Source organism: Camellia sinensis, chromosome 9 (assembly GCF_055761805.1).
Source record: "Camellia sinensis isolate YWXY chromosome 9, ASM5576180v1, whole genome shotgun sequence".
Classification (NCBI taxonomy): Eukaryota; Viridiplantae; Streptophyta; class Magnoliopsida; order Ericales; family Theaceae; genus Camellia; species Camellia sinensis.
Genome location: NC_138969.1, coordinates 199825003 through 199897091, shown reverse-complemented (window position 1 = coordinate 199897091; position 72089 = coordinate 199825003). Strand labels below are relative to the sequence as shown.

At 37.8% G+C, this 72089-nt stretch overlaps 3 protein-coding genes across 36 annotated transcripts; 1 reads left to right on the top strand and 2 right to left on the bottom strand.

Annotated features, from left to right (window-relative positions):
- Positions 1-47789: 47789 nt before the first annotated feature.
- LOC114273429 (O-Glycosyl hydrolases family 17 protein) lies at positions 47790-50578 on the top strand. The gene is made up of 2 exons (XM_028215213.2): positions 47790-48503; positions 49254-50578. The coding sequence occupies exons 1-2, from the start codon at positions 48154-48156 to the stop codon at positions 50353-50355; spliced, it is 1452 nt and encodes a 483-aa protein (XP_028071014.1). The 5' UTR covers positions 47790-48153; the 3' UTR covers positions 50356-50578.
- A 675-nt stretch (positions 50579-51253) lies between these two features.
- Positions 51254-54617, bottom strand: LOC114273430 (uncharacterized protein At4g26485). Of its 2 annotated transcripts, none has more exons than XM_028215215.2 (3): positions 53274-54617; positions 52938-53136; positions 51254-52524 (listed from the first exon to the last, which is right to left on the bottom strand). In XM_028215215.2, the coding sequence occupies exons 1-3, from the start codon at positions 53575-53577 to the stop codon at positions 52515-52517; spliced, it is 513 nt and encodes a 170-aa protein (XP_028071016.2). In that variant the 5' UTR covers positions 53578-54617; the 3' UTR covers positions 51254-52514. The 2 variants fall into 2 exon arrangements, with proteins under 2 accessions (XP_028071016.2, XP_028071015.2); XM_028215214.2 differs by having other exon boundaries at positions 51254-51727.
- A 4674-nt stretch (positions 54618-59291) lies between these two features.
- Positions 59292-64273, bottom strand: LOC114273431 (DNA-directed RNA polymerases IV and V subunit 4). Of its 33 annotated transcripts, none has more exons than XR_014340893.1 (12): positions 64154-64253; positions 63829-63886; positions 63129-63200; positions 62929-62997; positions 62737-62832; positions 61558-61669; positions 61400-61477; positions 61244-61277; positions 61099-61167; positions 60391-60488; positions 59711-59782; positions 59292-59620 (listed from the first exon to the last, which is right to left on the bottom strand). XR_014340893.1 is itself a non-coding variant. In XM_028215217.2 (11 exons), the coding sequence occupies exons 2-10, from the start codon at positions 63866-63868 to the stop codon at positions 60414-60416; spliced, it is 645 nt and encodes a 214-aa protein (XP_028071018.2). In that variant the 5' UTR covers positions 63869-63886; positions 64154-64273; the 3' UTR covers positions 59292-59612; positions 60391-60413. The 33 variants fall into 33 exon arrangements, 25 of the variants coding, with proteins under 25 accessions (XP_028071018.2, XP_028071017.2, XP_028071024.2 ...); XR_003633101.2 differs by having other exon boundaries at positions 59292-59612; XR_014340898.1 differs by having other exon boundaries at positions 63829-63883; positions 64154-64235.
- Between the last annotated feature and the right edge of the window lie 7816 nt (positions 64274-72089).

Here is a 72089-nt window from a genome sequence, read left to right as displayed (position 1 = left end):
GACCATAGGATCCTCGGATCCGTCGAAACGATCAATCTGCGGCATCTTGAATCTATCTGGCAATGTTACGACCACATCGGTATATCCGTCCTCGATATCCAGAATAGCCTTTACCCCTTGTGATTTCTTGAAAAACTTCTCGAGCTTGCTCAGTTTCAGAGCTGTATGGTCTATTTCGAACTCGAAAGGAGAGTCTGGGTGGTTGGGTGTATGGGTTTTGGACAGTTGAGGCGGAAGCGGGGGCGGAACTGGCCCCGTTGGAAGGTCCGTGTCCTCTTGGATGTTCTGGATATTGGGTAAGGTGTTCTGGGTGTTTGGCAGAGCATTCTGGACAGTTGGTGCTTACTCGGGTAACGGGACCCCTGGTGGAGGAGGAACTTGATGTGAGGCCGATGCTGCATTTTGATGTTGCAGTCTAGTGATTAGCTCGGCCTGCTGAGCCATGACCGTGGCCTGTTGTCTAGAGAACTCTGCTTGGCGGGCAGCGTCCTCCTGCATTTGTTTCATGCTCTCTTGGAGCTGGCGCATCATTTCCTCCATTCCGGCTACACTCTGTTGATCCTGCTGACTGACGGATATGTGTATTTCTATGGCAGAAACTAAAACCTTAGCCTGACTGTTCACTGCTAGGGTAGACCACTGTTCTGGTAACCTCTGCTCAGACACACTGCGTCTTCTTGGCCTTCTTCTGACAATTGGGGGTAGAGAATGAAACACTGGTTGTCCGTTAACCAGATCCTCGGATCGATTGAGCCGGCGACCTCTTGTCCAAAGTGCTTGGGGAATATCTACTGGGTCAGAAGCAATGGTGCTAAAATTTCCACTAGTAAAAAGATAAATAAAGCAATAAGGAAATAAATAAACAGATAAGCAGACAGCATAACAGCTTAAAGTAAATGCATGACACACAGTTGGGCATAACAACACACGGTCGATAAGCTGAATACACACTATCCTCAATCACTAATCATTATCCCTGAATCACTGTCCCCAAAACTAAATCTCTAATACCCGCAGATAACTGATTCTCAAATACTGACTGATGCCCGCAGGCCTGATGCCCCAAACTCTTAAACCGATATATGCATTCCCTGTAGAGACACACTCTGACAGCACATAACAGATAATTGAGAGCCAAAACACCCCTATGTTGGGGTAGGGTTTTCCCTGTCCTATTTTGTCAGGAGCTAGGGTTTCACTACGCACGCAGCGGTTTCAAACAACCTATAAACGGGTAAGCAACTTGTCCTAGTTTGGAATGGTCACTATGGATCCGAATATGCACTAGGTCAAATGGTCAAAAAGGGTGCCCCGGTAAAACTGGGGTTTGTGTTCCCATACTGGCAGAGCCCACAACCGGTCAGCCTTATGGTCATGTCTTGACAAGACAAGCCTCTGGCAAACCGTTCAGGAATAGCATATGGCAAACACGGTGTCCTAGGCGCACCAATGCAAATGCAATGCAAAGAAACACATAAGTGTAGTCAAAACTAGATATCATGAGTTCGAGTCAAGTTCTCTAAATCCCCAGCAGAGTCGCCAGAACTATAGACGTCCCCGAACGCCCCGGGAGGGATGAGCTCCCGTTCTGTTCATTTGGGGTCACTACAGCTCGGACTCTCAAATTGTCACGGTTCTAAGTCTGAACCAAAGAGTCCAAATCCGGCAAATCGTTTTGAGAAAACAGATTTTGAAAGAAGTGTCAAACATGGACTGCTTTGCCAGATACAGAGTGGCCACCTAAATATTTTATTTTGGGAAATTTAGGAAACCCTGACTCGTTGCCTAAGGCCACGTGTCCGTCATCACCAAAGTTGCCTCGGCTCGGGAACTTGGGTACGATTGGGGAAGGTCACATCGTGAGCACCCCCGCTCACCCGATCAAAGATCGGCCTCTACTAACCATGATATCAAGTTTTGAAAACATTGTGTGTTCTTATTCTGGTTATTAGCCTAGATTTACTATGTGATGCGCACAGCATACAAGTATAGACTGGATCGCCTGAATTGGAACAAAACATTTCATGTTTGTTTGTTTGAAAATGGTTTGAGGGTGCTACCTGCAAGTAGGCTAAGACGTGGATTTGCCACCCTCGGGTGGGCTTAGAAAACATGATTTTGCCACTATCTAGTGGGCTTAAAACACACATTTGATGAATTGTTCTAATCCAAATAACCCAACCTTCACCCTCAGGCATTCAGGCGGATATATCACATAAGCACATAGCCTCATGGTAAGCATGCTATTCATGGCAGTCACTCACACACATGCAAGGATACTAAAGCATAAAACTTACCGAGTACTCCAAGCCAAAACAGAAGCTAATTAGAAATCCATGCATGATCCTAAATATGCTGAAATGCCTAATACAACACATGCAAGAGTGCAACTATAGCAGGCTCGGCTATTCTAAACATGGCATATGAAATGCTATAGCTAACATGTATTCAACTTGGAATTGAAAATACAATGCAGTTAGTATGATGCGCCGAGCCCGGTGCATGCAAAATAGATGAATGAATGCAAACATGCTATCATACTGTATGCTAATGAAAACATGCCCTAATCTAACTATCATAAGCGGGTAAATAAAAGGGAGAAAGATGTGGGGTTGGAAGACATACATCACACACACGCACACTTATTACAACATTGCTCTCGCGCAGAGGGTCCGAATAAATAATATACAGTCCCGAATAATTACAGCCCAAATAATTACAAAAATCCTAATTAATTACCAAATTAACTAAGAAAACAATAAACTGGCATGCAAGCCAGGGATTGCCTTGACTCTTCTTCAGATGATGGATGATGCATGTCCGGGTCGCCTTTGCACGGAAATCCACTGTGACGCCCCAATTAGCCTCTGTTTTGTAATGTTTTTTTGGAAAGCGTGCCAAACCCCGGAAGACTGCTGATTCTTGATTTGCTGCAACAGAGAGCAGGAAAGGGGCATGGCAATGTATTTTCACATATGTATGCGTGACTACTCTTCAGGGAGTGTAGTCCTCGATCCTCGTGCCACCAATCACGCATATCGATGCATGATGGCCGAAGAGTCGATTTGCATGACTCAATATGGAATGAATGCACACATAAACACAACAAAACCTAAACTCCATCATGGATAATCCGGAGTGTCGGTGACTGGGAATTGAGACACGTTCCGTCACTCGAAGTACGAAACGTCCCTCGTTTCCCGTGCTCGGGCTAACTCCTATCCCAAGCACAATGCAATATGCATGACATGCATGAATGCAACTAATATACAACCTAGCATACACAATGCTATGAAATGAAATGGCATACACAATTCACGAGATAACATGGCATACACAATGCGCTAACATACAACCTAGCATACACAATGCTATGAAATGAAATGGCATACACAATGCAATATGGGATTACACCAACATGAGTGGACCTCAGCCACACTCACATAAGAGGCCATGAGATGAAAATGAGACAACTCGGAATGCGTGCACACATGCACACAAACCGAGGACCGAACCTAAAGCACGAATGCCACTCTAACAAGACATGGCAAGGCATGGAATATGGCATACTAGCATGCAAATTTCAGCGCTAAAATATGACCCAAAATAGCGCCGAATCATGGAAACATGGCACCCGACGCATGGAATGAACCCGAAACACGAAACTAGGCATATGCATTGGCCTATAGCTATACAAAACATGCATTATTTGATCATGAAATGTGAAGAAAGATTCAAGGAAGCCCCAAAAAAAGCATATTTACAGTTTTAATCAAGGCCAAAAAATGAACACAAATAGGGCTATACTAGCATGCAAAAATGGCCCCGAAAGAGAGGTAATGAAGCAAGTGGTAGCTTCTGGCCCTAAATGGCTAAGATCCCTTAAAAAAAATTTAAGAGGAGCTCAAAATGAAGCACTTTACAGTTTACAACCGAGCCCAAAACAGTGAATAAATAAGCTTAAAATACCATGCAAAATAAGGCCTAAAAAGAGGTTTAAACACAAAGTGTAAAAATGGAGCCTCAAACAGCAAAAGACCCTTGATAAAACATGAATATGGGGTCAAAATAAGGCCATTTATAGTTCAGACTAGAGTCCAAAAATGCAAACACAAGGGGGTAACAAATCATGCAAAAATAAGGCCAAAAGAGGGATATAAAGGCAAGTAGAAAATGGAAGCCTCAAACAGTGACAAGCCCTTCAACAATGTTGAAGAAGGGCTCAAAATAAGCCACTTTAAAGTTTATTACAGAGCTCAAAACAATTTACACGTAGGCCAAAAATACTACACAAGAAATAGGCATACAAGAGAGGTAAAGAAGAAAGTGCAAAAAGGAAGCCTCAAACAGTGAGAGGCCCTTAAACAAACATGAAAAAGAGCTCAAAAAAATACTATTTTCAGTTAGGGTCGAAGCCCAAAAGTGTAAGCAAGAATGGCTAAGAAAGCATGCAAAAATGAACTCAAAAGAGGGGAAAAGAGGCTCACCCTTGTAGACCAATCTTTGACAACCTCTTGGCACAAGAAATGGTGCTCCTCAGCTCTGGAAAGCAGCTCCAAGTGGCTGGAATGGAGGTGGTGGTGTGGTGCTAGGTGGTGGTGTAGAAGGGGGGTGTAGGACTTGAGAGGTTTTGAGGGTTGGAAGAGGAGGAGAGGAAGGATCAATGCAAGAGGCTTGGGGGAAATTTTTGTAACCCTCCAAACAGAGCTGGGGGGTCTGATATATAAACAAAAAGGGGGAGAAAAGGGGGGGAAAATGGGGGGAAAGAATTCAAGTTTCCCTCCAAAAATGCAGCCCCCCGGATACAAAATCTGGGAGGAAACAGAATGTATATTTGAACTGTACCAGTGGAGGGGATCATGGCCGGCCGGTTACTGGAGTTGCAGGTGGCCGGCCGACTCTTCCCATGGCCGGTCGGCCAAGGGTCAAAAGGCTCAATGAGGATTGATGGCCGGCCATACCAAAAAAGGAGCCTCTCATGTGTGCACAACACAACCATGTAGTCAAAAACTGGAGAAAGTAAACCAGGAAAGAGAAAAGGCCACTTTTAGGAGGGGTTCAAAAGGGTCAACTAGAATTACTAGCCGTCCATGTGATATTGGTGGCCTCCTAGGTGTGTACAACACAAATATGTGGTTTGGGGCAAGAAAAAGTGGCCTTAGGGTGGTCAACATTGGCTTCTAAGTGAAAAAAAAACGGGCGACGGAGGGCGATGGAGGAATAAAACTGGTTGTCTGAACAATTGTTGGCCTCTCACTCTTCTACGACCTTCTTACCAATGAAACAGAGGTCCCTGCCAAAAATGAACCCAAACCGATGCAAAATGAAGGTTCGGGGGCCGAAACGCGCAGCCCGAGGCCCCGAAAACTGACTGTTGGGCACCGGAAGTGGTGTTCGACCACGAAGTTGGTTTCTCGAGCCACAGTGTCCCTCAAAGGGAGCAAATAAGATGTATGCCAAAAATCGGAGCGAACGGAGGTGGTTAAGCGGTCCCGAACCGAGGCACACGGCCAACGGCTCTGAAAAATCGGAAACCGAACTCCAAACGGACAAAATGGCCTATGACCACGAAACGTAGCCTACGGCCACTGAGAAATGATCTACGAGACCTCTCCCTTCCTTCGGGAAGAGAAAACAGAGAAAACAGAGCCTGGTTCGCAAACTGAGGCAAAGCAAGAAAGAGTCCGAAAGTCCGGAGGCAAGGCTCGCGGCCAAGACTCTGAACTCTCTGAACGAGCACGATATGCAACATCACCAAGCGCTCAATCGGTGACGTTTGAGTCTTAAGGTCGGTCAAAATGGGGTGTCTACAGCAGGAAAAAGGGAACGGCAAGCCGAAGCGAAACCGAGGTGACAACGGATTTAACAAATCAGAGATAGAATTGAGGGGTAAACAGGCAGTGACGACTGTGTTCCGAATCCCAGTACACAAAGTCCTGGAGCAAATCCGAAATCAACCTTATTTCAGAGCACCAGCAAAGGCCCCAGGGGAATACATGGGAAGGAACGTTGGTAGGCGTTGTGCTTACCACAATGAAGAAGGGCACCCAACTCAGGGCTGCAAAGCCCTAAAAGCATACTTAGAGGACTTAGTAAGGCAAGGCCATCTGAGGGACCTCGTCGACGAAGCCAGGACAAGAGAAGAGTAGTCAAGATTGCCTCAGGCACCAGCGGCCCCGCCTCCCCCAGCATAGCAACCACAGGGAGGGGGACCTAGGGTGGTTAATGTAATTCACTCAAAAGTGAACGAAAGTGACATTCGGGGAGAAACCCAAAGGGTAAAACACCTGTAACACGTGAACCAGGTCGGACATAAAAGACCTCGGCCTGAAGAGTGCCGGGACCGATGATAGCCTTCACTGACGCTGACTTAGAGATGGTCCAGTATCTGCATAATGATACCTTTGTAGTATCCCTCTAGGTTGGGGAGTACCAAGTGAAACGCATCCTAATAGATCAAGGCAGCTCTTGTGACATCATGTACGTTAGATGTTATAAGGAGCTAGGCCCTCACCCAGACGACATGGAGCAATCAAATCGCCCGATGGTCGGCTTCAATGGAACGCCGACGTGGCCATTGGGCGCAACAAGCTTGGAAGTACAAGCTGGCACTAAGAAGATTAAGACAGAATTCATGGTGATTGACACACCTTCACCATATAACATCATCTTGGGAAGACCATGGTTGCATGCAATGGGGGCAGTTCCCTCAACATTGCATCAACTACTAAGGTTCCCAACAGAGCATGGGATTGAAGAAGTCAGATGAGATCAACTACAGGCAAAAAGTTGCTCCATGGCAGCAATGAAGTCTACTTGCAGCGTTCGAGAGCCAAAAGAGGCAGAAATTGAAGATGTGGACGTAGAAGTACTAGAAGACGTCAACAAAGAACCAGCCGATAAGAGTGAAGAGGCGCTAAAGAAAATCCTCGTCCAGGATGGAGACGAAGAACGCTTCTTTCTTCTCGGCTCGAGCTTAGTCGAAGAAGAGGAAAAAGAGTTGGAGACTTTTTTAAGAGCCAATATTGAGGTGTTCGCCTGGACACCTTATGAAATACCTGGCATTGACCCCGAGGTCACTTGCCATAGACTGAATGTCGACAGGTCGGCAAAACCTGTGATTCAACGAGCCAGAAGACCGACATTGATGCACGTCGAAGTAGTAGAAGAAGAAGTGGACAGACTTCTGGAGGCCAGGGCCATCTGAGAAGTTCATTACCCGACATGGCTATCCAACACAGTAGTGGTAAAGAAGAAGAACGGTAAATGGCGGGTCAGCGTAGATTTTACAAGCCTGAACAAAGCTTGTCCCAAAGACTGCTTTCCTCTACCCAAGATTGACCAATTGGTAGACGCCACATCTGGACATGGAAGGATGAGCTTCCTGGACGCTTACAGAGGATACCACCAGATAGCCATGTACCCTCCAGATGAAGAGAAGACAGCGTTTATCACCCCGAAAGGACTGTATTGTTACAAGGTAATGCCTTTTGGGTTGAAAAACGCAGGAGCAACTTACCAAAGGCTGGTAACCAAAATGTTCAAACACCTGATTGGCCAAACAGTAGAAGTCTACATCGATGACATGGTTGTGAAGACCAAGGAGCCTAAGAGTCATCTTGCCGACCTAAAAGAGGTATTTAAGATCCTCAAAACATATCGGCTCCGACTCAACGCATCAAAGTGCGCGTTTGGAGTTGGATCTGGTAAATTTCTGGGGTACCTGGTAACAAGGAAGGGCATAGAGGCCAGCCCAGATCAGATCAAGGCCATCCTAGACCTACAAAGCTCAACATCGGCAAAACAGGTACAAATGCTTACTAGAAGGGCCGCAGTCCTAAACAGGTTCATAAGCCGAAGCTCAAACAAATGTAAACCCTTCTTCAACCTGGTGAAGAAGACCACGGACTTCCTATGGACTGAGGAATGTGAGGCCGCTTTGGCTGACCTGAAGAAATATCTGACCACGGCTCGGGTCCTCTCGACACCTGAACCTGGAGAAGAGCTGTTTTTGTACTTAGCTGTGTCAGAACACGCAGTAAGTGTAGTGCTAATCTGAGAAGAACAAGGAGAACAAAAGGCTGTTTATTATGTAAGTAAAACCTTGGCCGACGCAGAAACAAGGTATCTACCACTAGAGAAATTAATGCTGGCCTTAGTAATGGCCTCAAAAAAATTGAAACATTACTTTCAGGCGCACAAGATTGTGGTGCTCACAGAGCACCCACTGAAGTCCCTATTACAACAAGGAGACTTAACAGGAAGAATCGCAAGATGGGCAGTTGCCTTGGGCGAGTATGACCTGGAGTTCAGGCCCAGACCAGCAATAAAGGGCCAAGTTTTGGCCGACTTTGTGGCAGAATTCACGCCTGAAACCATCGAACATCGGGCTCCGTTGAGCCAGGATGAGCATTGTCCCAGCAAGCAAGGAGAATCCCAGCCTAAGGCAAAAGAGCAAATGAAGGAAAAACTCAGACCCTGCAGCATCTACATCGGCGACTCATTCAGACTGTTTGTCGATGGAAGTTCAAACCGACAAGGAGCGGGGGCAGGAGTACTACTGATATCTCCAGATGGAGAAATAATAGAACAGTCCATCCGTTTGGGGTTCAAGGCCTCAAACAATGAAGCGGAATACGAAGCATTAATTCCAGGGCTAAAACTGGCAGCAGCAGCAGAAGCAGATGAGGTAATAGTTTTTTGTGATTCACAGTTTATTGTTAACCAGTCAACAGGAGAATTTGCAGCCAGAGATCAAAGGATGTCGGCATATGCAAAAGAGGTCATCAAATTGGCAGCCCTATTTCAGAACTGCCGACTACTCCAAGTTAGCCGAGATGACAACACCCGCGCCGACGCGTTGGCTAACCTGGCAAGTTCAATACAGACTGGAAAAACAAGGACAATTATGATCGACTATATGTCGGGCCTGAGCATAGAACCACAAAGCACAGAGCAGGAAGCAATGTGTATGGACATAGGGCCAAGCTGGATGGATGCAATTGTTGCATTCCTGAAAGAAGGAAAGCTGTCAGAAGATCGTAAGGAGGCACACAAAGTCAGATTGAAATCAGCAAGATTCAATCTGACAACAGATGGACACCTCTACAGAAGGTCCTTCACTGGACCCCTTTTAAGGTGCGTACACCCTTTGCAGGTTGAAGATTTCCTATATGAAATTCATGAAGGAATTTGTGGAAGCCATGCTGGGGGCAGATCATTCTCCCGCAGGGCCATTACCCAGGGGTATTGGTGGCCCTACAAGCAAAAGGATGCTGAAGCCTACGTGAAGAAGTGTGAACAATGCCAAAGGTTTTCACCTTTGATACATCAGCCAGCTGCTGACCTAAACCCAGTATCCAGCCCTTGGCCGTTTGCCCAATGGGGCATGGATCTTGTTGGGCAACTTCCCCAGGCAACTGGGCAGAGAAAATACTTGCTGGTAGCAACAGATTACTTTACGAAGTGGATAGAGGCAGAACCTCTTGCCAAAATCCGAGATGTGGACATCAAGAACTTTATATGGAGAAACATCATCACCAGATTTGGCATTCCAAGAGCAATAGTTGCCGACAACGGAACCCAGTTTGACAGCAAACTCATCAAGAACTTCTGCGCGAAATTCAAGATAAAGAATTACTTTTCAACACCAAGTTTTTCCCAAAGCAATGGGCAAGCAGAAGCATCCAACAAAGTAATTTTGGATGGGATAAAGAAGAGGCTGCAAGCAGCAAAAGGAAAGTGGGTAGACGAGTTGTCCAATGTACTTTGGGCATATCGGACTACGCCGAGAAGATCAACAGGGGAAACCCTCTTTGCCATGGCTTATGGCACAGAAGCAGTCATCCCTCTGGAGATCAGCATCCCAAGGATCAGAACCGACGAAGTAGAGAATGGCACAAATGATATATTTCTAGCCCGAGATCTGGATCTCTTAGAAGAAAGAAGGGAGAAAGCCGCAATTCAGCTCGCAGCATACCAGCAACAGCTTGCCAGAGCTTACAACAAGAAGGTCAATCCGAGAGATTTTCAAATCGGCAACCTAGTCCTAAGAAAAGTCGTCGGCAACAAGAAGGATCCCAAAGAGGGCAAGCTTGGCCCAAACTGGGAAGGACCCTACAGAATTACTTCGGTATTAGGCAGCGGAGCTTATCGGCTTGAAGATAACGAGGGCAAAGCACTGCCAAGACCTTGGAACACTTGTAATTTGAAATTCTGCTATCATTAGATGTACATTATTTTTTGCCGAAGTCATCAATAAAATCTTTTCCCTTTTCTTTAAACGCATATGATTGATAAAGTTACATATTGGTGTTTTTGGAGACATGAATAATGAGAACCCAAGTAAAACTCAGGTTCACATTGGGGGCAGAGAGAAGACAGAGATACTTAATTCACTTGTTGAAATTTGTAGCAATTTACAAGTTGAAGTTAAGCCGAGATGGTTCCTTATCTTCACTTGTTGAAATTTGTAGCAATTTACAAGTTGGAAGTTAAGCTGAGATGGTTCCTTATCTTCACTTGTTGAAATTTGTAGCAATTTACAAGTTGAAGTTAAGTCGAGATGGTTCCTTATCTTCACTTGTTGAAATATGTAGCAATTTACAAGTTGGAAGTTAAGCTGAGATGGTTCCTTATCTTCACTTGTTGAAATTTGTAGCAATTTACAAGTTGAAGTTAAGCTGAGATGGTTCCTTATCTTCACTTGTTGAAATTTGTAGCAATTTACAAGTTGGAGTTAAGCTGAGATGGTTCCTTATCTTCACTTGTTGAAATTCGTAGCAATTTACAAGTTGAAGTTAAGCCAAGACTACTGTTTCTCTTCGCTTGTTTAAATTCGTAACAATTTACGAGTTGAAGCAAAGTCAAGGTTATTGCCAAACACTTGTAGCAATCTACAGGTTGGTTAAACCAAAGAGGATGCTTAACACTTGTTGAAATTTGTAGCAATTTACAAGATAACGTTAAGCCGACATATGATCATCTGTTGAAATTTGTAGCAATTTACAGGTTGAGGAAAAAGCTAAGTATGTTGTTTAAACACTTGTTGAAATTCGTAGCAATTTACAAATAGATTATTGTTTAACACTTGTTATAACCCTGTTACAGTATATGTTAATCCTTGTTGAAATTTGTAGCAATTTACAAGTAGGCTAGACCGAGATCACCGTTTAAACACTTGTTGAAACTTGAAAAAAAGTTTCCAAAGTTAACATTAAGTAGTATATGTTTCACACTTGTTAGAATTTATAAAAAGTTTACAGGTCAGTATCTTGCCGAAGTAAAAGTTTTGTAGCTATTATACCCGAGATATAATACCCCGAGAAGATTACAGAAAGGAGGCAAAGTATGAAAGGCATACAAAAAATTCTAAGCATAGAATCAAACAAAGGCAGTCAAAGAAAAGGCAAAAAAGAATGCAGTCATTCAAAGAAAGATAGTTATGTTAAAATATCCAACACAAACAGAAGGCACATTGGCCGTACAGAGAAGCTTCTACTGTCCAGGATACAAAAAAAGTACAAAAGACAATAAAAGAGGGACATCAAAGCTATAATTCTTCTACTTCAGGCGCAATTTGAGACTAGACGTCGGCCGATTCTTGGAGAACTACCTCAGCTGATTCCTGAAGAGCTATTTCGGCAATCCTTTCTGCCTCGATTTCGGCGTCAATCTGCGCAACGATTTCATCAAGACTTTTTTCGGCTAGAGGAACGTCAGATGAGGCCTGTTCAGGAGTAGTTTCCTTGGCAACTGCATCACCATCATCATCCTGAGTCAGGTCCAAGACCTGCTCATTCAGAGAAAGAGACTTAGGCCCAACAGCCTCCTTGGATTTCCTTACTAAAGCCTCATCCTCACCTTCCTCCTCATCTTCAAACTCAGATTCAGATTCTTCTTCAGCTTGACTTGGAGGTGGAGGAGGAGGAGGGAATGGGAGAAGAATAGCTTCGGCCTTGCACAGAGGTGAATCTTCAGGAATATTGAGCTTTTTGGCCAAGGACATCCAACCAAGGGAAAAGCCCCTGTTGCATGCCTGCCTAACTTGTAATTTGTATTCCTCTGTAACATCGGCCATTCCTTGGGCATAGGCTTTTTCGTCGGCCGCTTTGATTTCAGCATCTTTAGTGGCCAAGGCCTCCTGAAGTTCCTTTTCGGCTTAGGCCTTTTTGTCCTCGGCTTCTCTCTTCTCGGCCTCGGCAACCTTCTTGATGGCCTCAGCAGATTCGGCCTTTTCTTCGGCTAGGGTTTGGGCTTTGGTGGCAACCTCGGCCTGGTCTTCCAGTTTTTTCATTTTTGATTGAAGAGTTTTGTTCTCCTTTTTAAGGGCAGAAAACCTCCCTCTTCATGTCGGCCAACTTTGCCCTATTTTCAAAAGCTTGCATAGAGAGAGTGGGCATGTTGAATGGCCTGAAAGAGCATAGGGCAAAAATTATTACAAAATTTTACATAATAAAAGAGAAGACAAGTTTCCATGTAAAGACACTTACTTGGACAGAACGTTGGAGCATAAAGGCATAGTTCTCGTACGCACTCATCTTGGCATTCCGCTCAAGATCACCTGGGAGAAGTAGGGCGGTACTGAGTGCTACGCCGACATTAATGTCGTCGGCACTATCGCTGGCAAGAATAGGCTTATCTTCTAAAGTAATTTCAGGCGTCCAGGGGACTTTTGGTATTCTGGACCCCGAGATCGTCGCAGATGATGACCTCGGCTTCTTTGATTGTGTGGACTCTGATGGCTGTGTCTCAGCAGACCTTTTTTTAGGAACGGAAGTCGTCTTCTCACTCCTTGCCAATTGTGAAATTGTCAGGGTATCCTCAGTCTCAACTTCAGTGACTTTAGCCTTTGGCTAAGCTTTCTTGGTTCGTTTCGGCTTTGGTGAGGGCATGGTTTACGTCGGCTGAGCATCAACGTCAATAGGGAGATTGGCAAGGAGATCTTGAGCAACGGGCTTTGGGTGACCCATCTAAGAAGTTTTGACAAGTCTTCGCCGACGTTTTCGTTCTTGTATTGGGACCAAGTATGGGGCCGAAGTAGATGGTTGATTGGTTGGGTCAGATGTTGATTCTTGATCTGTTCGTGATGTAGAGGCGGTTTGAGTTGTGGCAGTAGGAGGAGAAAGGCTATTCTTCTTTCTTTTGGGGACGTCGGGCAAAATCGATTTGTATGTAGGAATAAAGTTGAGAAGAAGAGGTGCTTTTCTTTTGTGAACTGGCAAGTCCAGGAGTTTTTTCAGGTCCTTACTAGGAACGTAAGATTGGCGAAAGTTTTTCGCTGGCTTGCGAACGTCTGCAAGAAGAAACAGACATTAGAAACAGATAACATATTGAAGACTTGAACAGAAACAGCTAAGTATTGACACTGGGCTCTTACCCTTGCCCTCTTTAACTGACCGGGGAAGAGGGTAGAGATGGGCGTCCTCGTCTGCGCCAAACTCCCAATTTCCTGAAGCAATAACATAATCATCTCCAGCCCCCTTGTTGGAGTCTGGAAGGTCGGCTACGATTTTGAATTCAGTGGACCTCGGCTTGAGGTAATAGACGTAACCTTTTTCCTTCAGGTTAAGGGCGCACATGGTATAACAGTATTGGATGTCGGCAAGGGTGATCCTAACGTTCTCCTGCCTAGCTAAGGCGATAATACCAAAAATCACTCGATAAGAATTGATTGCCAATTGCATGGGGTTCAACTTATAATAATGAAGGATCTCGCGAAAAAGAATGTTGAGTGGGAGCCGGAGTCCGCACTCAGTAAAAGCTACAATGGGAAGGGGCATGGCGTTTTCTGTAGGCATGATGGAGTCATCATCCCCAGCAAGTCTCAGGTGGACATCGGCAGGGATGGAGAACTCCTGCCAAAAGTACTCAAGTTTGGTCGGGGTATCTACCCTATGCCTCCACATACCCATAATGTCGGCCTAAAATCAGAGGGTTAGGTTTCAGAAAAAAGATGCTCTTAAGGGGTTATCGGGACCTCAGCGAAACCCTAGGTATATGCTGGTAAGGATTGTTTCAATTTTTTCCTAAGAATTGATAGGTTCTATAGACAAATCCCAAACCTAAATCTATAAAGGCAAAGATTGAAAGCAAAAATTAAAGGCAGAGATCTGGAAAACAACACAGGAAACAAGAAACCAGAACGCAGTTTCAGAATGAAGAACAAAAGTGGGGTTCTCAAAAGCATAAAGAAAACAAGAACTACAGGGCCAAGAACAGTGACAAAAATGCAAGAAGTAGTGAACAATAAATATGATTCACAGAATTAACAGTTTAAACAAAACAGTAATGGCAGCAAGAAGATAGAAGAACATCAGTGAATTGAATACATAAAGAATAGTGGCTTACCAGAGAAATTGAAGCCGGAATGAAGTTCGCCGAAGACAGACGACGGTTACAGAAGTGACAGAGTAGCGAGAGCCTCACTAGAGAGACGAATAAAGTTGCAGAGCCTGGAGCTTGAACAATGGCGGATTCGAGAGAAAGAATTTTAGAGAGAGAAAAAAGCAAGAGAACTCAGATGCAAAAATGAAGAGATGAAAGAAAGGGGGAAAGATTTTGTCAAAAAATGAAAATGGCGGCAAAAGCAATCAATACGCCTAAAAGAGCGCATACGTCAGACGGCGCATGTGAAGAAGAGATGACTTATGGGCGCGTCACAGGCACGAGCCAGTAAGAAAGAAACGCGTGTCTAGAACGGTTGAATTGAAGTGCATGACAGCTCATGCGCGTAAAAATTTCCTTAAAAATCTTTTATTTTTTAGGGAAAGCATGTCGGCCAGAAATGAATGATCTCGGCTGTCAAATCTTAAGCCGATTTACTGGTAGAAAATACAGATATAGGTTCCATCACCTCAGAATGCCGAGGTAATAGAACCTAGGGGGCAGTTGTGGGGATGTATTTTCTGAATACCAACACGTGGCAAGCTGACGCCGACGTGTCAGCCGAAGTGCCACGTGTCCTGGTTGTGACGCCGAGGTTATCTCGGCGAGGCCGAGGTTATCTCCGAAGATATCAGAATCCGAGATAAACGGATAATGGATAAGGGGCAAGAGTCCTAGAGCAAAGAGAAGACTTTGCTAAGATAAGGATAAAACTCTTAGGGAGTTTATCTTTATCTCTTGAGAAATCCAAAGTAAGCACTAAATGGGAGTCCATAGAAGTCAGGCTTCTAGTGGAACTAGGATTGAGTAAACTATAAAAGAGAGGCACCCCCGTGGGTCTAAGGTACGCAGTTTTATGCTTTGAGTAGTGAGTTTAGCACTTGATTATCTTTGAGAGATATACTGACTTTATCGTCGGAGTGCCCCCGGGTGGAAGAGCCACCGCTAGAGCCTTTTCTTTCTGTTAGAGGTTTGCTGAAGCCATCTATTCTGCCGGTGCTCTCCAGCTGATTACTAGGTGGGCAGTGTGGTCAGAAAATCACTCACACATTATCATATAACATAAAGTAAAAATAAAATTAAGTAAGATGTTTAAAAAAAGTAATGCTATTTTTTTTTTATTTATTTAGTAGCTTCAAAATACATAAGTTGTTGAAATTTATAGGTTATAGACACATAACAAAACTAAAAAAAAAAATAGAAAGGTGATCCTTGAATTTTTTTTGTAATTAAATAGCTTTATAATACAACAACTGTAAAAAATTATAGATAGCAGACACAAAATAGAGTTAAAATTTGTATAATAAGATTACATAAATATTTGTTTTTTAACTACTCAAAATTTAAATTTAAAAAAATTATAGGTGGCATTTAAGTCTTATATAATTTCTAACTTATTATATAGCGATCCCGGTTTTCCTTTCCTTTCATTAATGCATTCCGGACTTGGTTCCGTGGTTATGTTGTTGTCTTATTTTCATTTCCATCCTTTATTCTTTGTATTTGAGTCTTGGGTTGTGTTGAGCAGGTTTGGAACATGTCGGTTGTGTTTAGAAACCAAAGGTTGTTGCCCAGATTTTGGCCTTCACGCTCGAGTAGGGATTTTGACGCTCGAGCGGGCCCTTTGTTGTTGCTTCTCCGCTCGAGCGGGGGTTTTGACGCTCGAGCTTGAATATTCATCTCCCAGTATTTTGTCTCTGCAGGTCGTCGTACGCTCGAGCGAGACCTTTCGTTTTTGTTCCTCCGCTCGAGCGGGGAGTCTGACGCTCGAGCGGGGACCATGGTCTGTAAAACTTCTGGTAGTGTGCATCCGGCACTCGAGCGGCGCTTTTGATGCTCGAGCGTGAGTCTGTGTCTGACGCTCGAGCGGGGAGTTCCACGCTCGAGCGAGGCGACTTGTATATCAGTCCGAAGTTTGACTTTTTGGATCACTTTTTCAACTCCTTTTCTCTCTCTTACTTTTCAAAACCTCCATTGGAGAGCCTCTCTCTCTAGAACACAACTTCTCACTAGAGTTTGATCTAGTTTGAGTGATCTCCTACCTTGGTGTCATTGTAAAAAGTGTAGAGCTTGGCTTGGGCTACATTTCTATCCGAAAATCTTAGGATTTGGAGCACTTTGAGTTTTCATCATCTTCTTCATTTGAGCTCCGAATTTGAGGTAGGGATTTCCTTGTTCTTTTGCAGTGCTTCGTCTATAGATAGACATGTGGTAGTTCTGTATTGCATGAAAATCATATCCATATTAGGTTTGTTTGAAAATCATGGGGGTGAACCTAGGTTTGGTTGTTTAAAAATGGGTTTGTTATCATTGATTGTGATTTTGGACTAATTGGGGTGTAAATTAGTATATCATTGTTGAAAGAAGAAAAAGTCCTAATTTATATTTGATTTGATAAATTAAAAGAGGGGTTTTGTACTCTGGGCCAATACATATGTATTTTGGGTCTCAAATGTAGTTATTGTTGTTTGTTGTTGGTATTTGGGCCTTTTTGGTCAATATTGAGAAAGAGGGAGAAAAGCCCTAATTTGCTGTTATCAATTAATTTGCATAATTGATTTGGAAAGTTATGAGAGGAATGATATTGGTTTTATGAAATGAAAAAGGGGTTTTGAAATTGGAAAGTCGTGGAAGTCGATTTTGAAAATGGAAAATGAATTTGGGAATTTAATTGTTGTATCTTGAGCGTTGAATACACATATTTGGGGGTTTTACCCTTACCTATCGTACTAGTGTCGTTGTTGGGTTTAAGATCTCATGGAAGTTGAGTCTTTATAATCGATGTATTAAAATCATGCATCTAGAGGTTTTGTCCTTGGTCATCGGTGGAGGATGACATGGTTGTGTTGAATTGTCGTGTATGCATTACACATATGTTGATTGAGCATTGTATGTAATGAAATGCAATGATACATTATATATGTATAATTGTTAGGGAGGAGATAGGGGATGTACTCCAGTGTGTGGGAGGAGATAGGGGATGTACTCCACGTGTACCTATGTGTTCATATACTTTAACACATTGCCTTTGTATCTTGATAGTTATGTGTATGTATTACACTTGTTGGTTATACTCTGTTTCATTGTGATTATTGGTGTTATACCCTACGCTTATAATTAGAGGTGTCGTTACCTTCCAGCTAGTGCTTGAAGAACTGACTGCTCTGAGAATCTAAGGTACCACACCCTTCCAGCTAGTACCTGGTAAAATGGCATACCGTTGTGAGAGTTATATCCTTGGCTTACTGTGCCTATAGCCGGTAGGGCAGAGTTTTATTATTTTTGTCTCAGTGTATCTGAGTATATCATGGATTGTGATGGTTATAGTTTTGGAGGGCCGAGTTGCCTCATTTGTTGATTATATATATGTTGATGATTTGTTATCTCCCTTTTATTGAAGGTATACATGTATTGATATGAAAGTATTGGAAAGAAATCAAAATGCCATTGTGAGATTTTGGGAAAGCGTGAAGGAAAATTGGGTATTTGAAAGTATATTTTGAAAAAGGGAAAATCTGTTATAAGTATGGAAAATGGGAGAAAGGTAATGGGCTTAGAGAAATTGATTTTTCTAAGAAGTTGTTATTGTTATGAAAGTTTGGGAACAAGGGATAATGAAATGAAATGAAAGATGAATCGCTTATAGCGTTGACTGAAATGGCTGTTTTCGAGAAAAGTTCATACTTATATATATTTTGTATAAACTGCCACATTATTATTCTAGTATGAGTTGGAGCATTCATGATCATAGCTATCTGTAAGTTGTTATTGTTAAGGGCCATGTTGAGATCCCTACTGGACTATATGTTCATCCCATGTTGTTGAATCTTTTTCAGGTATTAAGCAGGATGTGCTACAAGATTTGGATCTTCTTATTTGTTGGCCACGGGGCCTCTTTTGTGTTTGCGGAATGCCATATATATAAAAGGGTTACACCATTCTTCTTGATTCCTTAATGATGTAAGCCTTCGGGCATTTTATGCAGTATGCTCATGTTGTATTTAATTTGCATTTGGATGAGAGAATTGTTATTCATTTCTACTCATGGGACTAAAGAGTTTATTTCCGCATGGTATCTACGAACTTGAATTAAGTTAATGAATTTGGTAATGACTTTGAGAAATAAAAAGTGGGGCGTACACAACTTGGTATTAGAGCGAGCTGGGTTTGAATACTTTGGGCTCGTGGGAAGTGATTTTACCACAGTGGGTGTACTACGTATGGTGAGGACGTTGCATATAGTTAACATGAATGTTAGGACTTGTGTGTTGCATTTATGTGAGCATGGGATTGAGTTTCCTGGATAGTATTTCATAGCCGGTGAACTTGCTTTGAGGTCCTCTTGGAAACACGCCTGATCAACGTGGTTTCTGATAGGAGTTCCTTGAGAGTTTTGGGATGAGTGGCTATCCTTGTAGACTTAATTCGGTTATGTGTTTAAATGTTTAGATGTTTATATGCAATCGTAATATATGTCTTGAGACTAAGTGTGTCTTGTGACTTGAGTGTAGTAAGTGTGTACCTCGGGGAAGGCTATTTTGTTGAGAACTAAGTGTGGTTTTGTTTTGGGTTTTATAGGATGTCTACACGAGGGAGTAGAGGACGGTTGAGTAGTAGGAGTGTCGGTAGAGGCACAGCAGTTCCTTTAGCACCCGCCGTTGCAGCATCGGTTGTCGACGAGGATGTTGCACGCGAGATTGTGAAAGCAATGCAGGACGCTCTAGCTCGCACTAAGGGTGACTACGGGCGTACCCTCAAGCTTACTAAAGAGTTTTTTCACTCCAGTCCACCAGTGTTTGTGGGGGAGGCTAAACCGTTGGAGGCAGAAAGTTGGTTAGAGCAGATTACCAAGACTCTTGATATGCTCAAAGTCGAAGATGAGGAGCTGAGGGTTTCTTTGGAGACTTTTCAATTGAAAGGAGATGCGAGTTATTGGTGGAAGTATGCTAAGAATACTGTAGGTAGTACGTGGGTTGCTTTTACCGAGGCCTTTTGGGCCAAGTATTTCTCTCATTTTGCCCGGGAAAGGTTGAGGGAACAGTTTATTGAGTTGCGTCAGGATGCTACTCCTGTAGCACAGTTTGAGGTGCGGTTTACCAGTTTGTCGAGGTTCGCTCCAGAGTTGGTGGCAACAGAGGAGCGTCGTTGTTATGAGTTTAAAAGCCGGTTGTGTTTCGATATTTGGGAGAAGGTAGCTAGATCCTTTGGGAAGGATTATTATAGTCTAGTCGACGCAGCGGCCCATGTGGAGGCCATGGTTGTGAGTGCTGGTCGGGTTAAGGAGGAGACCATCTCGGTAACTCCTACGGTTCATAAGCACTTTAGGCTCAGTAAGGGGTGGAGGCGAAAACATGCTCAATCCCAGGCTAGGTCCTTTTCTTCGCTAGGGGCTTCGGACTCTTCTGTTGGGAGGTCCAGGGAGGTTTAGGTTTCAGACCAGTCCTAGAGTAGGGGGTCTATTGGTTGTTTTGTTTGTGGTCAACCGAGCCATGGTAGACATTTTTGCCCTTTGCGTGCGAATTCTGCAAGTGTTTCAAAGCCTAGTTAGACTCAGTCGTACCCGTCCAGTCGGGGACGTTATCGGTACCAGAAACAGACAAGCCAGACTTCGAGGGCCTTGCGAGGGGCAACTTATTAGCTAGCTCGATAGTGTTACCCTGAAGAGGGACTTTGTATTGTTGGCCAGTGATGTTTTATGTATATCATTTTGTTGTTGACCGGTGTACTGTTAGATGCTGAGGCATCATGATTATGTATTGCGCATATAATTATATTGTGTTTGCTTAATCCTCATGTATTGGGGGCATGCATGGAATTTCAAACCCGCTTTTTATATTGAGAAGTTGTTAATGGGATCGATGATCCTAGTGTTGTTGTATTTTTTTTGGTAGTGAATCATGAGGTGGTTATGTGGTGGCCTATGAGCCTTGTTCAGTTTGAAAGTTATTTGTTAAGAACGGGGAATCTATGGGTGAATGTGATTGGTTTGATGGTTTTGAGAGTTGTGTGGTATTGGCAAAGTTATATGAGATTTGTATCTCGGGTTAGCAAGAATGGTACCGGCATATTGTTTAGTGTTTTGGGCTTTGCTAGTTAATGAGTTCGTTGTGATCCCATCAATTATGTATATGGGTAATGTTCGTATTGTGACTTGCTATTGGTTGGTGACGGCATGGGTAAGACGAGTTAGCGGTGTTATTGGTTATTGGGTATGGATTGTGAGAGGAAAGAGAATTTCTTGAGTGGATGCTAGCGGCATTCTTTGAAAGGAAGAACAGTTTATGTTCTCGGGTAACGAGAGTAGCGTTGGTTAAAATTGTCCTTTGTGTTAGGGACTATGTGATTGAGGTTGACCATGTTGGTCTTGAGTTTGAGGAGAAGGGCAGGCTTGCTATGTGAGCAAGGGGATGATGACTCCCTTAGGAGCACATCAGTGTGTGGTTTACTGAGTGTGGAGGTTTATTGAGTTGATTAGTCAGCTTGTTGGTACCGGATTTTGGGTTGGCATTGGTCACCTTGAAGATAGTCTTGATTGTTGTATCCATCGTGTGTTGATTAGGGAAAACTGAAACTAATCACCCGAATTGTGTCATTGAGTATGACGGTTGGAATAATACAACGAATTTGTGTATTGGTTAGTCATTGCATATGACGAGTTTTTGAATACATGGGTGTCGAATCCCGCGGATGAAATTTTCGTAAAATGGCAATCCGAAAACATCCATACATGGGTGCCGAATCCCGCGGACGCAATTTCCGTAAAATGGTAGTTCCGAGTATTGTTGGCATGAGATGTAGTCTCATTTAAATTGTTCGGCCAGGTTCTGAGCCATGTTTATGATTTTAAATTGGTTAAGTAAAAGAAGGTGGAATGAAATTGCAAAACCATGAATTTCTTTGCCTTATGTGTTGATAGCACTGTTGTCATTTCTATTAACTATCATTATAGAAATGTTATGTTTTGTGTTGGTCGTGGCATCACCGTGTGAGTGATGGAGGTTGCTAGTGTTATTTTGAAAAGGAATGAAAAATAAATTCTTCCTAGTTGTTATGGCCTTTTAAGGGCCTTGTCAAAAGGAAATGTTGAGGATTTGAATTAATTTGAATGTTATGAGAATTTCCAAACGAATAGTTTTTGGCAAATAAACTGTGGATGGTTTTGTGTTATGGGTAACACAGTGTTTGTGAGAAATGTTTACAAAACTTTTAAGTTTCGCATGGAAAATGCAAGATTTATTTGGAATGCCAACATTGAAAATTGGACTATCTTTGAGAAATGTCTCATGAACAAGAAAATGATTTTCTTTATATTTATACAGAAGATTTGCTTGGTCGTCTCGTTGGGAGTTATGGTTGTTGATTAGTAACTTAGCATGGAGTGCTAGTCGGGTGTTTTGGTGATTTGTGTCGGGAAGAGTTCGGTTTTGTTAAGGCTTTCGTGCCTAAGTGCTATCTTTTGGAACATGTTTCCTTGGTAAGCCTTTCTTTTGTGAGAGTGAACCTAAGGTTTGTTGTGAGAATAGTTTCTTTCCTAAGTGCTCTGGTGTTGGGAGCTTTATGATCAGTTGGCCTTGTGTTTTGGCGTTTCCTTAATTTCAGGGACGAAATTCTTTAAGGGGGGGAGGTTATAGCGATCCTGGTTTTCCTTTCCTTTGATTATTGCATTCCGAACTTGGTTCCGTGGTTATGTTGTTGTCTTATTTTCATTTCCATCCTTTACTCTTTGTATTTGAGTCTTGGGTTGTGTTGGGTAGGTTTGGAATAGGTTGGTTGTGTTTAGAAACCAAAGGTTGTTGCCCAGATTTTGGCCTTCGCACTCGAGTAGGGATTTTGACCCTCGAGCGAGCCTTTTGTTGTTGCTTCTCCGCTCGAGCGAGGGTTTTGACGCTCGAGCGTGAATATTCATCTCCCAATATTTTGTCTCTGCAAGTTGTCGTACGCTCGAGCGGGAGTTTTGACACTCAAACGGGACCTTTCGTTTTTGTTCCTTCGCTCAAGCGGGGAGTCTGACGCTCGAGCGAGGACCATGGTCTGTAAAACTTCCGGTAGTGTGCATTTGGCGCTTGAGCGGCGCTTTTGATGGTCGAGCGTGAGTCTGTGTCTGACTCTCGAGCGGGGCGACTTGTATATCAGTCCGAAGTTCGACTTTTTGGATCACTTTTTCAACTCCTTTTCTCTCTCTTACTTTTCAAAACCTCCATTGAAGAGCCTCTCTCTCTCTAGAACACAACTTCTCACTAAGGTTTGATCTAGTTTGAGTGATCTCCAACCTTGGTGTCTTTGTAAAAAGTGTAGAGCTTAGCTTGGGCTACATTTCTATCCGAAAATCTTGGGATTTGGAGCACTTTGAGTTTTCATCATCTTCTCCATTTGAGCTCCGAATTTGAGGTAGGGATTTCCTTGTTCTTTTGCAATGCTTCGTCTATAGATAGACATGTGGTAGTTTTGTATTGCATGAAAATCATATCCATGTTGGGTTTGTTTGAAAATCATGGGGGTGAACCTAGGGTTGGTTGTTTAAAAATGGGTTTGTTATCATTGATTGTGATTTTGGACTAATTGGGGTGTAAATTAGTATATCATTGTTGAAAGAAGAAAAAGCCCTAATTTATATTTGATTTGATAAATTAAAATAGGGGTTTTGTACTTTGGGCCAATACATATGTATTTTGGGTCTCAAATGTGGTTATTGTTGTTTATTGTTGGTATTTGGGCCTTTTTGGTCAATATTGAGAAAGAGGGAGAAGAGCCCTAATTTACTATTATCAATTAATTTGCATAATTGATTTGGAAAGTTATGAGAGGAATGATATTGGTTTTATGAAATGAAAAAGGGGTTTTGGAATTGGAAATTCCTGGAAGTCGATTTTGAAAATGGAAAATGAATTTGGGAATTTAATTGTTGTATCTTGAGCGTTGAATACACACATTTGGGGGTTTTACCCTTGCCTATCGTACTAGTGTCATTGTTGGGTTTAAGATCTCATGGAAGTTGAGTCTTTATAATCGATGTATTAAAATCATGCATCTAGAGGTTTTGTCATTGGTCATCGGTGGAGGATGACATGGTTGTGTTGGATTGTCGTGTATGCATTACGCCTGTGTTGATTGAGCATTGTATGTAATGAAATGCTATGATACATTATATATGTATAATTGTTAGGGAGGAGATAGGGGATGTACTCTAGTGTATGGGAGGAGATAGAGGATGTACTCCACACACACCTATGTGTTCATATACTTTAACACATTGCCTTTGTATCTTGATAGTTATGTGTATGTATTACACTTGTTGGTTATACTCTGTTGCATTGTGATTATTAGTGTTATACCCTGCACTTATAATCAGAGGTGCCGTTACCTTCCAGCTAGCGCCTGGAAAACTGACTGCGTTGAGAATCTAAAGTACCACACCCTTCCAGCTAGCGCCTGGTAAAATGGCATACCGTTGTGAAAGTTATATCCTTAGCTTACTGTGCCTATAGCCGGTAGAGCAGAGTTTTATTATTTTTGTCTCAGTGTATCTGAGTATATCATGGATTGTGATGGTTATAGTTTTGGAGGGTCGAGTTGCCTCATTTGTTGATTATATACATGTTGATGATTTGTTATCTCCATTTTATTGAAAGCATACATGTATTGATATGAAAGTATTGGAAAAAAACCAAAATGCCATTGTGAGATTTTAGGAAAGCCTGAAGGAAAATTGGATATTTGAAAGTATATTTTGAAAAAGGGAAAATCTTTTGTAAGTAGGGAAAATGGGAGAAAGGTAATGGGCTTAGAGAAATTGATTTTTCTAAGAAGTTGTTATTGTTATGAAAGTTTGGGAACAAGGGATAATGAAATGAAATGAAAGATGAATCGCTTATAGCGTTGAATGAAATGGCTGTTTTCGAGAAAAGTTCATACTTATGTATATTTTGTATAAACTGCCACATTATTATTCTAATATGAGTTGGAGCATTCATGATCATAACTATCTGTAAGTTGTTATTGTTGAGGGCCATGTTGAGATCCCTACTGGACTATATGTTCATCCCACGTTGTTGAATCTTTTTCAGGTATTTAGCAGGATGTGCTACAAGATTTGGATCTTCTTATTTGTTGGCCACGGTGCCTCTTTTGTGTAGGCGGAATGCCATATATGTAAAAGGGTTACACCCTTCTTCTTGATTCCTTAATGATGTAAGCCTTCGGACATTTTATTCAGTATGCTCATGTTGTATTTAATTTGCATTCGGATGAGAGAATTGTTATTTATTTCTACTCATGGGACTAAAGAGTTTATTTCCGCATGGTATCTCTGAACTTGAATTAAATTAATGAATTTGGTAATGACTTCGAGAAATAAAAAGTGGGGCGTTACATACTACCTCAGTTCTTATTTTTGATTTTTTTTTTATTACAAATTTTAAAAATTATAGGTGAAATTTCACTCTTGTCTAATTTTGAAACTACTACCCTCTCCAGTTCTTCTATTATTAGAGTTATATCAAATTTTGTTTTTCTTACCAAGTTTGTTTTACTGTATTTTTTAATTTTTAAATTTCAACTTGATTTTTTTTTTCCAATCTTCATTTGATATTTACCAAATTTCTCTCTACCTCATTTTTCTAGGATTTATCTAAGTTTCTCTTTCTATATGCTTATAATTTATCTTCAAATTTATACTTGATTTTTTTAATCTTTATCTTATATGTACAGTGTAATGATCGGGTACATAAATCGTCTTGCCTTTCTTTTGCTTGCATTTAGCTTTCTTGTGTTAGAAGTGTCGGGATTGAATTTGAGGTCTTGTCGACTGTTGGGTTCATCGTTCTTGAAACCTTCTTCAGGTTCTCGTCTCTATTATATTCTAGAGTTGAGTTTTGCTTGTCTTGAAAGGCGAGAGGTTGGATCCAGGGCATCTCAGGTCCAAACGGGGAAATTTCTGGCTGGGAGGCAAAACCGCATGTCCGGGGGCTTGGACTGCACGTGTGGAAGAGAGGTCACACGTGCAGTGAGGTTAGGCTGTCAATGGTGCAGTACTGCTTTAATTACACAAACAAGGGTAGGTGCAGGAAGTGGGCCGCACATGCGGGGGCTTGGGTGGCATGTGCGGAAAGTGAGGCCACAAGTGCGGTAAAAGATGTGTCGTACGTGCGGAAGAAGGCGTGCACAAGTGAGCTGTTGGGTCCAAAAATCTTCTCTTTTTCTTCTCTTTGGGCTCAGTGTATCTCACTTTTTACACATCTCTCTCTCTCTAAAAATGTCTTTTCCTCTCCCTTCTCTCTAAAAACCTCCACCCACCACCTTAAACTCTTGATTTCTTTGAATCCATAGAAGTTTTGACCCAACATCCTATATTAATGTTGGAGAGCTAAGGCTTCATTTTGTGCGGTGGAGATCGAATTTCAACACCGTCAAATTTGGGGATTTTCTTCTCTTTTCTTCTCCAAAGCTTGAGGTAAAGATTTCTTGAGTTATATATATATTTTGTTCCAAGTTTATGCTTATTTAGAACTTCTCCTTGTAGTTGAGGCATGATATTGGGCTTATGAACTCCATAAGGGTTTTAAAGTGGGTTTCCTCTATATTTTCCATATCTTTGAGGATATTGAACTATGTGGTTGTATGTGTGAGTTGTTGGGCAAAAACCCTTTCAAAATGGGGGAAAATCCTAGTGTTGGTGAAACCCTAGAAATTAGGGATTTTGGAAAAATGCGGAGATATTGTGAAACCCATGTTTGAATAAGTGTTGCGAGGGATTTATGATTGAGAAATTTCTATATTGTATATATATGTGAGAAATTCCATGGTAAAACGAGAAAGAGTAAACTTTGAGGCTTGTTATTGTAGCATGTTGTTGATTGGTCTTGATATAACCAAATTAAAAAGGATGATTAACATGTAGAGAATGCATAAGTTATGAAATTGTTGTCTAATTCTCGAAAACATATGTATATGTATGTGTATATGTGTAATGGAAGTTTTGGCATAGTAAATGTAGAGATTATTATATTATCTCTTGGGGTTGTATTATGATAAGAGATATAGGTTTGTTGATCACAAATAGAAAATTTTGTGTGGAGACATCGAAAATGGAAATATTAAAATGTATGGATATATATATATATATATATATATATATATTGCATTGACACTCCATTTTATTGTTGCTGAATATGACTTTAGATTGCGTTTTTAGCTAATGCTTTGAGAAAACAATTGTTTGTGAAATAATATCATTTGATTTTGTAACGGCCTCAAAATATTACGTAAATCAACCATTCATACAATCTTTAGACATATGAGAGTTTATATATATATATATATATATATATTCATCAGAGTTTGTTTTACAGAAATATTACTGTAGACGCGCCCCGTGGGCCTGACTACAGTTCGGACTCGATTTGTGTCACGGTCTTTAATCTGAACCAAAGAGTCCAAATTCGGCAAATCGTTTTGAGAAACAGATTTTTGAAAAGAAGTGCTAAACATGGACTGTTTTGCCAGATACAGAGTCGCCACCTAAATATTTTATTTTGGGGGAATTTAAGAAACCCTGACTCAGGGCCAAAGGCCACGTGTCTGTCATCACCAAAGTTGCCTCGGCTCGGGAACTTGGGTACAATTGCGGAAGGTCATCTATGAGCACCCCCTCTCGCCCGATTCGAAGATCGGCCTCTACTAACCGTGATATCCAATTTTGAAAACGTTATGTGTTCTTATCCTGATTATTAGCCTAGAATTACTATGTTATGCGCATAGCACAAAAGTATAGACTAGATTGCCTAATTTGGGAATAAGCATTGCATATCCGTTTGTTTTGGAAAAATGTTTTGGAATTTGCTACTCGTAAGTAGGCTAAAACACGGATTTCAATGAGCTATTCCAACTCAGACAATCCAACCTTCACCCACAGGCATTCAAGCAGTTATATCACATAAGCAGCTAGCCTCATGGTAATCATGCTATTATGGCAACACTCACACGCATGCAAGGATGCTAAAGCATAAATACTTACATCGTACTCCGTGCCAAAACAAAGAACTCATTAGCAATCCATGCATGATCCAAGTCCATGTTTAAATGTCTAATGCAACGCAGACGGAATGTCACTAGAGTAGGCTCGGCTAGTCTATGAATGACATGTGAAAATGCACAAGTAGCATGTATTCAAGTTAGATTTGAAATACTAATGCAGTTAGCATGATGCGCCGAGCCCGGTGCATGCAATACTGATGAATGATGCACGCATGCATAGCATAAGGTATGCTAAATTAAACATGACCTATTACTAACCATCAAAGCAGGTAAGTAAAAGGGAGAAAGAAGTGGGGGTTGGAAGACATGCACACACTCACCCACACTTATTACAAATTTGCCCTCGCTTGGAGGGACCAAAAGAATAATACAATTCGAATAATGAATTAACTAACCTAGCTAATTAATTATTACAGACCAACTGAATTAATTAAACAAATTAATCAACTTAAGAAAGCAAGGAAAAAGGGCCTCGGGAAGAGGGCTCAATGCATGCGTGCTCGGGTCTTGCTCGAAAGTCCACTGCCATGCGCAAGCTGCCTCTGTTTTCCCTGCTCTGCCCCTCTGAAAACTTCCAAAGTCTCAGAATTGCTTCCCTGGACATTAGGAGACACCACCGGCTGAGGAGAATGGCCACCGGCAATAAGATGTGATCATCGGCTGTTGATGAAGATATCGGCCACGGATAGATTGCCGATTGGCACTATGTGCAGTCGATCAGCAAAAAGTTCCTGCAGAATCTGTTTGATAGCAGCAGAGGACATAGCTTTGCATGGCAATGCAATTCAAGCAATGTATGCACCAACCATATCCCTCATCATGTTTATGACTCAAAGGGACATGGTCCTTGGTTCTCGGACCATCAATCGCGCATTTCAATGCGTGATGGCCCAAGTGACCAAATTGTGCATTTTTCATTTCAAATGTAATGCAATGCACATAGTCAAACCAAGGGGCTTCTACCTCTATCATGACTCACTTCAAGAGGTGAGGCAATGCATGCACAATGCAATGCAACCTAGGCATGCGAGCAAAGGATGCAATATGGCAATGCAATGCGTTTATGCAAGTATGCAAGTAAATATCCAAGGCAAGCATGCAAACAAGCAAAGGATGGACTTAAGCATGGTTTAGGCAGCCCTCATTAGGCCTAAAACAGTGGCCAAGGTGCTCAAAAATGAAGGACTAATAGGCACACAAACATGCATGCAAATGATCTCCAACACTTCAAGCATTAAAGAGCAATTCTCAAGCACACTCAAGAGGATGCAAACATGGACATATAGCATGCAAATTAAGCCTTGAAAATCATGCAAGAACATGGTGCCAAACCAACCCAAACAATACAATCAAGGTATACAAGCAAAGTCCAAGATTCAAAGCAAGCTAACGGGGTATTGAACCACACTTAACAAGACCAAACATGGGATGAATCCAATGACCCAAAACAGAGTTTTAGCAGCTAAAACAAAGCCCAAAAGATTACTTAGATGGTATCTAAATGACTTGAATTCAAAAGCATGCACAATGACCAAAACATGGAGTATGCAACACAAGCCTTTGACACATCAAAGGGGCCATGAAATGCAAGCATACAAGCATACTAAGTGGACTGAAATGACATGGAAAATGGTCCCAACCCACTAAATCAAAGCAAGTAATGCATTCTATACACTCACACCCTTAAGGCCAACAAGCCAAAATGCAAAGGGGCTATACAATGCATGCCAAAGTCGACCCAAACAACTAAGGACAGACCTTAAATATGGCAAAATAAACATGAAAGCTTCACAAAGCTAGGCCTAAAGCACGCTAGAACAATGGTTTACAACCTAAGACATGTTAAGGCAACAAAATGGCATTACAAGGCATGTATGCTAAGCAAGCATGGTGTACCAAAACCAACTTAAAGCAATGCTATTTCATGGCAAAATAAGCATAAATAATAGCTAAGGCATGGTCAACAAGAGCCTAAGCTAGGTGCTCCCTCAAGAGGCAAAAAGTGCCCTTTTCAAGGACAACAAGGAGAGGGGGTGGCCCTCTCCTTCTTGGGACCTCAAGGCACCATCCTCACCTCTGAAATCCCTCAAGATTTCAGTGGTGAGGAGGCCCAAACACCAAGGTCTCGGAGCTCTTCCAAAATGACACAAAATGGAGCCTTACAAGGCTTAAGAGGGGTCAAACAACCCCAAAGCTTGAAGCAACCTTAAACAACTATTTAGAGGGCCTAAAAAAAGAACTTTTTTATGTTATACACAAAGCCCCAAAACAATTTCAAGATAGGCTAAAAAGCTATGCAAGAATGGGGTAAAAAGGGACAAAAGTCTTACCCTTGTAGACCCTCTTCAATAATGGAGCTCCAGCAGCTTCTTGAGGTTGAAATCAACTTCAAAACTCTAAAAACAACCCTCAAGGGCCTCAGCTCCAAGGAAAGGTGTGGTAGTGTGTGTTTGTGTACAAAATTAAGGCTTAAACACACACAATACAAGAGAAGGAGAGGTATAGATATAGGATAGATACGAAACCCTAAACCTAGAACCAGAGCTTCCCTAATAATTTTTTTTAACCCTAATGCCAAGAGAGGAGCCCTCTTCTTATAGGCAACTCCCTCTTGTAAGGCTTCCAAAACAAGCCATCCAAGAGGGAAATCCCTCCATACACGTGTATGGAGGGGAACAGAGTGGGTGCCAACTATCACAGCTGGCACAAAATATCTGCTAAAAGTAGATGAACAGTGGTCGGCCATTCAAAATTGTCATTTTGGCAAAATAAATGGCTGACCGACAACAAAGAGTGCCAACCGGCAATATACATTGCCGATGGCATAAAATCACTGGCCGGTGGTCTCAAGCCATGGCCGGTGATGTGTGGGGATGCCTCACAAGGCATTCCCTGCCCCTCCAAGGCAAAACACAAGTGTTTGGTGCAAAACCAGACACAACACGGTCGAGTCGAGAGATCCTAAGGCAAGGCACGCAACCGAGACCTCCGGGAACTCAAGACGAACACAAACAAGGGTAATCACCAAGTGTTCCAATGGTGACGTCCAAGTCTTGAGGACGGTCAAAAATGGGGTGTCTACAATTACATATCAACAACAAAAGAATGTCCTACAGGCTTATAGCTTTCCAAATCATCGCTTGGTTACAACAAAAGTAGAGTCCTAGCTCTATACATAGAAAGCCCTCAGCTTGGATTTACATTTAATCACAAACAAAATAATCAAAACAGAGCCTTCAACTCCTATACCTCTCAAGCTAAGCCCTTGGAGGTGGCATATCACCTGCACCTAAAAGTGGTGTCCCAGGTAGGGTGAGCCAATGCCTAGTAGAGATATGCTAAACAACATATGAGAAATAACTAAAACATTAGCATCTGATAAATGTTTAACACTCGTAAACCAACTTATACCACTCACATGACCAATCAACATTTACAATCTTATTTTAAACCGTTTTCATTTATTTCTCCGAGTCAATGCATGACATAGTTCAGTATTATCCAAATAATTCAGAATGAGACTACAACTCATATTATCAACACTTCAATCGTGAACATCATTCATACACTTCTATTCACTTTCAATATCTTGCCATTTTACGGAACTACGTCAGAGGGAACTGGCACCCAAATATATATATAAAAGGTTTCGGGACTTTCACCCTGGACACTCTAACCAACTTAATTATCAATGGAGTCCATCCCCTATCTCCTCCCAAACAATGGAGTACATCGCCTTTCTCCTCCCAAACAAAGATACATATGCAATGTATTTAAACACGTTGTCATATACAATGACTAATTCAATCACATATACAATGTGTCAATCCAACCGTCATATTCAATGACATAATTCAATTGATTAGTTTTAATTTACCTAATCATCATGAAATTTCTACAACACTCATGGCTATCATCCAGCGATAGTCTAAAACAGTTATTTCTAAACAGATAAATAATTTATCAAACAAATAATTTATCACATTTTCCATAGGTGAGTGATTTATCAATCCAACTACACCATTTAATCACAATCTTTCCCAATTTCATAATATCCGAGCCAATTTCATATTTCCTCATTGATTTCATCAATCATACAAATAATTTACATAATACAAATTAGGGCATTTTCCCCATTTTTACAAATGTAGCACCCAAGGCCAAAAATTCCACCCATTATACACTACAACCTCATTATTGAGACCACACATATACATGGAACCTCAAAAATAGACAATCTCTCGTTTATAATTTCAATCTCAAACCCTAACTTCACCCAAAATCCTCAAACCCCACTATTTATACACAATGACCAATACTTATGTTAAAACTCATAAAGGAGAGTAGAATATCCCTACCTCAAGAAGAAAAGATAAGCCACGCAAGAGATGAACCCTAAAGATGCCGAAATCAACTTCCACTCAGATGAAAATGGAGATCTTGAAGAGCTTAAGCTTTTTAATGAAGGAATGAGGGTGAAGAGATCACTTGATCTAGGCTAAAATGTAGAGAGATAGGGTATTTTAGAGTGAGAAGCTCTCAACTTAGGGTTTTGGAAAGTTTTAGAGAGAGAAAGGACAGAAAAAGTGATTTAAAATGTCACTTATGCAATTTAATATACGCACAGTCCGCTCGAGCAGAGAGTTTAATGCTCGAGCGTCACACACAAAAATTAAGCCCGCTCGAGCGCAACAAAGGCCGCTCGAGTGCCAAGACACAACTGCAAGGCACTACCCGCTCAAGCGTAATAGTACCTGCTCGAGCGTAGAATACACTCGTCCAGTATATTATAGATTTCAGACAGACGCTCGAGCACCATAAGGGCCGCTCGAGCTCACATACGCTCGAGCGTAAGAAAATCCACTCGAGCGTGAAAAACACTTCTGCAGTATCTTTTGCAAACGCAGAGAGTACTGAAAGATTGCAAACCCCATTCAAGCACAAAAGGACCCGCTCGAGCGGAAGACCAAAATTCTGGGCAATAAGGTTCTAGACCAATAACCAACCAACCTGTTTTGAACACGCCCAAGACATCCCAAAACTCAAATTCAAAGAGTAAGAGGAGGAAAAGACAAAGCAACGACATAAAACCATAAGACCCGAGTCCGAAACACCATCAAGGTCGAGTTAGAAGCCGGGATCGTTATAGATTTGCTTTGGGGTAAATACATGTGGTAAGTCCGGATAGGGGGTGTAGATTGGTATTGTTTAGCTGGCCTGAGTGTCCAAAGTGAAAGACCAAAACACACGCGGAAGAGGTGCCACGTGCTTTCTGGTGAGAGATCAGTAAAGTGGTGAGGAGATACCACGTGCCTTCCGGTGAGAGACGGTAAAGTGGTGAGGAGGTACCACGTGCCTTCCAGTGAAAGATCGGTAAAGTGGTGTTTGGGTAGAGTTTGTTATGCCTACTGGTGGACACTAGCCTAGGAATTACCTGAATCGTATTTACTAACCCTTGAAAACTATATTGGAAATTGTTGGAGCTTTATGTTTCAAAAATTTACATTGTGCACAAGACTTTCAAAAGATGAGACATACACATTGAGTTTAATATGGCATACACTTTCATCCCATGAAATTGTATAAAATGTATGTACTTTATTAGATTTCTCTACTAGGCTTTGTGCTCACCCTATGGGATCTTGTGCAGGAAAGAATGTGGTGATTCCGCTAAACTAAAGGCGTGGAAATGTGTTTTGAGAGTATAAGGCTCCTACGTTTTTGTTGTAATTATTTTGGATTAGCTAAAGACCTTATATGTATGGGTTTGAAAACCACTTTTGTGTAACCGGACTTAAACCTTGGAATTTGTAGCCCTTGAAGGCATTAATTTACACTTGAATTATATTGCCACATGCTATAGATTCATACTCTAAAAAGGTTGAATGTATACTCGTATGTGGAACTTTTGTAAATCTCTTGAAGTCTTAATAATTATATATGTTTGAGATTTAATGTTAATGTAATGGATGAAAAGGTATTATCTATATGCCCATGTATGTTATGGAAGTGATCACTTTGGAAATCAAGATCCTGGTAGTGGTAATCCTGTGTCCTTCTTACGTAAGTATTTTGGGGGCATTACATACAGGATCCACTCTTACTCTTGATTTTTAATTAAATTTATTTTTTTTTCTATGATTTATTTGATTTGTACATTGTATATTTTATAATTTATTTTCAAATTCAAACTTCATTTATTTTTAGGGTAAATTATACAAATTGTCCCTATAGTTTACACGATGTGTCAATTTGGTCACTGTTGTTTCAATTTGCTCGATGTTGCCCCTTAATTTAACGGATTGTGTCATTTTAATCCAATAAATAACGGTTGTTAAGTTTGATGAACGGAAAGTCAAACTATGTGTCAATTTGGTCTATGTAATTTATATAATATGTCAATTTGGTCCATGTCAAAATCAAGCAAATTAAAACAATAGGGACTAAATTGACACATTGTGTAAATTACAAGGACCAAATTGATACATTGTGTAGATTTTTCGTCTACCAAACTTAACAACCGTTATTTATTGGACTAAAATGACACAATCTATTAAATTAAGAGGCAAAATCAAGCAAATCAAAATAACATGAACCAAATTGACACATCGTTTACACTACAAGGACCATTTGCATAATTTGCCCTTATTCTTATTTTATCTTTATCTTATATATATAGAATTTCATTCTTACCCTTCCTTTTTAGTTGAGATCAATTAAATCTATTATTTAAGTACCTATCTAAATTAATATCACAGTATTTATTTATTAATTTTTAACATATTTAGCATTATTTACTACTTTTGTTACTTGCCCGTACATAGCTCGAATTACCGCTAGTGAAAATATATACAAAAATAAAAATATATCTATTTATATTTGAACAACAAAATTAAAATTCAAATAAAAGATAACAAAATATTTAAATAAAAAAGATTAAGATTGGGATATAAACATCCCAAAAATGTGATAATTTTTTTAACGATCTATGTTTGTTTTTTGTTAGTTTGTTATAGAATTCCCATATGTTTGAGCTTAATCTTTTTAAAGTTTATCTTCAAGTTGAATTTAATATTTTATCTTTTAAAATCATCAATTAATTATCCATATAAATTTTAAACATGATAGAATTTCATATATATCTTTTGTCTAAGCATAATCTTTTCAATATAAAAACAAGTTCTTACAAAAGTAACCATGAAAAAAAGATTGGGAAGAAAAACAATCAACATTGAGCTAATTTTGGTCCTTTTTCGGTGCCTAATACCTTAAATATTTACTTTACATTTGAAATGTGTACTTACATGAGTTTTTGTATTTGTAAGAAAGTGTAACGCCCCCAAAATAAGTACAATAAACCATCTCCAAACACTAGTGCAATGTGATATAAATAACATCAAAAGCTTTCATTAATCCAGAGTTAATATACAAAAGGTGACACATGCGATATACATTCATAAATTGTTCATCCTGAATCTACAGCATGTGTTACAAGAGGAAATAAGAAATGAAAGCTAAATAGATAATCATATGCCTTAATTGCTTACAACTTCCCAAGGCAGGTCCTTGGTTACAACAAAAATGAACTTTAAGTCTAATACATTTAAAGCCCTTGGCTATACAAAATAATTACACCAAAAGAGAAGCTCTTGCTTCCAATCTTTCCTAGTCATTGTCTTGGCGAAAGCATATCACCAGCACCTAAAATGTTTTTCCCACATAGAGTGACCTAAAGCCCAGTAAAAACAATTTAACACAATCTATAAATCTTAACAAAGATATAAGCATGATATGCATATACAATGCCAGTGATAAAATCATTCATAATTTACAAGATTATAATATACTAAGTTCTATGTCTCAATCCATTTTATCTCAATTCGTTTCAAGTCAATTCATTTCACCTTAACTCATGAGTCACATTCGTTGTTATTTAAATAACCCAACTGAGGCTACAACTAAGTAGTTCTCTAATCAATACAATCATTACACAAACATTTCACTTTGTCATTTTACGGAAATTTCGTCCACGGGATCGGCACCCATGTATACAAACGGTTTTCAAGACTTTCACCCTAAACATATAGGCCAACTTAATTCATTGGAGTCCATCCCCTTTCTCCTTCCAAAACATAGAGTACATCCCCTTTCTCCTCCAAACATCATACATATACAATGTATTAAAAGACAATCATGTTCAATGACAATCAATAAGAGATTAGTTTCAATGCACTTAATCCTTATGCAATTTCTATAACAATCATCGTTGTCCTCCATCAATAACCTAAAACAGATATTTCTAAACAAATATATAATCTCCAAGACAAATAAATTAACCAAATTTCCATAGGTGAGAGGTTATACATATCCGATTCCACCATTTATATAAACATCTATTCAATTGCACAATCCCAATACCAATTTCATTATTTATACAAAATGATTATTTAAAACATTTTAGGGCAAAACTCCATTCCCTTCCAAAATCCAATCCACGTGACAAAATCAACCAATTTGACATCATACAACCTCATATCTACACCCGTAATCATTTTTAATGCCTTCATTTAAAAACCCTTCTTTTGAGTTTAAAACCAAAACCCTAGGTTTGTCTAAAAATCCTTCAAATCCTAACATCATTTACACAATAACAAATATTTAAGTTAAAATACATAGGAGAATGTATAAAGTCCGCACCTCAAAGTTAGAAGACCAAAACAACAATGAAGGAACTTTAAGGACGCCAAAACCAAATCTTGTTCGGGTCAAAACGGAGCTCTATGAGCGCTCAATCTTTTTCTCAAAGCACTAGGGTGGAGAACCCAACAGATCTAGGTGAAAAAGTAGAGAGAATATGAGTTTTAAAGAGAAAAACTCAAGATCTAGGGTTTTGGAGAGTTTTAGAGAGAGGAAGAGATGAAAAAGTGATGAAAAATGTAGCTGTTACAAACTGATATACACACAGTCCGCTCAAGCGCAAGAGTTGATGCTCCAGCATCAGACAAAATAAGTTGCTCCACTCCAGCGCAAAAAGTGACACTCGAGCACAGAATGCACACTCCTAGTAGTTTTGCAGGCAACAGACCAATGCTTGAGCGCAAAAAAGGCCGCTCGAGTGTAGAATACACTCTCCCAGTAGTTTTGCAGACTTGCAAAAATACTGAGAGTTCACAAAACCCACTTGAGCGCAAGAAGTGTCGCTCGAGCGGAGGAGCAAGATCCTGGGCAACAAAATGTTTGAAAACTAAGCAGCCAACATGTTCCCAACATAACTACAACAACCCAAAAGCCAAATTCAAAGAAATACAAGGGAAGCAAGATATGACCAACAATATAAAAACATTAAACCCGAGTCTATGATACAACAAGAGTTGGGTCAAAACCAGAATCGCTATAACCTCCCTTCCTTAAGGACTTTCGTTTTCGAAATTTCAAATCAAGTTTTAAAGTTGTACTTAAACCAATTATAATAATGATCATCTGTCAATTCCATCATCATAACCCATTCCCCGGTCATCCAATCCCATCAACACGATAAACGAATTCTCAATGGTAAATGCATAATTCATATTTCTAAAACATATACAATGTTTATAATAAACTTGCATTTCCCAAAACATAAACAACATATACAATGTTTCTATATCTCCAAAACATATGCAATGTTTTCATTTCGTTAACATAACAAAATTTCAATACATGATCAAGCATCCATAAATAAATCCGAATATTTTTCACGAACTTCCAACTCACGTTCCCACTTTGCCACAATACCTTAACCAAAGGAATCGTTTTGCCTCGCAAGACTTGGTCCCATGTATCCAAGACTCTCACCGGTCTCTCCTCATACATGGCATCCTCATCTACATCTAAGTCAGTCCAATTCAACACATGCGATGAATCCAGCTCATACTTCCAAAACATGCTAATATGAAACACATCATGAACCTTTGAAAGTTATGGCGGCAAGGCCAAACGATAAGCTACCTCTCCAATCCGCTCAAGGATCTCAAAAGGCCCAATGAATTGAGAGGACAACTTCCCACTCTTTCCAAACCTCATCAAACCTCTCCTAGGTGATATCTTTAAGAATACATGGTCTCTCACCTCAAAAGACAAAGGTCTCCTCCTACAGTCGACATAACTTTTTTGGCGACTCTGGGCCGTAACCAACCTCTTACAGATAAGTGCAACTTTCTCTGTCGTTTTTCGAATCAACTCTGGACCTAACATAGGTGCATCACCCATCTCATCCCAACACACAAGAGATCTACATGGTTGACCATACAAGACCTCAAACAGTGCCATGCCAATGCTTGACTAAAAGCTATTGTTATAGGCAAACTTCACTAAGGGCAAGTGCCTCTCCTACGAACCCTTAAAGTCAAGGACACAACCGCAAAGCATATGCTCTAAAATCTAGATGGTGCACTCTGACTGCCCGTCAGTCTGAGGATGATACGCGGACTAAAAGTCAACCTAGTGTCCAAGGCACTCTGTAAACTCTGCCACAATTGAGCTGTAAAACGTGGATCTCTATCCGAAACAGCCGTCACAGGGACTTCGTGCGACCTCACTATGTCCCTAATGTAAAGGTCGGCAAGATGATCTACCGAGTCACTCACGTGCATAGGTATAAAGTACGCCGACTTAGTCAACCGGTCAACTACCACCCAAATGACATTACTACCACGTTGAGTCGTCGAAAGGCCCACAACAAAATCTATCGTGACATGCTCCCATTTTCACTCGGCAATAGGCAAGGGTTGCAACAAACCCGTTGGCCGCTGATGTTCAACATTCACTTGTTGACAAGCAAAGCACTTTAACACAAACACAGCCATATCATTCTTTATTCCTCTCTACCAAAACTAGCAACAAAGGTCGTGATACATCTTTGTGCCTCTCGGATGCACTGTAGGGCGCGAATGGTGAAGCTCTCAGAGTACTTCCTCTCGGCAAGACTCTGGCACGAAGAGACAGTCAAGGTATCTGACACTCGAGTCAGAGTACACGTTCAAGCCTCTCTCTACCTTCCCACTGGAAATATTTTTTCGGGGGGATTCTACCTCAAGGTCACTTTTCTGTGATTCTAAAACTCGATTCACAAGTGTAGGTTGTGCAATTATCGAAAACAAGGTTGCAACTCAACAGACTTGCTAAGATACAAGTCAAACTCTCCAATGGCACCCAACATCTCCCATTCCCGGACGACAATACAAGCAACGCTACTAATAGATTTCCTACGCTATGCATCGGCCACAATATTGGCCTTCCCCGGATGATAGTATAACTCAAAGTCATAGTCCTTTATGAATTCTATCCACCTCCTCTGCCCCAGATTCAAGTCCTTCTATGTAAACAGATATTTCAGACTCTTATGATCAGAAAACACCTCAAACTTCTCTCTATACAAATAATGACTCCAAATTTTCAAGGCAAAAATCACCACCGCTAACTCTAGGTCATAGATAGGGTAGTTCCTCTCATGTGTTTTCAACTGCCGTGAGCCATAGGCTACTACCTTCACCTCTTGCATCAAAACACAACCCAAACCTTCCCGTGAGACATCACAATACACTAAGTAGTCCAAACCTCTCTCCAGAATAATCAATACTAGAGCAGTGGTAAGTCTAACCTTGAGCTCTTGAAACGACTTCTCACAGATTTCACTGCACACAAACTTAGCTCATTTCCTTGTCAATCTGGTCAATGGTGAGGCTAATCTAGAGAAATCCTTCACGGACCGACGGTAATACCCAGCCAACCCCAAGAAACTATGGATCTCAAAAGCATTCTTAGGTTGTTCCCAATCTTGCACTGCCTCTATCTTGGATGAATCTATAGTCACCCCTTCTCCGAATACCACATGGACTAAGAATTTAACTTCCCTCAACCAGAATTCATACTTCCCAAACTTAGTATACAGTTTGTGGGCTCTAAGCAACTCAAGTACTACCCGCAAGTGTTCTTCATGTTCCTTCTTAGAAGGTGAGTAAATTAAGATGTCATTCACAAAGACGACCACGAAATAGTTTAGGAACTCACAGAAGATCCGGTATATCAAATCCATAAACACAGCTAGTGCATTGGTTAGCGCAAAGGGCATCACTAGAAACTCATAATGGCCATATCGTGTACGGAATGACGTCTTTGGGATTTCCTCCTCCCTTACTCTCAACTGGTGATAACCCAATCTCAGGTCTATCTTAGAAAAGCAACAAGAATCCTCAACTGATCAAACAAATCATCTATACGAGACATTGGGTACTTGTTCTTGACAGTTACCCAGTTTAACTTCGGGTAATCTATACAAAGTCGCAACGCACCATCTTTCTTTTTAGCAAAAAGTGTCGGTGCTCCTCAAAGTGAAGTACTAGGGAGGATAAAACCCTTATCTAACAATTCCTGGAGTTGAATCTTTAACTCACTCAACTCGACAGGCACAAATCTATACGGTGCCATGGAAATCGGTGTTGTACCAAGCACTAAATCAATAGATAACTCAATCTCTCGATGAAGTGATAAAATGGTAAGATCCTCCGAAAAAATATCCAGGTATTCACAAACTACCCTTGGCAACTCAACTCGAACTTCATCACACTCAGTACTCAAGAAGTTGGCCAGAAGACAACTAAACTCACTCTGCCCACATAGATCATACATTGATGATAAGACTCTATCTACACAGTTCTCCAAGAAATAAAAGTAATCACCACTCAAGGTACATACAGTAACCCTCTGATGGTAGCAATCTATAACAGCCCAATAGGATGATAACCAGTCCATACCTAATATAATGTCAAAACTAGACATATCAATCAATACAAATACAAAAGGATGTCGGCGACCGGCTACCTCTATGTCACAACCCCGACACCCCTATTTCAAAATAACCTCACCACCAATAGGTGATTCTATACAAATAGGAGATGCTAACTGAGGCAACTCCAATTCCAAAATCGATACAAATACAGACGAGATAAATGAATGGGATGCACTCGCATCAATCAACACATTAGCAACTGAATTGTAAAACAAGAAGGTACCTCTCACTACTGAAGGCACTGGTACTAGATCTGACGCGATAACAGGATACGTATGCCCTAAAGGTCTCTACTCAACCTGCTCACCCCTTGGAGCATAAGCCTGATGCACTGATTGAGCTGAAGAGGCTCCTTAATTGGCCCTCGAGGCCTGTGTTGACTGTGCCTGTTGATGGCTCTGTGTCTACCTCGAACCAGACGCATCAGGTGTGCCACCCAACTGAGGAAAAAATCTCTTCATGTGCCCCACTTACCCACACTAATAATAAGTGAGCAATTGGCCTCTCTCCTGACTCTGGCTCTATGAACAAGCTGAAGATGAAGTAGACCATTGCCCTTCTCCTCTCTGCATGCAAGCTGGAGACTTGTGGCCTAACTGACCATATTTGTAACAAGTAAAATCTCCTTGACCACCTATCCCAGAACCCGAACTCGGCACTGGAAAGGTAGACCTCGACTGTGCTCTCTAGGACTGCTGTGAAGTAGGACCCTCTACCTCTTATTGTCCCCCTGAACATCCTGACTCCTCCTGAAGCCCCTCATTCTCTCCTCTTCCATCTATATCACGGTCTTTAGACGAGCCGCCGCCCCCACAAGGCATCTATAATCTCTAATCATGGACCCGGCTACTTTGAACTTAAGCCCAGTTCTTGACCTCTTCTCAAACTCTAGACAACAGCGCTCCTCAGTCGCCATGAGTTCCGATGCAAACTTTGATAAGCTAGTGAATGTGGCCTCAAACTCGGCCACAGGTGTACTTAACTACTTGAGCTTGGAGAAGTGATCTCTCAACTTCTCCCTAACAATGGGGGCAAAAACTTATCGTAAAAGGCGTTGACAAAAGCCTCCCAAGTCGCTCCAATACATCCAAGCGCATACTTTCACCACTGACCTGCATCTCCCTTCAGTTGGAAGGATGCCAAGGTCACTCTCAGCCCGTCGTCCTTGATGCCAACCATCTCGAATGTCTTCACTATCTGTTCTAGCCACTCGTCTGTCTTCAGTGGCTCCTTGGGTCTGGACTTGATTCTTAGCCCTGAGAATGTCCATAGATTCTTCCAATGCTTTGGCCATTTCGTAGGCTAAGGTGCCCATGGCCTGTTGACTAACTGGTTTGGCCACATTGGCCTAACCGACTCACCCTTCATGTGCTGGAATCTCATCCGGTAAAGGCACCTCATGCCTTCTAGGCCTACCACGCCTACCACCACTACGTCCACGTCCTGACATCCTAATAAAGGTAACGAAAGATATTAGCACATTTACAAATGTGCCGAAGCCAACTCACTCACTTTTGAATATGGTGGACAATAGTAATTCACTCCACATAAGCACGTAAGCATGTAAACACATATGAATTTCATTCCCGAATAATGACCATCTCACGACGTTGCCAAAGTTCCAATTAGAAACAACAATGATCAAGTGCTCTTCTAATAGGACATCTAAAACCCATAGACTCAATCAACATCCTAGAAATTAAATGTTATATCCATATAATCACATAGGCATGTCATCATATAAGCACACATCGTTTATACAAAAGTCTCTATCAAGTGAGCCAAACCCATTGTGGTACTAACCACTTCCCACGTACCCAAATATTCAAAGCCGATAGGCTCTAATACCAAGTTGTAACGCCCCCCAAAATAAGTACAATAAACCATCTCCAAACACTAGTACAATGTGATATAAATAACATCAAAAGCTTTCATTAATCTAGAGTTAATATACAAAAGGTGACACACACGATATACATTTATAAATCGTTCATCCTGAATCTACAACATGTGTTACAAGAGGAAATAAGAAATGACAGCTAAAAAGATAATCATATGCCCTAATGGCTTATAACTTCCTAAGGTAGGTCTTTGGTTATAACAAAAATGAACTTTAAGTCCAATACATTTAAAGCCCTTGGCTATACAAAATAATTACACCAAAAGAGAAGCTTTTGCTCCCAATCCTTCCAAGTCACTACCTTGGCAGAAGCATATCACCAGTACCTGAAATGTTTTTCCCACGTACAGTGAGCCAAAACCCAGTAGAAACAATCTAAGACAATCTATAAATCTTAACAAAGATATAAGCATGATGTGCATATATAATGTCGGTGATAAAATCATTTATAATTACAATATCATAATATACTAAGTTCTATGTCTCAACCCATTTTATCTCAATTTGTTTCAAATCAATTCATTTCACCTCAACTCATAAGTCACATTTATTGTTATCTAAACAACCCAACTGAGGCTACAACTTAGTGGTTCTCTAATCAATATAACCATTACACAAACACTTCACTTTGCCATTTTACGGAAGTTTTGTCTGCGGGATCGGCATCTATGTATACAAACGATTTTCGAGACTTTTACCTTGGACACACAGGCCAACTTAATTCACTAGAGTCCATCATCTTTCTCCTCTCAGAACATGGAGTACATCCCATTTCTGCTCCCAAACATCATGCATATACAATATATTAAAACACAGTCATATTCAATGACAATCAATAAGAGATTAATTTCAATACACCTAATCCTCATGCAATTTCTACAACAATCATAGCTATCCTCTACCAGTAATCCAAAACAGATATTTCTAAACAGATATACAATCTCCAAGATAGATAAATTAACCAAATTTCCATAGGTGAAAGGTAATACATATCCGATTCCACCATTTATATAAACATCTATTCAATTTCACATTCCCAATACCAATTTCATCATTTATAAAAAATAATTATTTGAAACATTTTAGGACGAAGCATTTTAGGACAAAACTCCATTCCCTTCCAAAATCCAATCCACGTGACAAAATCAACCAATTTGACATCACACAACCTCATATCTATACCCGTAATCATTTTCAATGCCTTTATTTGAAAACCCCTCTTTTGAGTTTAAAACCAAAACCCTAGGTTTGTTTAAAAATCCTTCAAATCCCAACATCATTTACACAACAACAAATATTTAAATTAAAATGCATAAGAGAGTATAGAAAGTTCCTACCTCAAAGTTAGAAGATCAAAGCAACAATGGAGCAACTTCAAGGACGCCGAAACCAAATCTTATTCGGGTCAAAACGGAGCTCTATGAGCGCTTTATCTTTTTCTTAACGGCACTAGGGTGGAGAACCCAATGGATTTAGGTGAAAAAGTAGAGAGAATATGAGTTTTAGATAGAGAAACTCAAGATCTAGGGTTTTGAAGAGTTTTAGAGAGAGGAAGAGATGGGAAAGTAATGAAAAATGTGGTTGTTACAAATTAATATACACACAGTCCGCTCGAGTACAAGAGTTGACGTTCAAGCATTAGACACAATAAGTTATTCTGCTCTAGCGCAAGAAGTGACGCTCGAGCGCAAAATGCACACTCCCATTAGTTTTGTAGACAACAAACCAACGCTCGAGCTTAAGAAATGTCGCTTGAGTATAGAATACACTCTTCTAGTTGTTTTACAGACTTACAAAAATACTGAGAGTTCACAAAGGCTGTTCGAACGCAAAAAGTGCCGCTTGAGCAAAGGAGCAAAATCCTGGGCAACAAAAGGTTTAAAAACCAAGCAACCAACATGTTCCAAACACAACCACAACAACCCAAAAGCCAAATTCAAAGAAATACAAGGGAAGCAACATATGACCAACAATATAAAAACCATTAAACCCGAGCCTGGGATATAATAAGAGTCGGGTCAAAATCGGAATCGCTATAAAAAGTGAGCTTATGTAAATGGATATTATTATTTTATTTTTAAATTTTTTTGTTACAATCCGTATTTTTCTTTATTTCTTTCTTTTTGCTAATAACGTGTCATTTAATTGAGATTTTATTCTCTCTTTTTTTCTTTTTCTTTTTTTTAAGCACTACTATTATCAATTTGTAACTCTCTCACTTATTGACTAGTTGTGTTTAATTATTTTTGGTGCAGTTGTTAGATTGAAAATGAAGAACACATCAAAATTTATTGGACATGAATTTATACTTTAAATGTATTCATTAGTTGATTTTCTATTGTTGATTATCCTTTTGAAATAACTCGTAATTAAATTTATTTTTAGTAACTCATTTACTTTGAGAATTAAATCACAAATTTCTTCTTTTTTTAATTTTTTTTTTTTTTAATATTCAAATTCAGAGTTTGAGCAAATGGAAGAGATCTCATATTAAAAATGATTTTTTTTAATAATTTAAATATTTATATTCTTTACATTTGTCAATTCAACTTTAATGCATTTCCAAACTTTTTTATTTTATTTTTTATAATCATTCCAAACCTATTTATTTGTAAAAAAAAATTTAACCCCTAACTGAATATAATGAGAATTAAGATTAATTTGATTTTAATTCATTATACTATGTGGGATGATTAATGTAATATCTATTATTGATTAAACAAAATTAGTGTTACTTTTATTTAATATTAGTCATTTTAATTAATTATAGTATGCCTTTATTACGCTACTTTTAGTTGTCTAAAATAATTCTTAGATAAATTAGCTATTATTTATGTGATGATTTACTTAATGTATGATAATTTTTTTAAAATTTTCAATAATTTGAAATATTAAATATTTTTAATAATGTGAAGTAAGATTTATATAAACAAACTAAATAAAAATATTAAGAAAAACAATCAAATAATAAACTTTTTTTTAATAATTATTCACTTTTTAAAATTCGGTGCATCACACTGTGCGCACTAGCTGTATCTATACAAGGGTAACTAATGGACTATAGTTACACACAGACATAGGGCTGAGCAAGGAATCCGTGAAATCCGTAATCCGATCCAGTCCAGTCCAATCCGATAGGTTTGGATTGGTTTTTTGAATTCGTGGTTCGATTCCGGATTGAAAAATTAAAAATCCGTAGTACACGGATTGGTTCCGGATTGAACCTCACGGTTCCGGATTGGAACCGATCCGGACCGTATACAAATAGTATATATTTTTATTATACATCCTCCCCTATAGTATCTTCTCTTATTCTATATAAAATCTAAACTCAAACCTAAAACCGTATAATATCTTCTTTTATTACTTTTTATTTGTTAATTTTTAGTTTTAATTTGTAATAGTCTAAATACTTATGGTGAAACCAGTTTTCTTATGGTTGTTTAAATTCTAGCACAGTATGTCGCTATTATAGAAATAGATGTTACTATTGTGGAACTAATATAGCGCTATGTTTATATTTTTATGAAATTAAAGTGTTATATATACTTTTTTGTTATTTAATTATGTGAATCCGTGGTCCTAAACCGATCCAATCCGTATTTAAATGGATTGGTTCGGATTGGTTCCATGATTTAAACGGATTGGATTGGTTCCAATTTTTCAGGAACCGTAGATAACGGATTGGTCTTGGTTTTACCCCAATCCAGTCCAATCCGAACCATGCTCACCCCTAGACAGACATTACATTAAATTTGAGAAAACATAAAATTTCAATACCACTTGTCATCGAAGTCCCTCTCCATTCAATTCTCTAATACTGTATAACTAGAAGTGAGGCGCACATACTTGTGTGCCAAATTAATATTAAAAAATGAAGAATTAAGGTCATTTTAAAAATTGATTCGGTTGAAAATTTTATATTAGTGTATATACGTAATAGTGTTGTTGGGATTTTCTATATTTATGCATAGTACTAAGAACATCTCTAATAGTAAATGTTACAATTACATTGTCATTATCAAATTATGGCAATGAATAGTAAAAAATGAATAAAATGCTTCAACTGCTATTTTTGTCATTTTGGCATAGAAATTAGTGTGTCCGGACCACCGCTCAGTTGACCGGCCAGTCGTCTGAACACACCAATTTATGCGTTTCTTCTGCAAAAATGGCACATATGGGACATTTACCAAATTTAACAGCTGTCATTTGTCCTCATTGGAACACATTTTGCCTTTTCTCCTACCAAATTATGAGTTTAGCCGCTCCCACTGCAGATGCTCTAAGATCATTTAAATAATTAACAGATTTTTTTTTTCAAAACTTCAAATTGAAGGCAACATGGATCCATATTCTCCCTTTATGTGTATGAAAAATAAATGTCAAGGCATCTAATGTAATTTTTTAAAAGGATAATTTCTATCCCCTCAACTATTATCTCTTTTATCTTTAAATTAATGGATGTATAAATATTCTTGTAATCTATACTTTTATGACGAATATACCCTTTTAGCTATAGGATAAATTACATTTTATGTCATTGTATCATCACTTTACTTGATCAACTAAATTTTTTTATATTTTGCCACTTTAAACTATCAATTTGTATCAATGTAAACCTTCCGGTCAAGACCAATTACATAAATAGACGAAAAATTAGTATATGACTTGCACATAACTTCTCAAATATTATGAAATTAAAATGACATTATTCAATGTGTTTGGTTTGAATTTTCTGAATTAAATTTTTTAAAAATTGAGTTTTTTTATTTTTCATGTTTTTTTGTCTTTAGTAAATATTTTTTAAATTTTAACTATTTTTTTTTACTTTTTTATATTCATCTTACTTAGATGTGGCTAAAAAATAAAATATTTGTGAAAAAATATTTGTTAAAATTAATAAATACGCAAAAATATGAAAAATGTACTAAATTTTCGCATTTCTTTGTATTTTTAGTATTTAATGAATTTTTTAAAGATTTTTTCACAAGAATTATACATTTTAAATATATTTAAGTTTGATATATCTAAAAATTAAAAAAATTGCTTAAAATATTAAAAAATTTTGGTAAAAACAAAAAAATTCAAAAAATAAGAAAGTAAAATTTTTTAAAAAGTATTTTTTTTAAAGTATTTTTAAAAAACTCAAACCAATTTTCCTTTATTTTGTCGTAGGAAACAATGGTAGCCATAGACAAACGAGAGATGGAGAGAGAAAAAAGAAAAAAAAAAATGAAGAATAAAGTCATTGTAAACAGTTTAAAATTTTGAGATATTATTATGTGTAAGTCACATGTGGAGCTGCTATCATTTATGTAACAAATTCTTAAGAGGGTTCACAATGATACAAATAGATAATTCAAAAGTTACAAAGTGTAACATAGTAGCATTGTTTAATTGAGACGAAAAAATGATAGTAGTTTAAAGAGATAAAGTGTAATTTGTCTTTTTATCTTACACCATTAAGAGTTAGGTTGAAAATAAATTAATAAATAAAACTATGGTAATTTTTAATTTTAAGAATAAAGTGATATGAAATAATTGAATGGTAAAAATGTAATTGGCTGTTTTAAAACTTTCTGAGTGGAAATGATTAACAGTAAGTAATCGTAGGATTTAAGCAATTTTTTGTAATTATTGGAAGATATAATATGTGTCCACTCCCTCCCCCGTTCATTCTCCAACAAGTGAAGTGAGAGATTGCCCTTCGGCTCACCTTTCTCTCTATCTGTTTCACTGTTTCCTCTCTCTCTCTCTCTCTCTCTCTCTCTCTCTCTCTCACACACACACACACACACACACACACACACACACACACACACACACTTTCCTTCTACTTGTACACTCCTAGCACAGAAATTACTGCCCTTTTTCCATTTTGGATGAACCAGTACAACCCTCCGAGGAGGAGGACCCTTTGAAATCTCTCGATTGGATTGGATTGGATTGGATTCGATTCGATTCCCTCCTGCTATAGCTATACATTATTAATAACAACAACAACAAAATGGCAGAAGGCAGCAAGTTATTAGGTGTGGCGGCGTTGGCGTTAGTGGTGTGGAGCTGGTCGGCAATTGTGGCGGAATCAGGATTGGGTGTGAACTGGGGGACGGTGTCCCTCCACAAGCTGTCTCCATCGACGGTGGTGGATCTCCTCAAATTCAACAACATCCAGAAAGTGAAGCTCTTCGATGCCGACCCTGATGTTCTCAAATCTCTCATGGGTACTGGGATTCAACTCATGGTTGGGATTCCCAATGAGATGTTGTCTCTCCTCAGCTCCTCCACTGTTGCTTCTGATCTGTGGGTCCGCCAGAATGTTTCCAGATATATCGTTAAAGGTGGTGTTGATATCAGGTTGTTCTTTTTTTTTCTGTTTTAATTCCCTTTGCCTTGTGTTTGTTTGTTTGTTTGTTTAGTTGCTGCCAAAACTAGGGGAAATTGTTGAAAAAAATTTCCATGTCTTGTTCTGATTCTGAATCTTGGAAGAAAGAAACAAAACAAGAAACAGAGAGAGGGCAAAACCAACCCAGATGAGTCATAATGGTTTTAGTTTTTCTTATCCACTTTGGTTTGCAGCCAAGTTTCTTTCTTGTGTTGTGTGGTATCCACTTTTGTTGTTGTTGTTCATTCTCAAGTACTAGATCTGAGGGAAATCTACCAATTAATCAAAAATTATCCGTTTCAGCCAACTAGTAGGGGAATGATTGGATATCGTATTAGGATAGGATTGGTTAGAAATTCGTAGCCTTGTTGTGGGATTCACTAATATTATTAAATTTGTCAAATTGTGACATCTATGTGTCGCATCTCCACATCAATTTTTTACAGCGGTTTCTTTAAGCAACTGGACATAAAATAATATGGTCCTTGAAGCAGATAAACCTTACTAATATCAAGGGAAACTCATTCGACTGCATAGATTTTTTTTTTGGTATGTAAATTTGGTAGAGATAATCACTGTAAAAACATTATTCAAATTTCTCGGGGCTGTATTATGAAACTAGTTCTATAGCATATTAAAAAATATGAAATAAGCTTGTGTTTTCCAATAAATATGTCTATTCAGTTTTATAATAAGCTATTTGATTCTTACAATGTCATCAGGTATGTTGCAGTAGGAAACGAGCCCTTCCTTGCAAGTTATTCTGGTGAATTTCAGTCATATGTTGTCCCGGCTCTGATGAATCTGCAACAGTCCTTGGCCAAAGCAAATCTGGCAGGCGTTGTAAAGCTAGTAGTCCCCTGTAACGCCGATGCATATGAGTCTTCCCTACCTTCTCAAGGAGCCTTCCGGCCTGAACTGACCCAAATTATGACCCAAATCGTTTCATTCCTCAACTCTAATGGTTCCCCTTTTGTAGTCAATATCTACCCATTTCTAAGCTTGTATGGAAACTCAGATTTTCCACAAGACTACGCATTCTTTGAAGGGACTAACCACGCTGTGACAGATGGACCAAACGTTTATTACAATGCATTTGATGGAAATTTTGACACATTAGTTGCTGCCCTTAGCAAAATCGGGTATGGTCAGATGCCTATTATTATAGGGGAGGTGGGTTGGCCTACAGATGGAGCCGTCAGTGCAAATCTTACCGCTGCAAGGGCTTTCAATCAAGGCCTCATAAATCACATTCTGAGTAACAAAGGAACTCCTCTGAGGCCAGATGTTCCTCCAATCGATATATATCTTTTCAGTCTTCTAGATGAAGGGGCAAAGAGTATAATGCCAGGGAACTTCGAGAGACACTGGGGCATTTTCTCCTTTGATGGCCAGGCAAAGTACCCATTAAACCTTGGTTTAGGACATCGGTTGTTGAAGAATGCAAAGGATGTTCAGTATCTCCCATCAAGGTGGTGTGTAGCAAACCCTTCCAGGGATCTATCTGGCGTGGCAAACCACATTAGAATTGCTTGCAGTGTTGCAGATTGCACGACACTCAACTATGGAGGATCGTGCAATGCCATTGGAGCAAAGGGTAATATTTCATATGCGTTCAACAGTTACTATCAGCTGCAAAAACAGGACTCGAAGAGCTGTGATTTTGATGGGCTTGGGATGATCACTTTCCTAGATCCTTCAATTGGTCATTGTAGATTTCTTGTTGGCGTCACTGGTAGTAATTCTTCAAGTTTTAATTTGCATAGTAAGTGGGTCATTGTTTGGCTTTGGATTTTATGGGGGTTCTGGATTTTTGTCATTTGAAAAGTGGTTTCACAAGTGCTGTTTCCATGGGCCCCTCTTCTGAAACTCTCAGTGATTACAAAGCAGAAAAAGTATACTATAGTCCGTAGCTATTATGTTGAAAGTTACATAGGTTATTTTATTGTAGCCGAGTCCCTTGGCTTTGACAATGAGATGAACATCTTATGTTCTAAATTATACATTTGATAATATACATTTACAGTGATTAGTGCTCTTTAGACCACGATTTTGTAGTAGTGACCTTGGCAACAGTTCGTTCATCCTCCACCACGCTCTTGATGCACCAACTGCCAGAGTTTGGCGCCCTATCGCCCAAACCAAAATGGCCAAGCGGTGGATGGCTAGAGAAAACCTGTCACCATGGGCTTTGTCAGAATCATTTTGATAAGGCCAGAATCCCTATGTTCCAAGAACCCAAGATTCTTCTCAAGCAATTTACCACGCTCTTGTCAACCTGGGTCAAAAGCTCAGCAAACTCAACCACCACGTGGGGGGTACGACAGTGGAGAATTGGAGTGTAACCATTTCTAATTTTGCCCTGGTGGTTCGTTACAATGATCTAGGAGGTGGAATTGGCAGCCTCCTTCGCTGGATCATCCATGGAATTTGATGCAACGTAACAAGGTTTGAGATCATTGACAGAAGCATTTTTCACATTGAAACCAACCGTGTGACCAGGAAGGGCCTCCTGGAGAGGTTCGTGATGCATTTGTACAGGAATTATAATTATATATTGGCCACGCCAATTGATAACTACCATAATTTGTCTACGGTTTCAGGGGGATTGCAGGCTTTCTTTCTTTCTTTAATTTCTATTTGGGTGGGAGCTATTACGGTACACTCCTAAAAAAAAAATACTATATGTATCCTACTACAAAGTATATAACATAACACAATATGTAATAACTTTACTCAATAGAATGATTTGTAACACTGTACATAACATAATCATAATGTTCATAATATAACCACAATACTATGTAATTTTCACTTTAGGGTGTCTACATATTAAACAAAAGAGATCATTGTCACATAGTTCATAATTCAAACTTCTTGCACCAAGTAATCAAAACTAATGTAAGGAATTAATTATTAGGAAGCAAGTCTAAACTTGAAAGTAGTGCAGTCCCCTAAAGGGAAAGGATCATCCGGATGGCTACCACAGCCTCTCTTGTTGTCATAACCGGGATACTTATGCTTGCAGAAAGGCACACTCTCATGTAAAGCCAGACCTATCTTCTCTGCTTTCTTCACCAAGTCCCACCGGTTGTAAGGATCACCCTCCTTGTGCGTTACGTGAATCTCTCCTTCCTCCTTCCTTAGTAGCACTTTTGCATTTGTCAGAAACCCTTTTACCAATTGCTTGTTCAGCCTGGATCAGTCAGTCCAATCAAAATTCAAATGAATTGGGGTTTTCATTCAGATGGTCCTTTTGTGAAATCTCTTTTAGAAAGAAATGAATGGAAACACAAAGCAAAGAATAGAATTGAAACAATACTTTGTACGCATAAAAGATGCAATATCAAACTTCAACTTCAACTTCTAAATCCACTCTTGAATAAGAAGTGTTGTCAAATTTCCACCCCTTGTCCTGGATACAGAGCCAGGATGTTGGAAGCAGAGATTGATGGAGGAACCATCACCGCAGTAACCAATGGGGGTTAATTCTTGCTATCTAATTTTTATGATGTGTAGTTGACATTCATAAGAAATATTAAACAAATTACCAAATAATTTAATCTTTACAATCCTAAATTTCATTCCATTCCCAAACATCCAAGAGATAAAGAGTCCAAAGGCCAGAGGGAGTGCCCTGCTCTGCTGATTTCTAGTGATATATCAGCAACAAGAACATTTTCTCACAATCCAGGATACCCAGAACTCTAGCCTTTCCATTATTACCCAGAACTTGGATTAATAATATTATAAGTTCGTTGCATATATAACACAATGCCTCAATCTTAGAGTACTTTTTGTTGAAGAAACTCATCTTTGCTGATTCTGTGACAAAATTGGTCCCAAAAAAAGATTCAAATCTTTCCTCCTTTTGTTCTAATAGAGTTTGGCTTGAAGAGGTTTAAACCTACTTAGACTTTGTTATCATTCTTTTAGTTTCTTGACCCTCTTCTCTGCCTTTGCTGATTCTTAAGCATCCCCGTTCAATGTACTCTGTAACAGAATTTGGATAATACAATTACTCCATGTGATAATGATAGAACTTATTTTGTTTGTGGAAATGCATTAGGGAATTCCATATTAATCAAACTAGTTTTGGTAAAACTCTCATATGAGCTATTAGGCCCTGAAGTGAACTATTCCATGATAAATATTCTTTCTATAAACCTGTAGTTGTCATAAACATAAATAATTTTCTTTCACTTTTAACATATTGGTATGATGATGAGGACATGGTGCCAAACGATAGAAATTTAACAAGCATTTTTAAAGTGTTTCTTGTGGACTCGTCCTATAACATAGTCATCATAAGGAAATGGATATACGTATATATATAATCGAGGAAGGGAGTAAGTACTACTAGTACTAGTATAATCATAGATAGAGAGAGAGAGAGAGAGAGAGACTTGATCTGGCAGGAATTAGCCTCGGGGAAGATGAAACCAACATGGGGGAAGTTGTAGATGATGCGATCAAACCTCTGAGTAGAGAGGAAGAAGTGTTGGCTCATCTTAGTAGCATCCACTCCGCACAACACCAGTCCACCCATCTCCTCCAACTCCCTTACGTTCCATGTCCCTTTATTATACTTTTTCTCTAGATCCTCTGCAACCCCATCATCATTATCATCATCAAAACAAAACAATACAAAACAAGTGGGTGTAGTTAGTTATTAGTATCTGAAAATGAAGAGACAGTCACAGACAGAAAAAGAGAGAGTAAATAAAAAATAAAATACGAACTGTGGGCGTCGAGAGAAGTGGAGACGATGTTGCGGGCAGAGGAAAAGGCTTTGGCAAGAGAGAGAGAGAAGGAGAAATCTCCTTCACCGACCAACAATATTCGATGAGAGGAAGAGTAGTGCTCTATCATCCTTATCTCTCTCTTTCCATTTCCCTTCCCATGCATCATCAACTCCTCCGAATCTGATTCTTCTGATGAATCTGATTCATCATCGTCTTCTTCTTCTTCTTCTTCTTCGTCTTCTTCTTCTTCTGGTTTTATTACTTTGTCATAGTAATATTCTCCTTCTGGTGCTAGTCCCATTTTTTATTGTTGTGATGGTGGCGTTCGTATTGCTGCTGCTGCTTCTTCACCGACACCAAAATGTATTATTGGCTTCTCCCATACATTTTGGTAAAGGTCGACTCTCTTCGCCTCTAACTGTGTTAGTTTCTTTTCGTTAAATTCCCCATAAATTAGAGAGACCGATAAGTACAACGAAGACATCACTCGCCAAATAAAATATTATTTTATAGGGGCCCACCGGTTTACCTTAGCTGAAATAACTGTACGGGAAATTGCTACCCGGACGAGTTTTCAGAAATAGCAACGCTTCTCTCCACTTCACGCTAGACGCCACTGTTAGGTTCCTAAAATTCACTATGGATTTTATTTTGATAATCTACATCAGGTTAGTGAGATTTAGGTCTTGTTTGGTAATTTCTAATTTTAGTTAAAAAGTTAAAAAGTCGTAATCATATTACTCTCTTTAATTTTTTACACATCTTTTTGTAAAAAATCAAAAAATTATTAAAAAATCTATTCCCAAACGAGACCTTATTGTGGGTTTTATTTTGATAATCTAAATCGATTAATGTTTACTTCTTGAGTATTTTATTTTTATAAAAAATCATATTAATTGGATATTGATAGTTACTTGTCAACAATTTATTTTTAATATCATACTTATTATTAACAAAATATGATCTGATCGAAGGGCTATTGATATCTAATCAACGTGATTTTTAAGGTGAGTGAATTCTCGACGAGTTTTATACGTTGACGGCTTGGATTATTGAAATGGAACCCGTAACACTGTCTAGTCAATAAAATAGACTGTCGAGAAGCTCTGCCCTTTCTAAAAATAATTACACATGAGTGGAAAATTTTATGATTTTAATAATTAATATCTATAATGTATATCATTTTTTTGTTTAAAAAAAAAAAAAATTTGACATCCATTGTGGTGCAATTCTCCCATAACTATAAGCTCACGCGTTTATTAATTGCCAAAAATTAATATTTGGAGCCTTTAAATATGCACGCCACATATTTTCTCACCATATATCATTTGCTCAATTTACATTACACTTAAATTTGATTTTTTTTTTTTTTTTTTTTTTTTGTAATTTACATTATAAATTTTTAAATAATATCAAAATACTATCAACTTTCAAATACTAACCCTAACCACCGCCACAATCGCCCATCTCCCCTTATCATTGTAGCATCCCTACAATTTCCCTTCTTTCCCCAGCCCCTCCCCTCTCATCATTGCCTTCTCCATCGTAGCTCCTTTCTAATGCCTCCTAACTTCACTGCACTTTGAAACACTAGAAGAAAAAGATAATGGAGGGCAGGGAAAGGTAAGACATAAGGGATGAAGAGAAGAGAACATGATTGGGGCAATACCAACAAAGGTGGAGATAGAGGTAATGAGAACAGGGTAGTTGTAGACAAAGGCACTACAGATGGGAGACAGGGATAGAGATTAAGGGTGAGCAGTGGATATACCGATCCGTCAAAACCGACCGACTCGAACCAATCCGTTGCATTTTGGACGGATGCGTGATGACGAGCGGACGGTTGCGGATTGATTTTCTCCAATCCGCCAATCTGGCGGACGGATGACAGATTTTAGATTCCTTTGGCCGCAACCGAACCATCAAACCGCGAACACCCCTAGTAATTTATAAGACTTTGTGTTTTCCGTTTATTTAAATATTCTGTTTGTCTTTTCGATTAAAAAAGAGTTTAAATATTCTGTTGAAAAAAAGTTTTCAACTTGAATATCTTTTTTGAATTGAAAAAAATAAACGTATTATTTATCTATATTTTTTTATTTTTAAATCTATCTCTAAAAACAATAAATAGAAAATATGATATATGCTGATTGGTTTTTGTTTTCAAAAACATATATGGATGTAACAATACAAAGACATACAATCTCTACTACTACTCTGTTCATAGTTTTGGTGGTTTGAATTGTTTTTATATTTTAAGAATCACAAATTGTAATACTTTATGTAGATAAGGTATGCAGTGATTGTAGTATGCGGATGAGACATGTAGTCATTGTGATATTCTAAAGTTTCAAACTTTCTTGTTTTGGATAAAGCATGCAATGATTGTAATATTTTTTTAAGTCATTAATTGTAATACTTTTTTTTTCTTTTTTGAGGAAGTGCACAAGTTGAATTATGTTGAAAATTTATAAAATTTTAAACCGCCAAACCGATTCGTATCCATCCGCCAAACCGCCAAACCGCTCAATCCACATCCGCCGGATTGACGGACGGATGCAGATTGATTTTCTCCAATCCGCCAATCTGGCGGACAGATGGCGGATTGGAGGTTCCGTGGCCACAACCGACCTGTGCCCACCCCTAATAGAGATGAGTTAAGGGAGTGTAGTAGAGTAAAAAAAAGGTTACAACAGTGGTGGTGTATTGGCAGTAACTAGTAGTGATGGTGGCAGTGATAGGTGATGTCTACTAAGAGATTAGGTTTATGATTTTGTTCAAAAGAGTAATATACTTGAGAGATTAAAAAAAAATAGAAATATGAGAAAATATGATGTGTGAATAGCATTTGTCCTTGGTGGTGTGGGGACAAATCCTTTGAGGATGTAATGTCTAACACACACCAATCCAACCATACATCTACAAAGGGTTTTGGTTATGTGGTTGAGTTTTTGAATGACCAAGGAGGGTGGGATGTGGAAAAATTTCTTTGGTGTTACCTTCTAACATCGCCACTATTATCTTGAAGAGTCAACCTCCTCTCAACATTGTCACTGATAATCCAAATTAGAAAGAGACTTAGTGTGGAGAGTTCTTAGTGGCCTCTACCTATGATTTAATCATTGGTAATCAAAGCTGTGAGGAAAACTAGAGTTGGATCTGGAAGCTGAGACTGCCTTAGAAACTTAAAAGTTTTATGTGGCTAGTCTTATATGGAAAACTGCTAACAAACCAAATTAGATTGAAAAGGGGCTTGACCTCTGATCCAAACTGCCCTAGATGCTGTGGGGTGAAGGATATGCAACATATGTTTACAGATTGCTACAAAGCTAAAGAAGTGCGGTTGGCCTTTTGTGGCAAAAATTGGTATATGGATATAAATAGAAAGTCTAGGCAAGAATGGCTTCTTTCAAATTCCAAAAACAAGAAACACTTTAATGATCGTGCCACATGGTTGTCAAGATAGCATCAAATATATTCTTGATTACTCTAGAGATATTGACTTGGCTTGTAATGTATCTGTTATGAATCCAAGGCCTGCTTTTAGATTGATTAATTGGGTTTTACCACCTGCGGGAAAAATCAAGCTAAATGTTGATGGCAACAAGAAAATGGGAGGAGCCAGAGATGAAAAAGGCAGTTGGGTATGTTGTAACTATGGCAAGATTGAAAGTGGCACAAGTTTGGAGACGGAGTTATAGACTCTTTAGAAGGGATTAACGGTGATACTTCAGAAAAGGATGCATGGGGTGATCATTAAAATTGATGCACAGCAAGTGGTGCAACTGATGGAAAAAGACACAATCGACAAATTTATATTCAAAGGACTGCTAGAAGATGCCAATATTATCTATCTTTAGAGGATGTGAATGCACCATACAACACGTTTTCAAGGAAGGAAATCTATATGCAAATCCTTTGGCTAAACTTGGAACTGCGCAACCTGAAGAAATTTTGGCAGTTAATGAACCACCAGCCAAGATTAGGTGCTACCTTGTAGCTGATATGATAGGTCTCTCTAGAGAAAGAGCCTATCCTTATAATATTGTAAAACCTTTGTAGGGACAAAATGAAATTTCAGAAAAATGTTGACGATTAAGTTATGTTTACATAAATTTGCTAAAAAACCTTGCTTTTTACGGTTTCCCAAACAAGGTTTATGACATTTCTACCAAAGAAGTGCTCATTTAGGATATCTCCCACAGTGGATTTGTGGAAGTATATGTTAGAAGTAGGGCTGTGTAAAATACCGCTCAATCCGCTAAAATCGCACCGATCCGCATCTATCCGCACCGCTCTAACCGCGATTTAAACTTTAAAATTTATAATCCGTCAACCGAATCGCTCCGCTCTACTATAGTTAATACATATATATTTTTTAACCTCCAATGAAATATCAATATAAAAATGAGTGTGAGAGAGATTTAAAATATGAAATTTATGACAAATTAGTGATTATATATATGAAACATATTATGTAAAATTACTTTGTGTTATATATCTAAAAATATTATACAAATTAGTGTTATATATTATGCAAATGTATGATAATTAGTTAAAATATTCTTCAATCCGCCAATCCGCCAAAAACCGTCTAAATCGCAATTTGTCAATCCGCTAATCCACCATTCGATTTATAAAATTACTCTCAAACCGTCCGAACCGAACTGTGCACACCCCTAGTTGGAAGGATAGTAGTATCTTTTGGTAACTGGTTAATTTTAAGCAATTTGGATTTTGTCTAAGCAAGGTATAGTATCTGGCAGTACCAACTAATTATACATAAATTGGACCAGAAAAAGAGAACAAAAATTATTATGTAGAAGTTTTCTTGGTTAGAAATGAACTCAACTCTATTCCGATGTACCTAAAAAAAAAAAAAGAAATGAACTGAACTTAAAACCATGCTTTATAACATTAAGGATGCTATTATTAGGACTACAAATGAACAAAATTATTCGTAAGTAAACTTGAGCTCGACTCGATAAAAGTTTGTTCGAACGCAACTTATTAATTTATTTATTTTTTTGCATACAAAATTGAGCTCAAACTCGTTAAATTTTTAATAAACAAGTCTAAGCATAGTAAAACTCCACTTGTTAGCTGACTTATTTAACATTTACTATTTATATAGTAAGTAAAGTAAAATATGTATAAAAATAGAATAAATATATTATTTATATATTTAAAAATATAATTATAAATAATAATTAACTATATATAATACATTTATATAATAGTAGTGGTAGATATTATTATTTTGATAAAATATTAATTTTTTTTAATATGTTTATATATATTATATATATAATTATATAATCAGAGTTCTAATTGTAACTTTAATCTCATATGTAAATATAAATTTATAAATTTTTAAACTCGTTTAGACTTGTGAATAGGCTCAAGCTCGAGTCAATCTTAAACCAACTCGGCTCAAGCTCAGTTCGTTAAATTTTTATTGAACTCGAACTCATTAAAATCGTAATAAACAAGTCCAAACACACTAAAATTCGAATCAACTCGTTTGCAACCCTAGCCATTATGTAGTGCTAATCTTTACTAATCAAGGATAATGAGAGACTTAGAAGATTTGCACTAATATTAGCATTTGTACAAAGTCACTTGTACGCATTCTCATGCTCTTATAGAGCAATGCACACAACTGCTGCTTTGACAATCTCTTTCCAATCCATCCCAAGAAAAGAAAAAAAACTCCGGAATACGGGTTGATTAAGAGGCGGCTTTAAGGATCAAGGATGGGTCTCAGATTGACACACGTGCGCACATAGTTCCATCTGTGGTGAAAAGTGTAGTAGTGGAAGTGAGAGTTCCAGTATAAGAACCAGAACCAATGGGAGTAGTTTAACTGGAAAAAAATGGAGTGGGGGAAGAGGGATTCATCCAGCATTCAAGTATAGCCCCCCTTACCACCCAAATTGATGGGAGCGAGCTCACTGCAGATAGGCTCTAACCCAAAAGCCACTTGTTTCTCTATTGATTTGTGCTATGTAAGTCTTAGCAAAGCATATTTGTCACACTAAATAGAGAACCTGCAGTAACATGCATTTCCCTGTTCCAGATTGCTTGATGTACATTAACAAATCCCTGCACAAAGCAAGGGTACTTAATGGAGTAATTCTCACAGGCCAGGGTTCTAAGAGCATCCTAATCAAAAGTCATAGGCATACCAAGTACAACTATCACATTACAAAAGCATTACAAGAAGAAGAAGAAGAAGAAGAAGATCGCCTGCCCTGTTAAGTTTTCCTTCTCAAAAGTTCCTTCACAAGATTGGTCCCAACTTCAAATCTACCAAGCCCGCATCATGAGCAGAACCTGCAATGCTTTCGCCAAATTTTCCTTTTCTTTTGAAAAAGTGAACTCATTTCACCACAACAAACAACCAACAATAATATGCAACAATAAAGCCATACCACAGAATGAATTTGAAGCCGTTTTACATTTTATCAGAAAGCACACATGTAAGCAATAACAACATATGTTACCTGCACTCAGATACAAGTATCAAGTGTGGGTGTTTTACATTTTATCAGAAAGCACACATGTAAGCAATAACAACATATGTTACCTGCACTCAGATACAAGTATCAAGTGTGGGTGTATGTATGTCCAAGTGTCTAACCTTTATATTGGAATATGTATCCAACAGTTGGATATGGACACGGGGACACATCACAAACACTTCCATATTTTACATATTGTATAAAATTTTTAGATAAGATGACATAAATTATGTAAAAATGTAATTGAAATTAAATAGTATTAGGAAAAATAAAGAATTTCCATCTCTTGCCTACATGCAAGGCTAAAAATGTTTTTTCTACTAGCAGATTTCAGTTTCTTCTTCTTCAAATATTGTAAAAATATTAAAGTGTCTAAATTGGGTACTAGTGTCGGACACATCTCTCACGTCCTTACCCCTAGTCATATCTGGTAGACAAGGGTACTTCGGAGAAATAGAAGAGTCCATGTAACACAAATAACAACCACCATCACATTGTTCACAGCTTACACACAAGCATGCAAAACCAGGCATGTAACAGAGAGGATGCAAGACAAAGCTTATGCCAGCTCGGGCAGTGAAATAACTTACTATGGATCTCTGCGGTTGGAACTTCATGTCGAGTGTTTAAGAATAGCTAGTTCACTCAATGCACCTTTGAGGGGTTCTGTCAGCTTGTTTTTCTTACCCTGGAAGAAAATTCATTCATAAACAAGCAGCTTCCAAACATCGAAGAATTATAAACATTAAAGAATAAAAAAAAAAAATTCAAATGTCTACCGAAAAGCAAAAATAAAAAGGAAATCCTTCAATATTTTTGTATCCTAACTATAATCCCCACAATGCTTTATCCCAACATCTCTCCTCTAAAGTTGACCCGAACATTTGATGACCAGAGGCTAATCTACAGAGCACAGGCTAAACTGGAGTAGCACTATCTTAAAACTAGAGGTTTGAGACATATGATGGTAGCTCCTTAGTGACAGCAAGAGGACAAACAGAAACATTAAGAAAATTGGTATCATCAATCTCATCTCTTGACAAGTATTTTCTCAATCTCCCTTACATAGTTACTGTATGAATGAGTAGTTAGCCCTTACAATGAAATATTGGCATTTCATCTCAATTGAATTAGAGGTATTTCTATCTAGAAGCTATTAATTGCATCTTTAACTATTGTCAACAGTGAAAATCATTCATACCTTTTTACTTGTACATCAGAAATTGCAATCACAAGCACATAAACAAAAAGCAAAACAATTTATGAGAGCAACAACAGAAAAAACAGACATGTCATACCTTCAACGATGGAATTAGAGCAAAAACCTCATCCACAGACTCTGGACATATGTTAGCAATCAAGCACATCTGCAGTCAAATAAGAAATCAAAAACTTGCCTGATTATCAACAGATAAGGCCAGTGACTCAGGTTGAGATAGATACCTCACTGTCAGAAACACCATGTTTTTTGAGAGGCCTGATATTTGAGTTAATGGTTCAACAGCAGATTGCTCAAAAACAAAATTTCCATAAATGACTGGTGACGGGTATTTTCAACACAACAAGAACGTCTTTTTCAAAAAAAAAAAAAAAGGATACTCAAGCACTTGTCGAACAGATTGAGGACTTGTATAATGACTAACAGTCTTGGCGTACTGCAGTCCCCTATCAAATGCTCTGGAAACAAATTTGTTAGGGCTTATCTATAATATAAATAACCTTGTAATAAAGAAGACAAAGCTAACTATGTTCCTCACATAGGAATTTTAATTGTTGGATCTTCAGATAGTATGATCATATGCTCCTGGATTCCTTCTAAAATGTCTGCCGCCTCACAGTCCATCAGGCATTTGGCATTCTTTGGAAGTTCTGCTCAATACCAACAGAGCTTATGAAAAACAATTTCTACTTCATGAACTTAACATATACGAAGCACAATACATGCACAATACATTATATGTCAAAAATGACATAAAGCGAATACTGGGGGAAGGGGATGATCTGCTCAAGCTCAGCTACATCTCAACCACCACCAACAATACATAACCCAGAAGCCAATTTTCTATGAGACAGATCTTCACAACATACACGAGAAAAATATTCACTAATGTTTGCATGGTCTTCATCTTGATCTCTTCTACCATAATAAACAAAGGCATTGATGTACATCATATCTTCAACACAACATTGAAATACAATAGAAACAATATTGCTTAAAAGGTGTTAAAAGTTCTATTAGTTACAAAAAAATAATAATAATAATAAGAGCAAAGATATGTCCCTCTAATTTTGGAGCTCTAATTGAACTCTAATGATGTGGCAGAGAATAAAAAAAATAAAATAAATAAAACTAAAGCCAAAATATCACATCACAGTAGGGTCCACTCTCACTAGAGCTCCTTTATTAGAGCTCTCAATCATTTTTCTAATAATAAATACTTTCTTTACCTCTCTCTTTTTTTTTTTTTTTTGCCCCCCATTTTATGTACTATTAGGATCTTAGGATCTTTGAAACTTCTCCGGTGACAGATAATTTGATCTTCCTCTCCTTGGAAAAGCCAAATTGAAGACCTTTTCCTCTGTATGCTTCTATAAGAAAATTAATTTCTTGAAGCAAACTATTGTGGAGTTTAAAGAGGCTTTAGTTTGACCTATGACCTTTGAGGTGGATATTTTATTTACCTTTTCAAAATCCTACTACTTTTACCCTTGAAAAATGATTGCCAACAACATCCAGCATGTGATGCTAGTGTGACTTCCAGTTTGATAACTATGCTTGTTTGTCACTTGAACATAGAGAACAAATATGGCATCGAATTAAAGACCCACATATAACAAGTAGTCACATGAACTATAAAATAGAAACATTAATAGTGAATTAACATCATGTCTTTCGACAAAAAATATATACTTATGTAACCAATAAAATAACCAACCTTGCTCAACTTTGAGCTCCAGAGTGGAAGATTCTTTGGACACTGGACTCTTACCACCATTTGCAACATTGTCTCCTTTTCCTCCTTTGCCCCAATCTTACCAACAAAACATGAAACGATGTATCAAAAAATGAAACCACCTACATAAATATCAAAGAGGCCAGAAGAAAAAAAAAAAAAAAAAACTTTTACCTTTTCCAATAGGCAAACCAACCTTTGCACCAGATTTCGCGGATAAGTTGATTGTGGATTCTAGTGATTCTAAACATTAAGAGTAACATTTCCAGAAGGGTGAGGAGTAACTTAGTAATAAGATTAACCAAAATAAAAAATCCTTTGGACTAGCCAAATTGTAATGATAAAAGATATTTGAAAGAAAAACAGGTCTAAACCTTTATAATCAAACTGAACTTTTCGGGGCCTCTTTGACTTTGCTGAGCTATCATCCTTCCCTTTCAAGGAGGCTAGGCGAGAAAATTTGGAAAAAAAAAGATGTTCCACAAAAAAATTAATTAATTAATTAAATTAAATCAAATAAATTGTGCTTTAATAAAGGGCATCTTAAAAAAAGTAAATAAAACAACAACAGGCAACAATAAAACACATGGAGAGATCACCAAGAAGAAGAGCCTCCTAAAATATCTTAAATGTAGCCAGGGCATGTTTCATACATGACCAAATTAAGAATAGATCAATGCCCTTTATAGGCATGTTTCACCATACAACAAAACAAAGCCATTTTCCTGTGCGCATAAGCATATTCACACACACACACACACATATCCTTAAGTGGAAACCAAATCAAGCTAATCCTTGTTTTTCATTCAAGTAGGGTCGGTTAGATAAATCCTTTTTTCACCATTTAGCTCTATCAAGGGCTATTTGCTCAGTTAAATTAAATATTCCAGTTATCATGAAATTAAGATATTGCAGAAATTGGGGTATACCCTGCATAACTTAACATGAGTTGAAGGTAGTGCATGCTTGGTCAAAACCTAAGACATGAAATTGGGAATATATATATATATATATATATATATATATATATATGTATATAAAAACAAGTAGAAAAGAGAGAAAATATAGGTTCACCTTTGGGCAGAGAAAACCCTTTTCCTCCTTTCTCAGACATTTGCTGCTGCTACAGCTGCTGCAAAACCCAAAAGAACACATGCATATTAATGATCAGAAAATAAAACCCAGTTCCAAAGGCCGGAGATAAGATCAATCATGAATATACGCTACCAAAGAACAATTACAAGGCTAACGAATTTGAAGGAAAACGAATAGGGAAAAAAAAAAAAGGCTTCCTTGCAGAAAACAGTCCAAACCAGAAATACTCTTTTTCACTACTGAAAAGTCGAGACCCGAATGAATGAGAAGGATAATTAAGAGGGACGAAAAGAAAGACCTGTACCTGAAACGCAGGTTGGGTTGGGTGGGGTAACCGACGACAAGTTGCGGCTACGATGGTGGAGAAATTGGTGAAATTTGGGGTAGTTTAGTTTTATAGATACTCACTAAGGCCTCGTCTGATAACATGTCGAAAAGTAAAAAAATTATTAAATTAATTAAAAAATCAATAATTTATATTAAAAAATTAAAAAAAAAATTTTATTTTTTACACATCTTTTTATAAAAAATTTAAAAATTATTCCAAACATATTAATTTTTTTAACTTATATTTTAATTAAATAATCAAAAAATTACTAAATTAAAATGTTCCCAAACAAGACCTAAGTTGCTACTACTCTCGCACAAGGAAGGAACACAACCACCCCGTGTTAATCCTCTTCTCTTCTTGGCTAAATTAATATTAGATTTAACCCTCCCTATTATTGGGGCATTTTTTTATAAATTTCTTTTTATTTACATATGTGTTATTTAGTTTATATTATTTTTTTATATTCTAATAAATTTTATAAGTGACATAATTATCAAAATATTCTTAATAATATTTATATTTATAGTGTAAATATTACATGATATGAAGGTTCACACCATCAATGTGAATGTTAACATATCAATGTGAACATTCACACTGTTAATATGAATATTCACATTTTAAAATATGAATATGTGAATATTCATATCACCAAATTGCTAACCGTTCAAAAAATATTTATAAAAGTAAAAATATCCATAAAATACTTTAAATATGAGAATTAAGATTTGATAAATCAAATGTTCAAATAATCGGACTTATTAAAATACAAGAATATCTTATAGACTAATTGAGATACAAAAACTTTTTTAAAAAAAATCTTCTAATAAATTTCCCTTTCTTTAATCCCCTTTTCTTCTTGGCTAAATTATTAATATTAGATTTAATTTCTATTAAGTCTTATTAAAAATAAGTCAAATAAAATTATCATTAAAAATAATTTTTTGTGATAATTTTTTATATATATCACTAAAACTTGATCATTAGCAACTTTTTTTTTGTCACTGTCTTTATAAATTGTCACAAAAACTTACTAATTTTTCTGTAACAAATTTGTCAAAATATTGCTAAAAGTTAAAAATTAATTACCTTTTTTGTGACAATTTTTTTAAATTATCGCTAAAATTTATAACTAATTACATTTTTTTGATAAAATTTTTAAACTATCGCTAAAAACTAATAATTAGTAACGTTTTTTTTAATAATGTTTCATAAAAAAAAATTACTATGTATCATCATAAGATTTATTGGACAATAAATTCATCTATTAGGGGTTACACGTAAATCTCCTCTAATTTCTTTGACACCCGCCAGGTGAGTATCATCCGGATTAAATCAGTTTAGAATAAATCAGAATTAATCCGTGGATTACAATTTAATAAAAATCAAAATTAATCCAAACAATTTAAACCATAAAATTCATTCAAATCAAACCACTTAAACACGGATCAGTTTGGTTTTGAATTACGGTTTCACACTATAAAAATCACATAACATTGTTTTAAAAATATGGGTAAATTATACTGACACCCCATAAGGTTTATGTTTATTACAATTCCCCCTCTCACCTTTTGAAAATTACATCTCCTCCTATGAGGTTTAAAGTTTCATTACTGTTGGCTAAAATGTTGGCTTATTTTTCCTACGAAGGAAAATATCATAAATGCGAGCGTGCCAGCAAGGATTGAAAAATCCTTACAGATTAAATTCAAGCCAATTATCAAGCGATTGTGTTGACGGTTCTTTTGCCTCAACGAAGAGGACTTCAAGATTGCCAAGTGTAAAGAAAAGAAAAATTAAAAGAAGAATGGGGAACGGAGAAAGATGATTGAGTGAACAATCAAAGTAATAATTACTTACCTCTACTCCTATGCTTCGAAAAGAAAGTGCATAAAATGCTTCGAAATTGAAATGCTGAAAATAAATGCTTCGAAATATAAATCTATGTTAAACTACTCCTAAGATAAGGAAAATGACAAGAAATATTGAAATCAAGTGTCTTTGATTATGAATTCTGGATCCTTACAATGTAGCCATTAATGGCTATTTATAGAAGAAAAAATACAGCAATAACTACTTAGTAACTACCCATTTCTTCCATCTTCATTCTTGTCTTGCCATGTGTCATTCCACTCATCCACTTTGTCCTCCCACTCATCCACTTTGTCCTTCATATTCTCCATTATCTTTATAACTTCCTTTAACTTCCAAATGAATAAGAGGATGCCACGTGTCCTGCAATTATATAAATAATAAATAATAATAAAATTGCAGATTTATGGTGTTAACATTACCCCCCGCGGCCCTTAAAAATGATGTTTACTTGAATTTTTGAAGGGCCGAACCAAGCACATGACTAACCTAAGCAGTAAAGTGCTTCGAATGATGTAACAACACCAATAAAGTGCTTCGAATGAGTATGAAATTATGACTAGATGACTCGAATTATGACTAGTAACAAGCTTCGAAAGTGATATAAAGGATCAAAATCATTCTTCGAAGGTCGATGGAGCCGACAAAAGACGAATTACATCCTCAAAAATACTCGGCAAAGCTTCGAAGGTTCACAACCACCATTATTATTTCTTCGAAGCTGTTGTTGATGCAAGATAGAGTGCTTCGAAGCTTACAAAATTATGGCAAAACGGCTTTCGAGGCAACTTATGGCAAAACGGCTTTCGAAGCTGTTTTTGGCCAACATTGTGGTTATTCAAAACTTATATGTTCTGGTTCACACATAATTAATGAAAATATTAATTTTGTGCTTCGAACCAATTATTAACTCTTCGAAGATACCAAAACTGTTGTTCTTCGAGCCAACTTATGATGCCAAAAACAGGCATTATTCGACAACTAATTAATTGTCATTTTACATATATTTGAAGAAATGTACACATTTCGAAAGTTTTCAAAGTTTTATACAGTTTCGAAGGTGAAGTAATCAACCTTCGAAATAACTCTTGATGTTTCGAATGTATCTTCAAAGCTTTATACAGCTTCGAATGTGAAGTAATCAACCTTCGAAACAACTCTTGATGCTTCGAATGTATCTTCGATGCTTTGATTGTGTACATACAAACAATTGGCCATCAATTTGAAAAGATAAGTCATTCTCAGCCATTTATTTAAATGCACAGGCTTTTTCTAGCCAAGTTCATGCATTTTAAATGGCCATCCCTTGTTCTTAGTGCTTCGAACTCATAAGAACAATTTGTTAATTTTATTAGCCACATCATCATAATTATATTTTGATGTGAACCACAAATCCAAAAAGGATTTTGAACACCAAAAGTCATGGTATAGTGTGACCATGAAAATTTATACTTTTTGACATTGTCAAAAATTTTGAATTCATGAACAGTGGCTTGTTCATTATTCTTTACCATGTTTGTTTTAAAAACATGACTTTCGCCGAATTGATTTTCATAATTCTTTGGCAAAGTAGGTTGTTTTTCCATGTTAGCCATTAATGGCTTATGAAAATCCCCCATAAGAATATTATTTTCATGACTTGACTCTCTAAAAATTGATTTTTGGACCCCCCGAGTCATACATGGAACATCATTCTTAGCCAAATTTGGTTCAAGAACATGCTCTTTCGTTGTGTTAATTTCATAATTTGGCTCTTTAAAAACGGATTCTTGAACCCCCCGAGCCATTGATGAAATCAACTCTTTGCTTTTGCTATTTTTAACCATGGAAAAATTCTGAAAAAATTCACCAATTCCGGCCATTAAGGCCTCAGTTAAAGACTTGGTAGTGAGAGTTGATAACTCATCATTCCATTGGCGAATTTCCATATCAAGTTGATGAATTTCTCCAATTAAATGGTGTCTTTGTTCTTCCACCAAATAATATTGTAAGGGATGAAAATTTATTTCATCAAGAAAATGAATCTCTTCTTGAAGATCCAAAATTTCTTGTTTACGCCAATAAATTTCATCTAGACTATTTGAAATGGACAAATCCAATTCATTTTCCATTTATTACACTTGACGTCCCACTGGGCGTGCCAAAAAATGTTGGCTAAAATGTTGGCTTATTTTTCCTACGAAGGAAAATATCATAAATGCGAGCGTGCCAGCAAGGATTGAAAAATCCTTACAGATTAAATTCAAGCCAATTATCAAGCGATTGTGTTGACGGTTCTTTTGCCTCAACGAAGAGGACTTCAAGATTGCCAAGTGTAAAGAAAAGAAAAATTAAAAGAAGAATGGGGAACGGAGAAAGATGATTGAGTGAACAATCAAAGTAATAATTACTTACCTCTACTCCTATGCTTCGAAAAGAAAGTGCATAAAATGCTTCGAAATTGAAATGCTGAAAATAAATGCTTCGAAATATAAATCTATGTTAAACTACTCCTAAGATAAGGAAAATGACAAGAAATATTGAAATCAAGTGTCTTTGATTATGAATTCTGGATCCTTACAATGTAGCCATTAATGGCTATTTATAGAAGAAAAAATACAGCAATAACTACTTAGTAACTACCCATTTCTTCCATCTTCATTCTTGTCTTGCCATGTGTCATTCCACTCATCCACTTTGTCCTCCCACTCATCCACTTTGTCCTTCATATTCTCCATTATCTTTATAACTTCCTTTAACTTCCAAATGAATAAGAGGATGCCACGTGTCCTGCAATTATATAAATAATAAATAATAATAAAATTGCAGATTTATGGTGTTAACATTACCCCCCGCGGCCCTTAAAAATGATGTTTACTTGAATTTTTGAAGGGCCGAACCAAGCACATGACTAACCTAAGCAGTAAAGTGCTTCGAATGATGTAACAACACCAATAAAGTGCTTCGAATGAGTATGAAATTATGACTAGATGACTCGAATTATGACTAGTAACAAGCTTCGAAAGTGATATAAAGGATCAAAATCATTCTTCGAAGGTCGATGGAGCCGACAAAAGACGAATTACATCCTCAAAAATACTCGGCAAAGCTTCGAAGGTTCACAACCACCATTATTATTTCTTCGAAGCTGTTGTTGATGCAAGATAGAGTGCTTCGAAGCTTACAAAATTATGGCAAAACGGCTTTCGAGGCAACTTATGGCAAAACGGCTTTCGAAGCTGTTTTTGGCCAACATTGTGGTTATTCAAAACTTATATGTTCTGGTTCACACATAATTAATGAAAATATTAATTTTGTGCTTCGAACCAATTATTAACTCTTCGAAGATACCAAAACTGTTGTTCTTCGAGCCAACTTATGATGCCAAAAACAGGCATTATTCGACAACTAATTAATTGTCATTTTACATATATTTGAAGAAATGTACACATTTCGAAAGTTTTCAAAGTTTTATACAGTTTCGAAGGTGAAGTAATCAACCTTCGAAATAACTCTTGATGTTTCGAATGTATCTTCAAAGCTTTATACAGCTTCGAATGTGAAGTAATCAACCTTCGAAACAACTCTTGATGCTTCGAATGTATCTTCGATGCTTTGATTGTGTACATATAAACAATTGGCCATCAATTTGAAAAGATAAGCCATTCTCAGCCATTTATTTAAATGCACAGGCTTTTTCTAGCCAAGTTCATGCCTTTTAAATGGCCATCCCTTGTTCTTAGTGCTTCGAACTCATAAGAACAATTTGTTAATTTTATTAGCCACATCATCATAATTATATTTTGATGTGAACCACAAATCCAAAAAGGATTTTGAACACCAAAAGTCATGGTATAGTGTGACCATGAAAATTTATACTTTTTGACATTGTCAAAAATTTTGAATTCATGAACAGTGGCTTGTTCATTATTCTTTACCATGTTTGTTTTAAAAACATGACTTTTGCCGAATAGGTTTTCATAATTATTTGGCAAAGTGGGTTGTTTTTCCATGTTAGCCATTAATGGCTTATGAAAATCACCCATAAATATATTATTTTCATGATTTGACTCTCTAAAATTTGGTTTTTGGACCCCTCGAGTCATACATGGAACGTCATTCTTAGCCAAATTTGGCTCAAGAACATGCTCTTTCGTTGTGTTAATTTCATAATTTGGCTCTTTTAAAACGAACTCTTGAACCCCCCGAGCCATTGATGAAATCAACTCTTTGCTTTTGCTATTTTTAACCATGGAAAAATTCTGAAAAAATTCACCAATTCCGGCCATTAAGGCCTCAGTTAAAGACTTGGTAGTGAGAGTTGATAACTCATCATTCCATTGGCGAATTTCCATATCAAGTTGATGAATTTCTCCAATTAAATGGTGTCTTTTTTCTTCCACCAAATAATATTGTAAGGGATGAAAATTTATTTCATCAAGAAAATGGATCTCTTCTTGAAGATCCAAAATTTCTTGTTTACGCCAATAAATTTCATCTAGGCTATTTGAAATGGACAAATCCAATTCATTTTTCATTTATTACACTTGACGTCCCACTGGGCGTGCCAAAAAATGTTGGCTAAAATGTTGGCTTATTTTTCCTACGAAGGAAAATATCATAAATGCGAGCGTGCCAGCAAGGATTGAAAAATCCTTACAGATTAAATTCAAGCCAATTATCAAGCGATTGTGTTGACGGTTCTTTTGCCTCAACGAAGAGGACTTCAAGATTGCCAAGTGTAAAGAAAAGAAAAATTAAAAGAAGAATGGGGAACGGAGAAAGATGATTGAGTGAACAATCAAAGTAATAATTACTTACCTCTACTCCTATGCTTCGAAAAGAAAGTGCATAAAATGCTTCGAAATTGAAATGCTGAAAATAAATGCTTCGAAATATAAATCTATGTTAAACTACTCCTAAGATAAGGAAAATAACAAGAAATATTGAAATCAAGTGTCTTTGATTATGAATTCTGGATCCTTACAATGTAGCCATTAATGGCTATTTATAGAAGAAAAAATACAGCAATAACTACTTAGTAACTACCCATTTCTTCCATCTTCATTCTTGTCTTGCCATGTGTCATTCCACTCATCCACTTTGTCCTCCCACTCATCCACTTTGTCCTTCATATTCTCCATTATCTTTATAACTTCCTTTAACTTCCAAATGAATAAGAGGATGCCACGTGTCCTGCAATTATATAAATAATAAATAATAATAAAATTGCAGATTTATGGTGTTAACAATTACAGATTCCCCTCTTTCAGCAATTTAATTTTTATAAATACCAATTTTGCCCTCATTGTGCAAATTACATTGACACCCCTCACATTTTAGAAATTACAATCCCCTCTAAGGTTTAAAGTAGTATCATCAATTGTCCCATCGGTTAGTATTAGTTGAAAAAAAAAATTCATTGAAAAAAAAATTAATTGAAAAAAAAAATTTGTTAGTAAAGTTTTTAAATTTCTGTTTAAAAATCAACGTAACCTCATTTTTTGAATTTACGTTTTTTTCTCAAATTTACAAACTGAGACAACCATTTATAAATCAAAAAAATTATCAAACAAGTTTTTATTACAGTTTTTAAAAATTTTATAAATATAAATTAAAAACTGAAAACAAAATAGTTACCAAACAGGCTTGATAGTAAAAATGTCGTAAAATTAACAAATAATTAAATAAGTTACCAACGTAAGAAATGACTTATCAAAAGTTTCTTAGGTTATGTATGGTTTGATTTTTAGAATTTTTTTTAAAAAAATTAAAATTTAATTTGGTTAAGAAATAAAAAATAAAAAAGTAAAAAATATTATGTGTTTGGTGGTATGGTTTGATAATTATTTTTTATTTTTTATTTCTTAACCAAATTAATTTTTAATTTTTAAAAAAAAATTCTAAAAATCAAACCATACATAGCCTAAATATATTTTGATAAGTCATTTCTTAAGTTGGTAACTTATTTAATTATTTGTTAATTTCACGACATTTTTACCATCAAACTTGTTTGGTAATCATTTCGTTTTCAGTTATCAATTTATATTTACAAAAA

Excerpts from the sequence above, each read along its gene's own strand:
- LOC114273429 (XM_028215213.2), top strand. The coding sequence starts at position 48,154 with ATGGCAGAAGGCAGCAAGTTATTAGGTGTGGCGGCGTTGGCGTTAGTG. Across the intron at positions 48,504-49,253 it reads AAAGGTGGTGTTGATATCAG|GTATGTTGCAGTAGGAAACG; the intron begins GTTGTTCTTTTT and ends CAATGTCATCAG.
- LOC114273430 (XM_028215214.2), bottom strand. The coding sequence starts at position 53,577 with ATGGGACTAGCACCAGAAGGAGAATATTACTATGACAAAGTAATAAAA. Across the intron at positions 53,137-53,273 it reads CACTTCTCTCGACGCCCACA|AGGATCTAGAGAAAAAGTAT; the intron begins GTTCGTATTTTA and ends ATGGGGTTGCAG. Across the intron at positions 51,728-52,937 it reads GCTAATTCCTGCCAGATCAA|GCTGAACAAGCAATTGGTAA; the intron begins GTCTCTCTCTCT and ends TGACTGATCCAG.
- LOC114273431 (XM_028215217.2), bottom strand. The coding sequence starts at position 63,868 with ATGTCTGAGAAAGGAGGAAAAGGGTTTTCTCTGCCCAAAG. Across the intron at positions 61,478-61,557 it reads CCAACAATTAAAATTCCTAT|AGCATTTGATAGGGGACTGC; the intron begins GTGAGGAACATA and ends ATTTGTTTCCAG. Across the intron at positions 60,489-61,098 it reads CTCTAATTCCATCGTTGAAG|GGTAAGAAAAACAAGCTGAC; the intron begins GTATGACATGTC and ends ATTTTCTTCCAG.